The sequence below is a fragment of the Lissotriton vulgaris genome, chromosome 7 (genome assembly GCF_964263255.1).
Source record: "Lissotriton vulgaris chromosome 7, aLisVul1.2, whole genome shotgun sequence".
NCBI lineage: Eukaryota > Metazoa > Chordata > Amphibia > Caudata > Salamandridae > Lissotriton > Lissotriton vulgaris.
The window spans coordinates 1,734,793,280-1,734,865,368 of record NC_141695.1 but is presented as its reverse complement, the minus strand read 5'-3'; the positions used below and the strand labels follow the sequence as shown (position 1 = coordinate 1,734,865,368).

At 43.3% G+C, this 72,089-nt stretch overlaps 1 pseudogene across 1 annotated transcript; it reads right to left on the bottom strand.

The window, feature by feature from the left end:
• Positions 1 to 52,181: 52,181 nt before the first annotated feature.
• Positions 52,182 to 68,591, bottom strand: LOC147706508 (epidermal differentiation-specific protein pseudogene; annotated as a pseudogene). The gene is made up of 2 exons (XR_015297653.1): positions 68,527 to 68,591; positions 52,182 to 53,885 (listed from the first exon to the last, which is right to left on the bottom strand). The product of XR_015297653.1 is annotated as an epidermal differentiation-specific protein pseudogene (transcript).
• Between the last annotated feature and the right edge of the window lie 3,498 nt (positions 68,592 to 72,089).

The following is a 72,089-nucleotide window of genomic DNA, read 5'->3' as shown; positions in this document are numbered from 1 at the left end:
ACCCTTGATAATTTTTTTCCACTAACTTTTTCTAGGTGTTGGTCAAGGGGATAGGTGTTCTTTTTCCCCCTCATAATTTTTCACCTCAGGCCCAGAGGCCTGTTCTGACAGGAAAAGTTGGAACCACAAAATGGTGGCTACCAACTGCCCTAACTGTCAAACTCAGAACTTGCCCATAGCCTAGCATAGGGCGTTCCAGAACCTTCTGGTCCATTCTGGACCACTGAGGGTCAGCCTATATAAGGCGGAATGCTGGGCAGCCATTTTGTCTACCTGTGAGAGTCAGCTGGAGGACAGGCTGTAGCTAAGGGTGGGAAGAGGCTAGTCATAGGGTTGACCTCCTGGACTGGGAAGCTGCCTTATTGAATCACCACACTGCCCCCTTTAGGTTACTTGTCCTGACCCCGCTGTTGAGGGTTACTGGAGACCCTGGGCGCCTAGCTTGCCCCTCATCTAAATTATACAGGGGGAGTCTACAGGAGAAGGAGACTGCAGCGCTGCGGAGCGCAGTCCTCTGCCCAGCATAAAGATCCTAGTGAGACTGTTGCAGTAAGAAACCCAAACGGAGTGGGGCTAATCCTTGTGCCCCCCTCTTTGCTCAGCTAGAAAATAGGCTCTGCCTGACTGCTGGTGCCTCAACCCTACCGTGACCCTTTTCTTATCGGTTGCAACGAGGGCTGGAGAAGCGGAGGCAGCGAGTCCACGAGCTGTGCTGGTCCTGAACTGGCGTGTGAGCGCTGAGGGAGCAGAGGCAGGGAATCAACGAGCCGTTCTGCCTTTGATTGGTGCAAGGCGAGCGGCGCCGATTTGGACCTGCTGCTGCAAGCCCTGAGGTGAGGAGCGGACCTGGAGAGGCTCTCGGCGACTTCCGGGTGGGCGGAGAAGAAGGGCAGCGCAGTGCGAGCAGCGCGGTCTCTGTCAGTGAGACACTCGCTTCCCGCGCATGCCCAGTAGAGCCGCCGGGCTCTGTGAGGCGGAGCCACCAGAGGAGGTTGGAGCGGAAGCAGCGCCTGCCTGCGCAGCTTAGTCTCGGCCGTTTCCATCACGAGGGGTGTGTTCCGAGGCCAGACGCCGGCAGCGGAGACGTCCTTTGTAGAAGGGGACAGTTGAAATTATCGTTTTCCCCACGCCAGCACCGAGAAGCAGCTTGCTGGGCGTGGAGTGGTGAACTTGGCAATTCGCGCTATTGTGGAGCCTCAGAGCAGCAGCGACGCGTGGAGACTGGGAAAGCATCGTCTCCATGCTACAGTAAGGAGAACGTGGGGAGCGAGGGGAACTGAGCCACTAGAGATTGACTTCCTCTCTTCGAGGAGTAGAGGAGAGGGGCCCCTGGGGAGCTCTGAATAACAGGGGAAGAGTGGTATCAGAGCTAACGTGGGTGTAGCTTTTACTGTGGTCATTGCCCTCAGCTGTGTAGAAGAGGTGGGGCCTGCTGAGTAAATAAAGATAACAGTTCCTCTTAGAGACTGCTAATAACCAGGTGAAAATCTTGTGGATTTGAACCCTCACAGTGCCTGCTTAGTTGTTAGGAGGGTGAGAGGAACTGTGGGAGGAAGATTAAGGGCACCTTATAGAAGCTAAAGTTAATTAATACTGGAGTCCAATTATACATTCCAGGAGTATTCACAGATTGAATGTAGAATATTAATGCTGGTGTCTGATTCAATGTTTTATTGATAATAATTATCTAAACAGGTTAACATCTCTGGAAGTGGAACTACTGATTTGAAGACATCTAAATGTAATGTACTGAAGAAGCTACTTAATAATTTGCTTAGCAGTTTAAAAGGTATAATTGCTATTTCTAAGATAACCTGAAATGTCCTAAGCTGTATATTTTGAAATCGAAGAGCAGAGTATATTATTTTTATAAATCAGTACTTATTTTCATAACAAATTGGTGTAGTGTCCTTTTTAAGTGTTATTCGGTGGATTTACTGCTGGGTGGTCTGCAACCTTCACACTTGTGCCTCTAGAATTGCTTGTCTTACCCCTAGGCCAGGCTACCCTAGGTGACCTGACATCCCAGGTTCTAACAGTGGTACTCTCAGCCTCCCCTGGCAAAGTGGTAGTGAAAAGAATTCCTAGGCTATTCTAGGTTTCTGTCCCGCCCAGACAAAGGCAATCATGTTGGATCTGAGTCACTTAAAGAAGGCCGAGGTTAAGGGCATGGGCAGATTTACAAAGAGATATATTAGCTTGGGCAGGACAACCATTTTTGCAATTGCTAAATGACCCGCCATGGAGATAGGCAGTGTTGTCCAGATAGGTATTCTCTCCTCAATCCATGTTATCGCTCAGCCATAGTTTTCCTCCCATATTTCTTTCATGTCTCTATTGACCCAGACGCCTAGGTATTTAACTGGCCTGTTGGCCCACTGTAGTGGGTAGTCCAACATGAATGACTGTATAATGTCAGTAAGTGGAAGCAATGCAGACTTCCACCAGTTGATCAGAATCCCAGAGAGTTGACCACATTTTAACAGTTCTTGCATCATTGGGTTTCAATTGTCTATTTGGATTGCTAACGTACAGTGTAATGTCGTCTGCATATAGGGATGCTACCAGTCCCCTGGTCACCAATCTCAGGCCTCTGTGCGCATGAGGTTGACGCAGGCTTGCAGTAAGAGGTTCCATTGCTGTGGCAAACAACAGGGTTGACAACGGGCACCCCTGTTGTTTGCCATGGGAATTTATGAATGTTGTGGGCACTACATTGTTAAATCTTATCTGTGCTGTGGGGTCTGTGTACAGCAGTTGCATCTGCAGTACAAATTGTTTGCTGAGCCCAGAACGGGCCAGTAGTGCAAACACACACCACTACTCCAAGTTGTCAAATACCATGGGGCATCCAGCAGGGCAGCGATTGCAGGCACCTGCAGGTGCAAGAAGTAAAGTACTGCACAAAGTGTGCACAGGTTGTGGAAGGTTGATCCACCAAGGATAAAGCTGGTATGGTCGGGTCGGACTATTAGAGGTAAGAGCAGCTGTAGTTGGGAGGCCAGTATTTTTGCATCTATTTTATTATCCACATTTATCAGGGATATTGTGCGATATGACTTTCAGTTGTTTACAGGCTTGCCAAGCTTACGTATTGTAAATCATTAATGCCTCCAGCATGGATGGTGGGAGAGTACCCTTCTCTTGCTAGACTTGCACATTTTGGAGTATACGCCTTATAGTAGCCGTGCGCTATAAAAGACTGATTTAACCTAACATAACATAACATAACATAACATAACATAGAAGCAGGTTGTAAGACCGTCTCACATGGGGCCTTATCACCTGGCATACCTTGGATCACTTGTATAATATCATGTTATGTTATGTTATGTTATATATCATTTCTATAGCGCACGGCTACTCAGTAAGAGTGTCCCGGCGCTTTATTTAGGCAGCTCAGTGTAACAACATAACACCATAAAACAGAAACAGACAAGGAAAAGAAAGACAACCTAAAGGTTAAAAAGCCAGGTCTTAAGGCTCTTCCTAAACAGGAGCAAATTAGGAGTGCACCGCAAGGCCAGAGGCAAGGTGTTCCACAACTGAGGGGCCCTTAAACCAAAGGAGCGACCCCCGGTACGGGCCTTCCTCACTCGGGGGACCACTGCCAAAAACAAAGATTCCGACCGCAGAGATCGCACCGGGCGATAAAAGACGAGCCTGCGCTGTAAGTACCTTGCTCCCGAGCCAAAAAGTGCTTTGTGAGCCAGGATCAATGCTTTAAACATAATCCGCTTCCGGATGGGCAGCCAGTGAAGCGACTGCACCAACCCGGATACTCTCGCTCGCTTATGGAGGCCGAAAATGGTGCGGGCCGCAGAGTTCTGCACAACCTGCAGCCTCTGAACAAGATAGTCCGGAAGACCTAAATAAAGGACGTTGGCATAGTCCAGTCTGGAGCCAATTAAGGCTTGCACAGTAATCTTTCTATGCTCCTCTGTGAGCAAAGGTAGGAACTTCCGGAGCATCTTCAGAATGCCAAAGCACGTGCCCGTCAAACCAAGAATATGTTATCTCAGCGTCAGATTATTATCAATCTTAACTCCCAGATTTTTTGCCACCTGGGATGCCCGAGCAGGGGGACACATATCCATTGGCCACCAGGCCCGCCAATCAGGGTCCGAGGCACAGCTAAAAAACAGTACCTCCGACTTGTTGGAATTAGCTTTGAGGCTGTTCCGCTGAAACCAGTTGAAGACCATCCCCAAGCAGCCCCGAATGCTGTCTCCATCAAAAGCCTGATCTTTCCTACACGTGAAGAGCAATTGAGTGTCAGCAGCGTAGGACACGACCTGGGCCCCAAAAGACTCCACCAGTGCCGCCATAGGTGTCATAAAGATGTTAAAAAGAGTCGGGCTCAACACAGAACCCTGCGGAACTCCGACTCCCAAAGGCGGCATCTCAGCGGAGCTCGGGGAGGCCCAGACCGTTTGTCGGCGGCCCTCAAGAAAAGATGTAAACCAGTTGAACACCGTCCCCCTCAGACCGAAGTCATAGAGTATGGCGAGAAGCACCTCATGGGGAACGGTGTCAAAGGCCGCCGGCAGATCAAGCATGACAAGCATGGCCTTGCCTCCTGAATCCATTGTCTCCCTAATAACCTCTGACACCTCCAGGAGTGCCGTCTCCGTACTTAAATTAGGACGGAAACCGGATTGCTAAGGGTGCAGAAGGTCATTCGATTCTAGAAAACTCGACAGAACGCCATGCACATGCTTCTCCGTGATTTTAGCCAGCGCCGGGAGAAGGGAGATCGGCCTGTAGTTGGCCAGCACCTCTGCGTCTAACCCAGGCTTCTTGAGGAGGGGAATCACCATTGCCCTTTTCCAGGACCGCGGGACCCTCCCCTCACTCAAAGACAGGTTCAAGAGAGGGTTGACCAATGGTTTAACCACAGCCGCCATCCTGGCCAAAGATTTGGCCGGGCAAGGGTCTAATGGCGAGCCCGATTTAAGTTTGGTCATCCTAGTTAATTGGGACATCCATATAATCTCTATGTGCCCTATGTAGCCTTACCAGCTCTATTGTGTCCGAGTAGTCATTTAGTGTTTATGTTTCATGGGAGGACCAGGAAGTGTACAGTTTTGCCTAGAAATGTGTGATAACCTCTGGAAGGGAGGCCGGGTCATGTATCAGATTACAGTCCTCGTCTAGTCGTTCCACACTATAAGTGGAAGACTGTGATTTGTTTAGCATTGTAGCAACCTTTTTACCCAGTTGGTCCCCTTCCCCGTATCTGTGGGCCTTTGTGAACATACACAGGAAGCCTGTTTCTCTATCTGCTTTTTCGTTGAAGGCCATTATCTTTTCTCTTAGGTGGCAAGAAGGCTGGGTGTGTTAGTCTGATAGTATGCATTTTCTGTGTCTTGTATATCTTTCTCAATATTACTTAGTGCGCATCTTATGTCTTTTAGTACCCCGCCTGCTTGGCTATTCAGGCCCCTGCTGATCACCACCTTGAATGCCTCCCAGCGGGTTGCCAGGGATTGTACTGAGTGTTTATTAGTTATGAAGTAGGCGAGTATTTCTTTGTGGATTTCCTCTTTAAAGGCCATATCTACTTGGGCCTTTGGGGCAAGATTCCACATAAAGGTTCTCGGGGATGCCTGGATGAGCAACAATCTCAACAATACTGGTGCTTGATCTGACAATGTGTACGGTGTGTGTTTGATTTCTATAGTCCAGGAGGCAGCGTTTCTGGTCACCAGCCATAAGTCTAATTTAAACCACTCCTTGTGGCGCGAGGAGAGGCAGGTGTCCTCTAGTATGTCTTGGTGTGTTTGCCTCCAGATGTTAATGAGGCAGCTCTCCTCTATAATTGCCTGCTGCTGGGCCATGACTTTGGGATGCAAGCAGCAGGTGGCACCCAATCTGCCTTTCTTATCATCTAGAATCGCATTGAATTCACCCCTAGATCAGTGTACCACTGCCTTTTTTTGTGACCTCGGCCCATACCCTGCAATACAATTCAGGGTAATCTGTGTTGGGGCCATATAAAGCCACCAGTGTGATGCCCTTCCCTCCGATGTGACCACCCACTATGACATATCTCTTTATGGATCTGACAGGGATGGTATTGTGGTCCAACCCAGATCTCTACTGGAGTAGTTTGAGTATGTTGCTGTATATGTATGACCTCAGCATCTGTAATGCATCCAAGACAGTGATTCAGTTGTAAAATGGGTTTCCCGTAGGAAGCACACATCAATTTTCTGCCAGAGTTAGTAGGACTGTACCAGACATGATTTAGACTACGAATATTCCAGGTAAGGAACGTGATTGATGTCGTCTTAGTTTATGTGCGGTCCATTTTAGACAGTCCCAGTGTCCTACTTGATGCTTTTGTGTCACCCAATTCCTGACCAGTGATAATGTTGATTGAGCTGGATGTGTGCCTGGACCTGCATTTCCCTGTAAATAATACAACAAAACGTTTACCCAAAAAATAACTTCAAACACTACCCCCCACTCATCCACCCACACCAACACTCAATCAGGTTATTCCCCTGTACCCACCCGGCGCCCCAACAACATAACCGCATGCAAACACATGCGAAAGCGGGAGATCTCCCTTGGGGGACTTCGTGTCACTGGTGAACTGCCCCAACACTACGGGCAAAGTGGCCAATCATATAGAGTGCCCTTTGGGCTCTTTGCTGTGCCCACTGTCAGTATAGTAGCATTCTAGAGAGGGAGATTACAACTATGTTTGCATATGTGAACCATCAGGGTCGGGCCAAGATGTTGACAGCTTACATTTTTATCAAGAAGTTTCTAAACCTCCATGACTTCCCTTATGTCAATATTATATTCTTTGGTCACTTTTCATTCTGTATTATGATCTCAATATAAATTGTAACTCTTTTTTATTCACACCGATCAATTTGCATATCCCTGTTATTTTTTTCTTTATGCTATGCTAAACTTACTTATACAGTTAATTATCAAGTCAAGTCAAGTCAAGTCAAGTCAAGTCAAAAGCTTTATTTCGATAAAAATTCATTATCATAAAAGCAGAACAGCATAAAAAATTACAATTTAAGTTTTACTTTTTTAAAAAGAAGAATTCTGTATCTCTGGTCCAAGCAAAAAGTTTCTAGAATTAATTGCTCAGTATTGCATAGCCAGTTAGTTTTAAAATAATGAAAAGTTAAAACATTGCTAGAGTATTTTTTCTAAAAAGAATTAAACAGATTGTTTTAGCTTTTTGGCTCGGATAGCCCAAGCCCAAGATAAAAATTTGGCTAGGGCACACACATAGGGTACATAACTGTCCGAAACAAGAATCCTAATTGCCACATCATGGCTCCTAGTTCCCAGCTGACGGCATAGGTTTTTCAACCACACCCTTCTTGGATTAGCATATTCCTTACAGACAAACAGAAAATGCGCTAATGACTCTGGGTTGGCTAGGCACGATGGACATAAATCAGATTTACCTATACAGGATTTCCATCTTTTGGTAAAAGTGTTTAGTGGCAAAGTACCCGTTCTAAATCTAAAATACAAAGTCCGGGCAAAGGGTTTCCCAATTATGTCCAGATAGGGTTCGCGCCTGGGACAGTCTTTAAACATCAGGAAGTCCTCTGTTAGCTTACCAAGAGACGTGCTGGAATGTCTTTGGGATTAAATCCAATCCCGATAGAGCTTTTTGAGTATTTGCTTTGGGGGTGAGGTTCTACTTAGCCAAGACTCGAGTAGGCCCAACTTGATCAGTAAGATTTTCACGTCTTTTAACCATTTGATTCTGTCCCAGTGCGGTGATGCCATAATTTCTTTAAGGCCTTTTGCATATCCGCTGAGTTCTTCTACCCGCCAAATACGGGCCCATAGTAATAGTGGACGGAATTTCGCGATTTCGCCAATCTGGGTACAGCCAAGGTCCATAAATAAAGGAAGTAGTGGGGTGCTTTGTGGAAGGGACATTATTTGTCTGCAAAAGTTGTTCTCAGACCTTTGCAGCGCTTCGGTAGATGAAAAGCCCCATAAGTTAATTATATTATTTCTCAGTTTTAGTTTGCTTTATACTATGTATTTTTGTTGTTGTATTTTCCTTTGTATTACTACCTTAATTTCACTCAATAAACTCACTTTTTGAACTTAAAAAAAGAAGAGTCAACACCACAAATTATTATGTCAACATACATTGCTCATAGGCCGTGGCAGCTCCTCCGCTACCGCGAAGGAGTGTCACCCCACTTTAATTCAGCAGTGCACTAGAGAAAAACAAAATGATAATAACATAAAGTTATTATAATTTTATTTTTTTATGCAGAGCTCCTAATCAGGTGGGGGCGGGGTAGGCTCTGTGATGCCAAGCAGAGAGAGGAGTGGTTTGCATCCCTCTTGGGCCATCCAAACAGTTGTGCACACTTGGCTTGTTCTCCATGGTGCTGTATTGTACAGCCCCATGAAGAACATGTCCAGCATCCCCAGGCACTGCCTGGGTGTCTAAACAGGACTGGGAGAGTCTGGAAGCCTGAGTGCTTTCGGTGCTTCTTGCAGATCGTGAAGATGAGGACAGAGGAGAGACGTGAGGGGGCATGGTGGCGAAGGAAAACGTACGTTAATTTTTTAAATATTATTTCTATTGTAATCCATTCCACCCCCGCCTCACCACCCTTATTCCGAAGCAGCCGCCACTGCTCATAGGAACCTGGAAACACATCATTGTGCCCATATAGTTGCTTTATATAAAGATATCAGATTTCTAATTTAGGGGGTCATTAGGATGGCGGGCGTACTTTGCCCGTCCGCCATCCTTGTGGTAATAGGGACCGCACGCCATAAGGGCGGGGGTCCCGTGGTGGGTATTAGGATGTGCCCACCACAGTGGTGGGCACATCCTGTATTTTTAGCATTGTGGCGGGCGGTGCTCTCTGCACCGCCCGCCTCAATGCTAAAAATGCATTTCTGCCTTTGCATTTACAAAGCGGCAGGCACAGCGCGGTGCCTGCCGCTTTGTCAATGCAAATAAAGGGGGTACCACAGGTACCCCCCGTGTGCACCCCCCTACTCTCCTTCACTCTGGGGCCCGCAGGGGGCCCCCAGAGTGAAGTCCGCCTGCCTTTCCGTGGCGGCATTGCCAAAAGCCCATCATAATATGGCTGGCGGTGTCTGATAGACACCGCCACCATATTATTCCTTTTCCGCCCCGGCCGCATACTAATATGGGGGGGGGGGAACGAGAGTGGATGGCGGGCGGATTGCCCCCGCCAGGCTGGCAGTGGCCACCGCCAGCCTGACGGGGGCAATCCGCCCGCCATCATAATGGGCCCCTTAGTGTTTAAGCCTTTTCATTGAATGATGTGAAGCCTTATCATCTACGTATTTTCACATTGTACTAGTATTTATCTGATTCCCATACCTAACATTGTATTCATTATTTCCAGCATTTGATATTTATGATGGCTTAAATTCTGACTTAAATCAAGAAAATGGCAGTTATGTTTGATTTAATGTTGTTTTGCAGGCATTATTCTTTTGTTCTGAGATTTGAACTCATTTGGCCCCCGTATAAACCTACACAAGGGAATTTCAATGTGTACATAAAATTGTTTTTGTTGCAATCTCTTTGTTGTCTTCATTTTATTTGGATGCCTTTGTGTGGATGAAGAACACAGTTTCTTAGAATAACATTATTACAGTGCTCACAATTATTGCATGGGAAAGATTCCCATTCACCTTTCTTGTGCAACAGGCTGAGCTTCGCTTCTTGTTAACATGTCTTGTGCTTGGAGCATTGAAACACAATCAAAGGGCTTTCCTCGTTTAAAACACCAAAATCTTTTTCAACCTGTAAAATTGACATCTTTTGTTGATGATGATGTTAATCACCACATTAATTATGCAAAGTTTAGAAACAAACGTAAAACTGGACTTTGCATGTGGTGCTGACTTCTTTTGAAGTACTACTATGTTTATGTACAAAAGTCCTTGATATATGTTTGTGGGTAACCACTTTTATTAAATCTGGTGGCATATTGGGTTCTATTTTATTAAGCTTCTGTTTGTCGAAAGTGATTCTCTTGAGATGTGAACTGAAAGTATGGAGAATTAGGATGAAAACTCTGAAAGTGTAAGATGTTGCTATTATCAGTTAATTTATGAAAAACTTTAATATGAATAGTTCCACCTTTGAGCTTTATCATCAGAACATATACAAAAGCAATATGTGTGCTATTAATGTAAATAATTAGAACTGCTCGTATTGAGTTCAATAATATTATCAACTAGTGTTTCATAAATCTTTGTCATAGTGTAAGACTGTAATTTATATATCTTGAATAAATGATGAAACCATCTCTCATCTTGTATCCATGTGTTTCCCATGTCTTTTTGCTTTCTGACCTCCTGGTTTCGACTCTGGGTTTGCTGGTTTAGTGTCTCTGCGCACTTTCTCACTGCTGCTCAGTGTTAATGTGCAAGTGCTCCTGTTGTAAATTGTGTTATGGATTGGTGTTTCCATAATTGGCATATTTGATTTACTGGTAAGTCCCTAGTACAGTGCATTGAGAGTGCCATGGCCTGTAAATCAAATGCCTCTAGTGGGCCACCTATAGAATTAGCACAGTAAATGTAGCTCAGACGTGCCATTTCAGAGTCTGCCCGCAATTTGTAAACTCCTATGTCCACCTGGCAAGTGCACTCACTTACCAGGCCCTAATCTTCCTTTGTCTTTCAGGTAAGTCCCTCCTAAGGTAGGCCCAGGGTACCCCTGTGGGTAGGGTGTTTTGTATGCTAAAGGTGGGACATGTACTGGTGTGTGCGACATGTCCTGGTGGTAAATTACATTGTATTTAGTTTTTCACCACTGCAAGGCTATCTGTCCCATAGGAAAGAATGGGAGTTTTACTTATACTATCTTACAAGCATAACTTCCCATTGGGACAAGAAAGGGAAATTGAGTTAAGTATGCCTGGACTCAGAATGTAAAAGTACATCTTTTAGTAAAGATGATTTCTATGTTATGTGTTTGAAAATACCACTTTTAAAAAAAGTAGGTATTTTCTTGCTTAGCCATCCCTTATGCCTCTGCTGGGTTTGTGGATTGACTGTCTTGCTTTGGAGTGACAGGGGATGAGGTTATGCCTTCGCTTCAGACAGATACTGGAGAGTCAAGGTTTGTCCTGCCTTTCATGGATGAGTCAGGGCTGGGCTGAATAGACCTGGGCTGCAATTAGAGTAGTGGAAGGAGAGTTCCTTGCACCTGAATGGGCCTGGTCTGCTTCAGACAATGCTGTCTCCACCGACTACCGTAAAGCTGCGTCAGAGAGGACCAAACTGGTTTGGATTAAGCACAGACACTTTCTGCCTGAGTGAACAAAGGAATTTTGAGAATAAATATTGGGGCCCAGACCCCAGATCATTTGAAGCATATATTTGTTCAGTACTATATGTTGGATTCTTATCGTTTTTGGTCTTTATTAGAATATATAAGGTATTGGATATTTTTGTGACTTGTGTGGTGTATTTTTGTAGTGTTTTCACTGTCTTACTGTTGGTTATGTGCCAATGGTGTACACACTACCTCTGAGATAAGCCTGAAGGTTCACGGCAAGCTACCAAGGGGGTGAGTAGGGATTATTTTAGGAGTGTAACTCCCTTCTTTTGACTTCTTTGGACAAAGGTGCAAGCCCTTGCCAACTGGAGACCCCATTTCTAAAACGATGTAAATGCATTCTTCTTCCAATTTGGCCTTAAAGAGGTTAACATAACTTGGGGATCCAAATAATGAAAAGATGTTGCATTTATTTCAGAATGATGGCTTTATACCAAATGAAAGAATTGTGATACAGAGCACAATTTCTTGGTTCAATTAGAAACACTTTTGCTAGCTCTGATTTGCTTGGTTTATAATGATGCTCCTTCAACAGATTCATGCTCATACAGTTGGGATTGACATCTCTTGCACATAGCCAAAGCTTATCCATGTTAGGCATTTCCAAACCTGAGATTGAATTGGAAAAGTCTGTGGGATCCCATAGGTGTGGTTTCATGTTCTGCACATTGTGTTGAAAATATTCATCTAAATATCTACCCATTGGTTCATGGATGGAGCCACACCCAGATGCTGTAGGGCAGAAAATTCTCAGCTGCTTCTGCTCAATGTCGCTCGAGACAGGTGGAAAGGAGGGCAGATGCCCTGACTCAGTCATTTGGAATACCAACTCTCTGATCCTATTTGGGGTTGTCAGGGTGAGCTGAGCCCAGTCCCTCTTTACTTTCTTCAGAGCTCAGCGAAGCAGTGGCAGAGGTGGAATCCCATAAGGGAAGGTGCAGTACAGCAGAAGGTAAAATGCATTGTTCCCTAAAAAATTAGCTACTTTCAGTGGGGAAGGCACCTTTTGAAGATTGTTGGTTGTTTTGTTTAAATTTCTTGGTCCCAGGCTGACTCAGACACTTCCACCTCAGTTGAACTCATTGACAGCTAACCACTTGGGACAGTCACAGTTTCAAGTGTATTTCTGTCTTGTAGCTGGCTCCTCTCTCCAATCACCTAGCCCATTGTCTGCATCATATTTGGCAATCCTGCCTGAATTAGTACCTGTAATAGCATTGAAAATTAAGATCATTACAAAAAGTAACTTAATTTGGGAATCAACAATACATTTCTCAAAAGTAAGTAAAAGTAATTCAAGAATGTCATCATAGTGTCGGGTCAGAATAAGTCTGATTCCAAGTAGACAGCCAGAACCAAATATTGTTTGGCATGATGACTTAAATAGATTCTGCCTCCAAAGGAGTGTTCCAAAAGTTCTAACACATCTTCCCAAAATATCTATTTTATAGGGATTTAGGCATAGAGGCCACACACATATTCTGTGGTGTGAGATGACAAAATAGGGATGAACGAGCTAAGTTTCATTCTAGTAAGGCAAACATTATTCTATGACACATGATACATCCAATATATATGGGAACACCTACTAGTTGCTGATGTTTGTATGATGTGCAAATGCAATGAACCATTTAACTAATGAATGGTCCCAGGAAAAGACTCATGCAAAGGAACTTGAAAGATACAAAGACAGAAACATCCTAAACATGCCTTCTCAAGAGAAACACAAATTAATCTAGGTATGTCTAGCTAAATTAACAAGACCATGAAGGAACCTTCTTTTTTATTAATTTTCTGACAAATAAATGTGCACATTTCTTTCTGTAAACATGAATAGACATCAGTTCAAGCTGTTTAATGGCTAGTCACGCTAACTGAACGACATCTACATTAGGGATTATTTTCTTATTAGTAAAAAAAACTCCTTTCAAGCAAATAACTTCCAAAAGCTTAAAGATTAATGCCACACACATTATGTTAGATGTAAATCTAGTTAATACAGTTAGTAGTATTTTCAGTAAACCACCACAATTCTTACTTATCCATTCAGCCACTGTTTTCAAAACCTTTGCCAGTTTCACGGAAACATTCAACAACTGTCAACCACACATCTGTTTCTCCCAAAGAATGAACTTCACACAAATGGTTTATTATCAATCTACCTTTCATGTTCATGAAGTTATCTGGCACAAATATACAGCACTGCAGAACCTTAGTTACATAACATACACACCATCTTTTTTTCCAAAAGCATATCTAAAGCAAGCATATTCTGAAGCACCATTGCATGAATGGCAACCATTTCTTTCTTAATGTTAGTTAATCGCCACAAATTCTACTAATGTGGACTACTTTTTAATCTTAACTTCATTCAAAGCCAGACCAATACCAATACATCATATAAATCCAAAATAGACCGCCCATTTCACGGTTTGGTTCACTCTTTTATAATTGATTTAACTTATTTAATTCAACCTATTCATACGGTACATCATTAGGGAATTCCAAAATTGAAAAACAAGATCCTGCTCACATTCTTGCAATGTTAAAATAAGCTGTTTTGATTTAAATGTGATAAATATGTTTATGTGCAGAGTGTTGAGTATAAACTGTAAAATTATTACTAGACTCACTTATTTATTCCAATCATAGCTGAAGTATTCCATCTATAACGCATTGTTGACAAATCTTCCCAAAGCTCCTTTGAAATCATCGCAAATTCTCTCTACCTCGTATATCACTTCTCTGCTGCCTCTCTAATCTTCAAAAAACCCTTTGGAAATGTGCATGGGTTATGCGGATTACATTGAGCAAGCACACAGACACTGGCACTTCGCTTTCAGAAATATGTAGGATACAATAAGAGTGAATCTTTCATTAAGTAACAAAGCAATATGGAGCTAAAGCTGAAGGGAACAGTTAATGGCAAATGATGAAAAAAAGCTACATGACTTCTAACTTGCATTTAAAGAGAGCTTAAATTTGCAAAAGAAAAAAAATGGTCCACCGTATCTGCATATTTATAAAAATCAGCTTCACTTTAATTTTGGTCATCAAGCTGGCAAGTTCTTCTTATGTTTTATGGTGGTCAGCAATAGTGTTTAATTTAAAAAAAAAAGAATTAGTGCTGGGGGCCTTGTCAGGAGGTGACTGAAGCTTGCATCACCCTTTGGCCCTACCAGCGCTGCCAATGACAGTATTTACTCAACTTCTAACCATCACAGTCCTACCAATGTGACAATTCAAACTATAGCAGGCACTAAAAGCTACAAGAATGGCTTATACAGCAGTTATTAGTAATTGTAATGTATATTAAATTAATAAACAACGCATCTCTAAATTAAAGAAACAGCGCTACCATGTGTCAGACTGCCATAGTGCAGGTGTTTGCAATTAAGTGCTGGTGACGAGCGCTGGAAACCAACCCCGGCTCAAATTAAGCACTGTAAATCGCTATGGGGTAACCCAGTAACCCAGTTTGAGCGATCTGCGTTTGCATTAGTCGTTGTGCGATTTGCCGGCCTGTGCATCAGAGGGACCTACCCAGTGCACAACGACTAATGCAAACGCAGATCGCTCAAACTGAGGCGGCTGATGTATATATAAGGGGTGCCCCAGATACCTTCGGCAGCATTTTCTGATACCCGACCAGCAGAGATAAACAGACAGGGACTCGCCAATTTTATTCATCAGGATCGCTTAAATTAAGGCGGCTGATGTCTAGATAAAGAGTGCCCCAGATATCTTCGGCGGCATTCTGTTGCTGATAACAGACCAGCAGAGATAAGCGGACAAGGACTCGCTATCCTCATTCATCAGGAAGCCAGTTGGCTCAAACTGAGGGGTCATCAATCCACACACCCATATGGCGCTGACTCTAGCCCATAAAGCCCTGCATGCCAATGGTGCAAAATACCTCCAGAAGAGGCTGGACTTTTACCGGCCTGCACGATCTTTAAGATCGGAGTCACTGGCTCTGGCTGTGGTGCCACGTATAAAGAGGGCCCGAGTTGGCGGTCGGTCCTTCAGATTCCTGGCCCCCCAGCTATGGAACTCCTTACCGCTGTCCCTGCGGGCCACATCTAATCTGCTTGCCTTTAGGAAGGGTCTAAAGACTTGGTTGTTCTCTGGTTAGTGTGCTTTCCCCTTTTTAGCCTCTGTCTTTTTTACTATTATGTTTTTCCAGTCTTTTCTGGGTCTGGAGCACAAAGCGCTGGGACACTCCTTTGGAGTAGCCGTTGCGCTATACAAGACTCATATAACATAACATAACATTAAAGAATGGCCCAGAGATGCAATCTCACTACCCTACCCTCTTAAGTCCTGAAGAAGACCCGCCCCAGACACCAGAACTAAGGCGTCCAAGGGTCGAAACGTCGACGATATTATCACCAGCGGACCAGTCCAGAACATTCAGTTATTTAGGCCAAATGAAAGTGACATACTGACTGTATTACAATTAAATATGGAAACTGGCCTGTAAAGTGTTGAGTAAAAAACGCCACCAATCATCCCCCTCCCCTCCCTTCACTCACTTGATGTATATAATTCACCTTTTCACGAATGCACCACTGGTCACATTGCACGCACCTTATTTATATGTGCCGTCTGTTATGAAATGATGTTGAATTGTTTTGATTAATTTTATATATATCAAAAGCAAGATATTCATGAATGAAAATAATTCAGTGATTAAAAATACGGTATTACACTGTTTTCCTTGTTACGGGATTTGCTTTCTTCTTTTTGACAGATGCTGTCAACTGATGATTGTACTAAATAATTTAAACAACTTTGAAAAGATGGATATATATTTTGAAGTAATCAGCTTGCATGCCCGACAGAACCATTGTTGATACTAAATTAAGCACTGGTCTGCAATGTCCTGGGGTTGGGAAGAATTCTGAGGAAGCAGCTATAACAGCGGCATTTGGATGTTGTACACAAAGAAAAGAACAGCTGCTCAAAACCAACACAAATACTTGTATTGCAAGCCCACACCTCACAGTGTTGCTGCTTTATTACATGCACTCCGAGAACTGGGTCTGATGCCATGGATTGACACCTGCCAACTAATCTACAATCAAGGCTTGTATGTCAAGCTTGGTAACAAATATATATTTATCTCCATTTTGAAACACATATTTAAAACATCAAATACAAGTAGCAGTCAGTGTAAACTAATTTCACAGCAGTTTAAATGATTTTTTAAACAAACCAAGGGAGTTTTGCAAGTATATAAGAATGTAGATGGTCTGAATCCTCAAGTCTGTATATATGTATATGGTATTTGTATAGCGCAACCCAGTCAACACATTCCGTAGTCAGTAAACATGGATAAACTGCTGGTAATTTCCTCTGAAAAGGATACAACTATCTTTCTGTAAAACTGCTTAATGCCTCTTGGAGCCTGCATTTTTTTCGGTTTGATATTGTAGTGTATCTGCTGGGCTTTGTTTTCAACAGATGTGTTTCTGAAGTCCTGGAACTATTTTTACAGTAGGGATGTTGACATCAATGTTACATCACCGACGTCACAGGAGTAGTGAAAAACCCAAGCGTTACACATAGCACGTGTAGCACATGAGCCAGGCCATGTAGTGGGATGGGGTAGGGGATGGTGGTGTATTTTAAAGTGCCCTGTTCTGACTATAGGACTATAGCGGGTTGTGGTACCCCCACCTTGCCAGTTGCTGAGAGCACATTTTCGTTTCAATTAGCTTCTTGAAATGTCCAATACATTTGCAGCAGGTGTTTTACTTTTACGCATGTATAGAGTGCTCGAAACATATATGTAGTGCACAAACGATAACTTCTGGAAATCAGAGCGTTGCAAATTTCTCTCACTTTTCAGTCAGCGCAAGGATAAGTAAACTGTCTTTGAATTACAGAAACTGCAACGAGATTTAAGGACTCTTATGTGTTACTCTCCTCCTGAGCTACTGTTAGGGTTATTTAAGCGATGCTGCAGCATCTCAAACATCCTTGACCTCCCTGTGCCTTTTTATGTGCTGTGTCTGCTGGTCTTACTGTCCAAAGTGCAAGAAACTCAGGTCTGTAGACAACCTGTTCCTGGCTTTGGGATCTTCAATCCCCTTTCCTCTTTGGTCCTGCACTGTGCTGTGATGTGCAGGGCACTTTCATCAGAGCAGAGTTGTTGCTCACCCACTCACCGCATTTTCTTGGGACATGCTGGGGTTTGATTGTTTTATGTTCTTCTGTGCTCATATCTTTAAACAATCGCTCCAAGGGCTCTCCTGTATTTGGAAAAGGCTGTTAGCACTGGGTAGTTGGAATTAATTAGAAATCAGATGGTCCAAGTCTGAGATGGATCATTTGTCAAAACTGACATCTTCAAGGATGTGGTCCCTCAGTAAGTAATACAGAGTATCTTCATTCTTAATTCCTTTCAATTGGTAAACACTCAGAACAAACAAACATGACTGAGTGTGTAGCACATAAAAAGCAAACACTGCTTACATTTGTGGCATAGCGAAGAGGCTGATCTACCTGAATGGCATCACTTACATTTAAATGGATCTGAAAAGCATTCTCCTCTTTTTTTAACTGATTATAGTACTCATTTTTATAGATCTTTGCCCCTTCCAGAAACAAAATATCCCCTCTCCTAGTTCTTTCTGTTTCCTTATTTGAAAGCATTTGCAAAATGTGCTAATTTTGAGAGAGCACCCCGCACAAGTGGCTGAAAGCCATGCCTGGGTGGATTTGGACTAGGAGCAAGCAGGCCCTGTGTCCACCCATCTTCTGCCATGCATGGCGTGTGGTTAGTCAAAAAGACTGTCCGTGGCCAAGCCCTGTTTCACACACGCTACAGATGATTGATCGCCTGCCAACACCGATGGCCTTCCGCCATGCATGGTGTGGAGTTGGCTGTACTGCTGCTTGCCTCTAAGGAGCACACACTCCACCCTTTTTATTGTATTGCTTTTCCAACTTATTATATCATCACTAGAGTAAAGGTGCTGCATTGGCTCCCATCGGAGTCCCGTCGGATCTCAGTCACACAAAATCATTTTTTTTTAAATTTGCCTGAGGGGAGTCCCTCTGGGACTCATCCACAAGTTTCATGGGTGAACATACCCCCAGCATTACCCCTTGTGCATTTTTTCATTTATTTAATTTTTTAAGGGTCGCCACAACATTTTTCTTCATTTTCCAGCCAAACAATCAGTGCACTTGCTCCTGCGGCTCTGGGAAGCACTTCACACAAGGTGGCTGAAGGTAATGAGAAATAAACCCTCAGCCAATCATGTTCCTCAACTATTTGAAGTTGTGGGCCTGCGAAACTCCCACTGGACTCATACGAACCTAACCATTCTGATGTCTAGAAATTTTCAACCTCAATTTTAAAATATCTATTGAACAAATTTACCAAATGAAAGAAAATATGCTTTCTGGGAAAAGATCCAGCTTTCTGCCAAATATGGTGCAATTCCGCTCAGCTATTTTTGCTGTAGTACTGTCAACCATTCCCTGTGGAAATCACATGGGGATATTCAATTTTGGGATATCCTTCTTTCTCATCCCCGCTTGATTAATTACCCCACAACTTTCAAGGAAGGAGCTGAGGAGGATGACCTTTTTTGAAAAGTGTCTTGAAGATTCACGAAACAGAGCCACAGTTATTAGCAAACAAAAAATCTATTTCCTATTTATTTATTTATTGTAACATATTTATAGAGCGCGCAGCTACTCAGATGAGTGTCCCGGCGCCAGCGGAGGCAAAGATAGTAGAAAAGGGGTGATCGAAGGGGGTAGGGCCCGAGTTACTGCTGAAATAGCCTTGTCTTCAGTAATTTCCTAAAGTGCAGAATATTTGGCGCTTGTCTGACTGTTAAAGGAAGTTCATTCCAAAGGTGCGCAACCTGAACTTGGAAGGAGCGTCCGCCCAAACGGGCACGATTGAATTTAGGCACACTCAGCCGATGTTGGTGAGATGACCTAAGGGCTCTACCAGGCATGTAGTAGCTCACTCTTTTCCTAATATATGTGGCGCAAAAGCCATGGAGTGCCTTAAAGGCAATGGACAAGGCCTTAAACCTGATCCTGTGGCGAATGGGTAGCCAATGCAGCTTCCTAAGGTGTGGTGATATAAGGACTCTCGGTCCCAGCATAAGTATGGCCCTGGCGGCCGTATTCTGCACGACCTGGAGCTTCCTAAGAAGGCATTCTGGGAGGCCCAGGTAAAGGGCATTCGCGTAGTCCAGCCTAGAGGTGATAAGGGCCTGGACCACGGTCCTTCTATGGGAAAGGGACAGGAGTGGAAGAAATCTCTGGAGCATTTTCAGGATTCCATAACAGGTGCTGACCACGGATTGAACTTGTGTCTTCATATTCAATGAGTTGTCCAGTTTGACCCTAAGTTTTTGTCTACTCCCACGGAGGTCTGCGGGGGGGACATATCAGACGGCCACCGTTGTCTCCAATCATCCTGGTCTAAATCTCCGAAAAGAATTACTTCTGATTTAGCCGAGTTGCACTGAAGCTGATTCTGGCTAAACCAGGAGAAAACCTGATTTAAACAGTTCCTTATTTTATCACCATCCATGGCCTCTCCTTTTTTACAGGTGAACAGAAGCTGGGTGTCCTCAGCGTAAGATATAATCATGGCTCCAGCCGCTTCAGCTATTAGGGCGAGAGGGGCCATGTAAAGATTAAATAATAATGGGCTCAGGATAGAGCCCTGAGGGACACCCACCTCCAAAGGAGGCACGCGGGAGGAGAAAGGTGGATTCCAAACTTCCTGCCTACAGTCTTCTAAAAACGAAAAGAACCACTTCAACACTGTGCCCCTGACCCCACAGTCTCTCAATCTCTGTAGGAGTCTCAAATGGGGCACGGTGTCGAAAGCGGCAGAAAGATCAATCAGTATCAGAGCCGCTCTCCCACCAGAGCCAAGATTCATTTTGATAGATTCCGATATTTCAAGGAGAGCTGCTTCGGTGCTGAAACCAGCACGGAATCCAGTTTGGCTCACTTGGAGACAGTTGTTCGTCTCCATAAATTTGGTAGTAACAGAGTTCACAAAGTTTTCAATGACCTTAGCAATGGAAGGCAGGAGTGAGATGGGTCTATAGTTAGACACTATTAAAGGGTCTACTGTAGGCTTTTTTAGCAGTGGCAGTATTTTGGCATGTTTCCAGGTGACTGGGACCTGGCCACTGCTCAGGGATAGATTCAGTACAGTATTGACCTCAGTATTGATCACCACAGCCACTGATGCCAGTGTTTTAGCTGAGCAGGGGTCCAATGGAGAGCCAGATTTTAAGCTCTTCATGATTTTCAGAGATTGAGCTAATGTGATAGCAGGGAATTGAAGGAAGGTGGCAGTAGGTGGTTATTTAACGTGTGGAGGTAATATGTAAATGATTGTCTTAGATGAAGAGTTGAGAGAGGCCTGAATGTCGACTATCTTCCTATGGAAGAAGTTTGCTAATTGGTGGGTCCAGGCTTCCGAAGCTTCACAGTTGGAGGATACTGCTGGAGGTGCGGTAAAGTGTTTTACAATTTTAAAAATGTCCTTACTTTTATTGGCTGATATCTCAATCTTGGTTTCGAAGAACCGTTTCTTTTCTTCCAGGATTTTCTGGTGGTAAACTTTTAGTTCTTTTTTGTAAAGAGATTTACTGGACTCACTGAAGTTTTTTCTCCAAGTCCTTTCTAACTGCTTACAGACACTTTTACACTTGCGCAAGGTTTCATTAAACCATGGTGCAGAGCAATGTATGGTCTGTTGGGACCTAAGAGCCTCAGGTGCTACGGTATCCACACCCTGTTTTATCCAGTTCTCCAGGTTGGGGGCATCCAGTGCTAATTTATTACTGCAGACAAAAGGGTGCGCCTGCAGTGCGGAGCTAGGGGCCTCCAGAGTGAGCTTATGGAGAGCTCTAGTTTTGAGAAGGGGGGGTTTAGTGATGGTATATGCAGGTTTCCTGATTTTCACCATCATAATTCTTAGCAGGTAATGATCGGTCCAGACAAGAGGAGTGGGCACTTCAGTTTGACACAGGATGTTAGAGAAAATTTGGTCTAATGTATGTCCCTTCTCATGAGTAGGTCTATCAATGAAGGGAAGCAAATTCAGGGAGTTGTAGGTCTCACCTAGTGTGATGTTATCAGCACTCTCTAATTTGTCCCTATGGACGTTAAAGTCTCCTAGAACCAGAAATTGGTTGTATTTTAAAGCCAGTGATAACTAGGTCCTACCTGTAAGTACACACTGTTGAGTGAAGTGATGTAATATGTGAGGCATTTAGCTGTCATGGTGAGTGCGTGAGTTATAATTCCTTAAGAATTTTTGTTGTTTTGGTAATTAACAATAGTATGATTTAACTGACATTTACACCGGTTGTATGTTTGAACAACGAGTTCCTCAACCACGACTTCCCGAACAACGAGGTCTTAACCACGACCCCGTCTAATCCACGATTTCTTTTTCCACGCATTCCTTTACCGCGATTTTCCTGGTAAAGGAATGCATGTTAAAAAATTATTTTCAACTAGTACCTCCTACCCCCACTTTAAATTCTAAGTCCTCCCACTCTAAAAATAAAAATTATCACCCACACACATGCCATGCTTGCACGTACTGTAATCGTGAGGCTACATTGCCTTTGTGTGCTAGTGTATCGCACTGTCACTAGGTCGACCTACCACAGCATCACCTCCCCTACTTCCTGGTGTGTAAGTACTTATCCGGAGCTTCAACAGTTTGGAGCGTTGTTTATGTTATGATGGTAACGTTCGATCAATCAGAATGCAAGCCTGCCATTTAGTGTTCATTTTCTTCTTCACATATCTTGATGACAGAATGAGCTCCTATATGAATACCTTTGAGCCCAATGTTCATTGCACGCCTGTTGTCACTTTTACAGTTCACGTGTATCGGAGATTGAATACATTAGATGTTTTTCTTTTGAAGATAGCACGTATTGCTTGTTGAGGGAACGACTCACCTAGATGTAAACGAAACGGAGTTAAGTAAGCACAGCACCTGATGAGAGTTGCTGCTTGAGAAGGCTCCCTCCTGCCTTGGGTTTAGCTGCTGTCACTTTCCTCTGTAAACTGTGCTTGAGTAATAGGTGATAATTGGTGCGCTGACCCATGGACCTGAATGCTCATGTTTTATTAGGTGCATGTCAGCCTGGAAGCAGGGTTTAGGCCAGAAGGGCAGAATGACATTTTTGAAGAATGCAGGAGGCACATTTCAGACATGCGTTCGCTTCTACAGCAGAGTCAGGAAGGACAAGCTAGTCCTACAAAGGAGCACACTCGACCTAAAAAAAACTATACTGAATCAGCCTTAACCACGCAAATGCGTGGTTAAGGCTGAGTCGTTGTTCAGGCAAGTAGTCCTTTGGCTTGCGTGACTCCGGAACTCGTTGTTCTGGAGTCGTTATTCAGGATGTTTCCCATTTACACCTAATGATAATGTCCCTTCAATCTTGATATTTTTATTGCGTTCTACGTTTTCAAAAACATGTAAAGTAACATATTATTTTCGACTAGAGTAACATGTCCTTCACCTTGCGATTTTGGGTTCATGGCCTAGAGCTTCTAATTGGAGTTCACAGCAGGCTTTTGTTGCTGTAGCACAGAGTCAATATCTTGCATTGACAAATATTGCTGGCATACACTATAGAGATAAGATTTGGGTTCCTGGAGTTTCACGTTGGGGTCATCGTAAGCAGTAAAATGTTGGTGCTATTGGCCTCTTCACGGTTACTAAGAACCTAAAACTTTAGTGTTTCTCTTTTTCATTAAAAAGACAGCTCTCTGATGTCAGAGAAGGGTCCAGGACATGAGGCGGCTCCTCTTGGGGTTCACAAACTAGACTCTACCAGAGGCCATCAGGGAGGTCCAGGTGCAGGTCCATGCAGGTTAATTCCAGCACGCCAGCGAGGCAGTTACCTAGAGGCCTTTGGAGCTTGTTGTGCCCCTGTATCGCAGAGCCGAAGGTCACGTTAGCCCGGAGTGAAGGGAGCAGGTCCAGTCTTCCTTCTCAAAGAGCAGGGCACATTTAAAGCAACAGGGCAGTCCTGTAGGGGACAAGGCAGGACTTTAGCAGCAGATCAGTCCTCTGGAAGCAGAAAGGCAGCACTCTGGAAAAGAAGGCATTACTTCCTGTGTAGTGCCCACACGTCCAGGAGTGTATTGACGAGTAGCCAGAAAGTCCAATATTTATACCTGGTGGCAGCTTTGAGGTTGGATATTCCCCATATATTCCCTGGAAAGTTCTTTCCTTTCCCTGTCAAGGCTCCAAGAAGTGTGGGGTTGCAAAAGACTGGTGGCAAGGTCCTTTGAAAGTGCTGGAGGAATGAACTTTGAAGTAAAAGGGGGCAGGGTACATCACCATGCCCATCCATCCTGGCAGGATGGCTCATCTTGTCCAAACCTTGGTGCTATTGTTCACTGTCTGGGCCCAATACACAGACTTAGACACTTTTGGCGAGGAAAATTCCAAGGTTTTAAAAGTGGCATTTTCAAAATTGTAACCTAAAATCTGACTTTATTGTTGATGATAATGGCTAATTACAATTCATTGGAGTGTAAACACCATGGATCTCATTCTCAAAGGTAAACTTACACTATTGTGTAAATTTATGATTGTTTGGTATCACAAAGACTGGTGGCAAGGTCCTTTGAAAGTGCTGGAGGAATGAACTTTGAAGTACAAGGCGGCAGGGTACATCACCATGCCCATCATCTTGTCCAAACCTTGGTGCTATTGTTCACTGTCTGGGCCCAATACACAGACTTAGACACTTTTGGCGAGGAAAATTTCAAGGTTTTAAAAGTGGCATTTTCAAAATTGTAACCTAAAATCTGACTTTATTGTTGATGATAATAGCTAATTACAATCCATTGGAGTGTAAACACCATGGGTCTCATTCACAAAGGTAAACTTACACCATTGTGTAAATTTATGATTGTTTGGTATTCACAAAGGGATTTGCGAATAGTATCTTTACGAGTACAGAGTCACCACACATAAAAGATACAACCCTCCTATCTTTTTATGTGCGAGGACTCCACGCTTGTAAAGATACGACTCATAAATCCCTTTGTGAATACCTAACATTCCTAAACTTACACAAAAGCGTAAGTTTACCATTGTAAATCAGGCACGAAGGTGCTGAATACTTTGTCTGGCGGAAAGCCTTTGCCCGACACTGACTCGTGGTCAGCAGTTCCGCCTGCATTACAATGCAACTGAACACTGTTCGGTCGGAGTCCCATGGTTCCCTCTGGGAGCTCGTGTTCTGTCCGACAACCAGCTGTAACACAGGCGTCTAAGGGGAAATGGGGTGTGTGTAAAACCATGTGCACCCTCATGACTTCTACTATGATATCCTTTATAATATCACTGTAACATTTTCAGTACAATTATTGATGAGAACACTGTGCATGTCGAGGGCACTGTGGCAAAACTCCCACTGCAAATTGCCAGGGGTTGGCTTTACAAAATATTACTTATGTTATAAAAAATACTAGAAATTCACTTAACCCCTTCGATGCTGATGACAGAACGGTTCCGTCATCAGCATCGGCTGAGCTGTGCTGATGACGGAACCGTTCCGTCATGACTCCGCCCGCGCAAGGCGGAGTCAGCATGGGCGGGGATTTTGCGCCGCACGGATGCGGTTAAAAAAACAAAGGTTACATTTCCATTGTAGCTAAGTGACAATGTCAGTTTTAAAAGTACAAAACTACCGATATCCACCAGTTAGGCTTATCTATGGTAACTATAACTCTAACCCGTGCCTTAAGTTAACGTAACTCTGTCGCTTGCCTTGCACTGTTAATTACCCACATATTACATCGCTCATGACATCTATGACACCATTGATAATATCACCATAAGAGTTGCAATTAAGTTATTGATCAGAAAACTGTGCATGGCGGGGCTGCAAGAAGGCTGTTTTCTCATGTGCTACAGTAGCTAATATTAGAGCACATTTTCTAAATGTTTACACTATCACCCACATGCATCAAACAGAATTGCATTCGCAAACAATGCGAATCGCAAAATTCGGCCGTTTGTGAATGCAATTTCCTTTTTTGAGATGCATCATGTGAAAATGCATTTTTCGCAATTTAAGAAATCGCAATTGGATTTGCGATTCCTTAAAAAATCTCTAATTTAAGGAATCGCTAAATTTTACCAAAAAAGTGTATGCATCAAAATTCGCAAATAGCGATTTTCTAAGAAATCACATTTAAGAATTCTTAAATTTAGAAGTACTGAGAGCAGGTGTTACATTTTTTTTTTTTTTTGGAAAACATGTGAAACCAATTTGGAGGGTACTTAAGGGGTTCCACAGTTGAGCAACACCCCTTTGAGGATGGCAGCAGTCATTGTCCTGGCACGTAGGTGGAGGTTGAGAGCAGCAGGAAGGAGGAGAGGATGCTTAGTGAAAGAATATTCAGATTGCGCATCACTTTGTTTGGCCAGACACAGGCTGAAATATATGATCAGTATAGGCTTAATGCTGACTCCATTTTAGATCTCATTGCTGAATTAGACCCTATTTTGCATAGAGAAACTCGTAGGACCCTAGCCATACCCACCCATGTGCAGGTGTTATGTTCTCTACACCTTCTAGCCTCGGGGTCCTTCCAGGGAGTCATAGCTGTTGCTGGGGGGGTCTCACAGAGTGCACTATCTAGATTTTTTAATGATTTCCTAAATGCAATGCTGCAAAGGATACGTCATCACATTTATTTCCCAAGAACACAGCAGGAATTGATGGAAACAAAGTTAGACTTCTATAACATGGCTAATTTTCCCCATGTCCTAGGCTGTGTAGATGGCACACATGTTCCCATTTGTCCCCCATCTGTGAATGAGTACATTTTTCGCAACAGAAAGAGTTATCATTCTTTAAACATCCAAGTCATTTGTAATTCAAAATCACTCATCACAGACTTAGTTGCAAGTTACCCTGGAAGTGCCCATGACTCCTACATTTTCAAACATAGTGCCATCCATGCTCGACTGCTGTCAGGAGAATTTGAAGATGGATATTTTCTTGGTAAATACTGTTCTTTTTCCAAAACATTTGATTTTGTACCATGCAGTGGCGTGATATGTTAACTGCATGTCTACCATTTTCCCACCCTATAGGTGATAGTGCATATGCTGTGAGATCATATATACTCACACCATACCTTACTTCAGCAACCCGCAAAGAACAGCACTACAACCATGCCCATATATCCACCCGCAATGTTATAGAGAGGACCTTTGGTGTCATGAAGTCTAGGTTTCGCATACTGCACAAAACTGGTGGAGCACTGCAATATCGTCCTGAGGTGTGCTGTAAAATAGTCGCAACATGTGCCATGCTGCACAACATAGCCACAAGGAGAGGCTTGGAACTGGATTTTGAGGATATGCTACCAACCATTGACAACCAGCCACAACAACCACATGCAGGACTTCATGGACCAGATGCAGCAGAAGGAAGGAGAAGGAGGGCAGAAATCACTGAACATTATTTTTAAAAAAGGTAAGAAGCATGTCAATTTTGATTAAATCTGAGTCAAATTTATTTTGGAACATAAAATGAAGTAATGAGAACCAAAGGTCACATTAATGCATGACACGTTTAAATGATAGAAACATGTTGCTTTGACTCTCAGCAGTCTCTGGACAGTATTTTCATTTTGTCAATCCTTCAGAAGGCAGTCCATTCATTTCCAAAAACTCTATTTTCTTCCTCTCACACCTAAAGCTTTGTTTTTTACATTGCTCAGAACTGAAGATGTGTTAGATTTTTGTTCCAGATGTCTTGAGCTGTGGCGTTCAACAACTGGAGTAGGTTTTGAAGTACAACTGGGTTTACCACTCTCATCATTATTGCCCCCTTGTACTGACTGAAGCACACTTATGTCTGCTTGCATGACATCCTCTGTATTTTTGTGGGACATCATCCCTTCAGAAAGCTTAGTACAACATTTACTTAATTCCTTCTGCATGCAGACTGTATGTTTCATTATTTTAGCATTGCTATTGCACAAGCAATTTATTGCTCTGGTGTAAGTGTGCATGCTAGACATTAATCTCAAGTGCCTATTGCAATTGGCAATGTTCTGTGCCTGTATTGCTTCACACATGGTTTCCATGGCTGTTGCCATGCGGTCCAGTTTATTACTTGATGGCATATGTGCACTTTCAATCACATTTGTCAATTTTCTTAGACTGTTACTCATGGTACTGATGTCTTGACTGATAAGATTGAGTTTGCCCTTCATTACCCTTATATCTTTCCCTTGCAGCCTTTGGACTTTGAGGAGCTTCTTTTCTACTACACTGGCCTGGCACTCATCTTGTGAGGATGATCTCTGGTTTGCTGAACGTGCCCTTCGTCTATGAAATTGTTGCAGTCTACTACGACGACTTATCTGTGTCTTTTGAATTGCAACATTTCAACAGTTTGCTGCTTATGTGCATGTGCATTGGGCTCTTCTTCAGTGTCTGAGTCTTGCAGTTGCTGCACTCTTTTCCTTTTTTTTTTTTTTGAAACACTGGGTGATGAAGTCATTTCATTTTGTGCTGATGTGTTCTCAAATTCAGTATTGATAGTGTTGTCCAGATCAATTGTTTCACCCTCATTTTTCTATAAACAAAAAATGTATGTAATCTTTACTTTCCAATTTTTTTTGTAAATTTGGGTCTATTTTGAAAAGTATACATTTGTGTTTTAAAATAAACATCCATTTTGCTTGCAAACGTTTACTGACAAATGTGATGTTTAACTTTGCTTTGGAAAATCATATTCCTCAGAATGCAACTATTCATATGGATAAAAAACTACATCTCCGATAATGCATTGCTTCATTGCTATATAATGACTATGTGTCCACCCTCTTTGTATGCTCTTAAGGTTACATGCTGGGGATTTCTTAAAACCTTCAATGAAGATTAAAAAGGCAGCTACACTCTGACACATTTTAAAAGTGAAATGATGAAAATTACACACTTACCTTGCGATGTGCCAGCATGCTCACAGGTGTCTATGTCAATCACTCCAATGACTGCTTCAGTGACCAGGGTCCCCTCAACCATGTCCTCCAGTGGGGTATTTGGTTTATCCTTTGGGGGACCACCACCAGTTTTTTTTTTTACTTTTAATCCTGCTAGCAATTTTTTCCTTGGCGCGGCTGCGTAAATCATACCAGCTTTTTTGGAGATTGGTGATGTCTCGGTGGGCAACCCCCACAGCATTAACTTTTGATTGTATAGCAAGCCACAGTCTTCTCTTCACTCCTTCAGGGACCTTAAGGGAATCTTTGCCAAAAAGCTGATCATGCCTCAAAGTGACCTCTTCTATTAAAATCTCCAGCTCCTGGTCACTAAACTTTATTTTCCTTTTTCTGGCATGCAGGTCTTCCACAGCACTTTCAGTAGCCATTTCTCCTTCAAGAGCACACCAAAAGCACTCCTCCTCATGCTGCAAGCAGAGCTCCAACTGCCAAAAGCCACTCCTGCAGTTTGAACTAGGCTTCAGGTGTGTGTAATCAGTCTCCTGGCTTCCTGGGTGTGTCCTCATTGATATGCATCAAATTGCGAATTCGCAAATTGCGATTTCGCAAATTGCGAATTCGCACTTAAAAAAATTGCATTTTCCTTGCGATTCTGTAAAAATTGCGATTTTTACTGAATCGCAATTAAATCGCAAAAAAAATGATGCATAGCATTTTGCGATTCTTTATTTGCGATTCGGTATTTTCGCAAATAAAGAATCGCAAAATCTTACAATGATGCATGTGGGTGAATGTTCCTTATTATTGGGGAAATAAAAGTGGATATTCTTAGTAAAACATGTTCCTCCAACACCAGAAGGGGTCTGTTGCTTGATTTACTTGTGTCCAACTGCAGCTCTAACACAGTGTCCTAATAACCACATTGCTGCGGCGGCTATTCTGCCGCAGCGCTAAAAGGGCGGGGCGGCCGTATGGCGGCTGCATGCTGGTGACAGAACCGCTCCGTCACCAGCCGCGGTTGGGCTGTGCTCGTGACAGAGCGGTTCCGTCATGGCCCCGCCTGCCTAATAGAACGCGCCGCACAGGCGCGAAATCAGCGCCGCGCAGGCGCGGCGGCCGGGCCATGACGGAACCGCTCCGTCATCAGCACAGCCCAACCGCAGCTGATGACGGAGCGGTTCCGTCATCAGCATCGAACAGGATAAACAACTCGAGTGCTAGGATTCTGTATCTATGACAAAACTGTGGTACACTGAAAAGAAGTAGAGCTCCACACAGACGGTGAGTAGGAGGATACTTTATTCCCACCAGACACAGGAACTCCCCGGCAGCAACTGCCAGAAAAAGAACATTCCACACAGTATGTTCCACGCAGGGAACGCTCAAACACCAAGATTTCCAGACCAGGAGAACCAGATCCCAACACATCTCCCCTCCTACAATAGAAAGACGAAACAGAAAGAATGAGGGAAAAGAATGGAGAACAGGAAGGAAGGAAGGAAAAATGAGGAACAAGATGGATAAGGAAGAGAACAAGAAAAGAAGCATAACCACAGCATAGCAAGAGAACAAAACCAAAAAGAACCACTGCCACAAGCATGACAGAATGATAAAACCACAACTTCTACATCTTATAATCATGAAATTTGGCAGGTTGGCGCTTAGTCCTGGAAGGCCTGGATGGCACACGGACAGAAGAAGAACGCTCAGAAAGAACCACATCATCCCTCCCACCAACTTCAGAAGACACATCAACGGAAGGGGATTGTGCACCCAATCTTCTGTTGACCTCGCCCACCATAGACCTAGGAACAATGGAAATGCAAGACTTGTTCTACACTCTACCATCCAACAGTACCAACACACGTTCCTTCACCTCAGACACTTTTTTAGGGGACGAAAACCGAGATTCACCTTTGCGGAGAAAACCAGGTTTCTTGAACCTCACCCAATCACCCACTTTAACATCCAGGGGATAACTGGCACCAGGTCTAGAATCATACTTTGCTTGTACAGCAGCTCTGACATCCGTTACACCAGATAATTTGCTTGGATCAACCATTTTTCTAGACATCCACTCTTTATTCAGTTTGGAACCAGCCACTCTTCCCCAAAGCAAAGTGAATGGAGAAACACCAGTACTAATATGAGGCGTAGTCCTCACAGACCACAACATATCACAAAGAGCTTTCCGCCAATGCAAACCATTCACCAAAGCAAGTTGCACCTGTTCCTTGACAACACGGTTGAAGCGCTCAACCAAACCATTGCTACGTGGGTGATAAAGTGACGTACAAACATGCCTGATACCCGCATCCTTAAAAAACCCTTGCATCTCAAAAGAGGTCAACTGAGTGCCGTTGTCAGAGACCAGCTCTTCTGGAAAACCCTCCCTAAGAAAAACATCAAGAAAGAAACTAATGATAGATGAAGAGTTGGCATTATCAACAAACCTAACCTCAGGCCACTTAGACATGTAATCAATAAGAACAAGGGCAAACTTGGGAGAACAACCAATGAGGCCAAAAGGACCAGCAATGTCAAAAGCCAGTTTCGACCAAGGCAAATTCTTTACTAGAATAGGTTCAACAGGAGAAGGTCTTGTCACCTGAGACTTGTCACTTGTGACACATGTATAACAATCGCGCACAAAATGTTCAACATCTTTATCCAATGCTGGCCACCAAAAATCTTGTCTAACCCTACGCTTCATAGCACGAATGCCAGGATGGCCCTCATGAGCCAGATCAAGAATTCTGTTCGGAATGGAAAGAGGAACCATGAGTAAACCACCCTTACGTAATATGCCATCTACAACAGACAATTCATTTTTAATCCTTTTAAAAGGAACTAATTCAGGAGAACAATCCTTGTCACACGGCCACACACCAGATAAACAGTCAATTGCCTTCAAAATCACGTTATCTCCAGTTACACCATCCAACCACTCTTGCTCAGAAAGAGCACAACCAACAGTGTCACGTAAAGAACACACAGCACACACCATCTCCAAATCATCGCACTCCAAAACATCATTCTCAGAACAAAGGGGCAATCTAGACAAACAATCAGAAACATGATTTTTAACACCGGGCACATACTCAAGACGATAGTGGAACTCTTGCAATCTGAACTGCCATTTGGCAACACGCGGTGTAGCTCTACCACCACCTTTAGTAGTAAATAAGTCAATTACCGGTTTGTGATCGGTTCTGAGTATGAGTTCATTTCCCCATAAAAAGTTCCTGAAGTGCTGCACACCCCACCACAAACCCAAAGCCTCCTTTTCAATAGTTGAATAAGTGCCTTCAGCATCCCTCAGTGTCCTAGAAGTGAAAGCAATAGTTTCTTCACGACCATCATTTCTTCTTTGAAGAAGAACCGCACCTAGACCCACATTGCTAGCATCGGTTGAAATAATGCATAAGTCATTGATATTGAACAATTTAGGCGGACTAGCTTGTACAATTTCATTCTTAATCGACACAAAATTTTTCTGACAATCATCATCCCATACAAATTTGATATTTTTTTTCAACAAATTGCGCATAGAAGCAGTTTTAGTGGAAAAGTTGTTGACAAATTTGGAATAATATTCCACTAACCCCAAAAATGACCGAAGCTGATCCTTATTGATAGGCATGGGTGCGTTTTGAATTGCATCCATAATCTTAAGCTTGGGTTCGATACCTATGTGAGAAATGTGGTGACCTAAATAATCAACACCATCCTGCATGAACTTACATTTGTCAGCCCTCAATGTTAAACCACTAGACTTAATTATGCTCAAAACATGTTTGACCCTCTCATCATGTTCAAGTTCAGTCTTCCAATATATGAGAATGTCATCCTGAAAGAATATAACCCCAGGAATATCCTTAAATAAGTTTTTCATTAAACGTTGGATAACAGCCGAAGCTGATGCAAGGCCGAAGGGCATACGGATGTAGCGATAAGCGCCTTCAGGAGTAACAAAGGAGGTCAAATGCCTAGATTCTTTACTAAGCTCAATCTGATGGTACGCAGAAGAAATATCGAGGGAAGTAAAGAATCTAGCACTGTCTAAGGTGGTCAATAATTCATTAATATTAGGGAGGGGTTGACGGTCAACCCAGATGTTGGCGTTAAGGTCACGTAAATCAACACACATTCTCAGACAATTGTCTGATTTCCGAGCTAAAACAATTGGTGCCAGCCACTCCGAACCCTCAATAGGTTCGATTACACAAGCCACACATAAACGTTCCAATTCTATTTTGAGTTCAAGGCGAAGCCGCAAAGGTACCTTCCGAACCTTATGCGCAACAGCTTTAGCATCGTTCTTGAGAACAATCTGATGTTGGAAACCAATAAGTTTTCCGAGCTTCCCATCGAAAACTTCAGGAAACATACGTTCCCATTTGACACCAGGGAGTCGAGTTATGATGTGGGAAGGAGAAATAGGAGCCGAATTATAAAATTTGCTACGAAAAATCACCATGTCAGGATGATTGGGATCCAAAACAATGTTTAAATTACCTTGATCATCCCACCCTAAAAGGTTGGCCCCCTCCTTGACCACAAATATGATACTGGAAGCAAGATCAGAATGAAATTTGAGATTAGCAACAAACTTCCCTAAAACTTCAACCCGCTTCCCACCACATGCAAAGATTTTTATACAAGATTCCCCAAGTTGCACATTACTTAATGTGTCAAAATCTGCAGCATTAATTAAAGTAAAAGGAGAACCAGAATCAGCTAAAAAGGTCAGACTAGTGTTGTTAACAGAAATATTGCAGAAGGGTGATTTCCTTTTGTGAACACCACCCAAACCAGATCCCAACATACACCTATAGCCATCTTAATGGAATCAAAGCTGTAAAACATGAAGCATTACTTTTAGAAATAAACAAAATAAGGGTGTTTGTTTTTGTTTGTAGAAATGATGGTTTGAGTGCTTTAAGGTTAAAATTAGAACATGTTTTCTATGAGTTCTCAAATATCTTTCCCATTCATGTCAGTAAAACATTCTGACATGCAGACTGAAACATGCACTTTCAACACTAGGAGCAATAGGTCAGTTAACTCTGTGAAAAATGTTATGGATTTATATTTTTGTGCATCATTGTTGGACTTAGTGTTGCTAAGCCACCTAGGGTATCCTGGCCTAGGGTAAGACAGTCAGATTCCAGAAACACAAGTGTAAAGTTTGCATACCACCCAGCAGTAACTCAATGCAATTCCACTCAAAAACGACACTACACCAAGTTTTGTGGAAAAATACGAACTGTTTTATAAAAGTTCTCTTAGCTTCTTTGTTTTCCAATATCCACTCAAATGTAATTAAGTTCTCAATATCTCATTTCTTCTCTACATAGTACAGGTAGACATTTACATCTTTCAACAGATCATTTGCATCAGTAAAGCTCTCCAATAAGCACTTTTAAAACCTCCTCTTGAAATTATGCTTTTGCCAGATAATTAAATCCTTCCCACATACATTGCATTCCAGGGAAAACAGATTGGCATAACTATCCCCCAGATGACTTCAGGTTATTGATTTTCTAGACAACCCCATCAGACAGGGAACCCCCTCTCCAGTACTAGATGAGGAAGGTTTCATACCACAGTGGCTGAGAGAGAATGGGCAATTCAACCTACATTGACTTCTGTCACGACCAATCCCCTCAACAGAAGGAGAATCTAAGTTTTACACAGGTGAAACCTTGCCCAGAAGATTCCCCACTAGCGACTAAGTTAACTCAGCTGGCTTATTAAGGAACTTCTTCCCAGCAGGCCCCCTATTCCCTCATGAACGCTGGAACCAGCCAGTGCTGTACTGTTTCAGGGCTATTAGCTTAGGAAGGATGTAGTGCTGCCCAGTCCTCCTTTACCGGCAGACGTTGGGTTTGTCCTGCTTCTCACTCCCCTCACCTTCCCAGCTTACTTGGCTGCGTAGTACTTATGTCCTGGTCAACGACCGCCCCCTTCCTCTTCGGGTGTGTCCTTCGATAAGGAAAGGGTTTCCCTGCTCTCTCTCCTGTCAGGAGAGCAGGCGCCCTTCTGAGTGTGTCACACGGCGCTCCAGCAGACCGGCAGGCACTCCACGGAGCCGCTCCTGGTCCAGCGTTGGGCGGGTTCCGTGCACTCCTCCTCGCCGACTCCTCCCTCAGGGCTCCGCCTACAGTCGTCCGCTTCCGGCACTTCCACACTCTCTTACGCGTCCCTGGGGTCGTCCGGCAGCTGATCTCCTCCAACGCTTCCACGCCCTCACCCGCGTCACTGGGAACCTCCGGCAGCCGACCTCCTCCGACGCCTCAATGCTTCTCCCTGCGTCACGGGGGTCCTCCCCGAGAGTCGCTCCGACCGCTGAACAGAACAGCTGTGTGGTAAGCGTCTCTCTGTGCGATAACAGCAGAATGATGGTCGCGACCTCTCACAGCGCCTCCATTGGGTGGGGGATGACCTCACAGTTTAGTCATGAAGCTTCCCTCCACTTAACAGCGAGGTCCAGTCGATACCTCGAGGCGGTGACACGCCAGACTTAGCTTCACCCCACTCCTGGTTGGATACTCCGGGGCAGGCAGAGTTACACGCTGGGGGCAGGGGGGTTTTCCATAGAGGCAGGGCTTAGTAGACAGGCAAGGGGACATGTCTGCCTGGAAGGATAGTCTGCCTATAGGTCAATGTCTCCCCTCTCAGTGCGTGCTCCTCCTCACTAGTCGCCTCACTCCTGACCAGACCCACTCCACCCTTCTCTGACCAGCTCTAAAATGGCCGCCCTGGTTCTGGCCATATATAGGCTGACCCTCAGAGGCCCAGAAGGGACCAGAAGGTTCTAGAGGCTCCTATTATCCCCTATGGGTCAAACTACAGGTGTGGCAGTTATGGCAGTTATTGGCGTCCATTTTGTGGGTTCCACAATTCTAGTCAGAAAAGGCTCCTGGGCCTTTGGTGAAAAACTATGAGAGCAAAAAGAGCATCTAACCCCCGGTCCAACACCAAAAAAAAAGTCACCAGTGGACATAACAATTAAAAGGTATGAGGGGCAAAAAGGGGACAAAATAAATAATAAATTGGAGGGACTACCCAGAGGCAGACAGGTCTAACACGCGTCCCCCCCTGCTGAAAGTGGGGAGAGCTACCCAACCCCTTGGGAGTCCTCATCACTAAGGTGGAAATACCTGGTGAGACCGTCTGCATTGGCGTGGTCCACTCCAGGCCGATGTTCCACCCGGAAGTCCATTCCCTGTAGGGAGATGGACCATCTCAGCAACTTGGGATTTTCCCCCTTCATCTGCATCAGCCAACGAAGGGGGCGTGGTCAGTCTGAACCAGGAAGTGCGAGCCAAACAGGTATGGCCGCAACTTCTTCAGAGCCCACACCACCGCAAAAGCTTCCCTCTCAATTGCACTCCACTTCTGTTCCCGGGGAAGCAGTCTCCTGGATAGGAAAACTACAGGCTGATCCAGACCCTCTTCATTGAGTTACGATAACACTGCCCCAATGCCACGTTCTGATGCATCCGTCTGGACAATGAACTCCTTGGAGAAGTCTGGGGCCCTCAGGACCGGTGCTGCACACATTGCCCGCTTCAATTTCTCAAAGGCTTGCTGACAAGCCTCTGTCCAAACTACCCGTCGAGGTTGTTTCTTTGAGGTAAGCTCTGTGAGGGGCGCTACAATAGTGCCATACCCCTTCACAAAGCGACGGTAGTAGCCTGTGAGGCCCAGGAAAGCTCGGACCTCAGTCTGGGTCTTGGGGGGCTCCCAGGCCATGATTGCCACAATCTTTGCCTGGAGGGGCTGCACTGTTCCCCTACCCACCAAGTGGCCTAGGTACACAACCGACCCCTGCCCAATCTGACATTTGCTGGCCTTGATTGTCAAGCCAGCTTGTTTCAGGGCCTGGAGAACTGCTTGCAAATGTTGCAAATGGTCCTCCCAACTGCTGCTGAAGACAGCAATGTCATCCAGGTAAGCAGCGGAGAAACCCTCCATTCCGGAGAGGACCTGAGTCACCAGCCGCTGAAAAGTGGCAGGGGCATTCTTGAGCCCAAAGGGCATCACACAGAATTGGAAGTGTCCCTCAGGCGTGGAGAAGGCTGACCTTTCCTTTGCTCCATCTGTTAGGGAGATCTGCCAGTACCCTGAAGTGAGGTCAAAGGTACTCAAGTATTGGGCAGCTCCCAGCCGGTCGATTAATTCATCGGCCCTAGGGATCGGATGAGCATCAGTTTTGGTAACTGAGTTCAGTCCCCGGTAATCCACACAGAACCTCAGTTCTGGAGTGGTGCCTGTTGGAGCTGCTTTTGGCACTAGAACCACCGGACTGGACCAGGGGCTACTGGAAGGTTCTATAACTCCTAGCTCTAGCATCTTGGTAACCTCACCATGAATGCTAGCCTTCACCTTGTCGTACAGCCGGTAGGTCTTTGACTTCACTGGTGGGCTGTCCCCTGTGTCCACATCATGGGTACACAGGTGAGTCCTTCCCGGGACAAGGGAGAACAAAGTAGAGTGCTGCTCCAGTATCTGGCGGCAGTCCTCACGCTGTTCAGGAGTCAGGGATGGGGAGAGAATCACTCCCTCCACCGACCCATCCTTTTCCTGAGACGAAAACAAGTCTGGGAGAGGTTCGCTTTCCGCTTCCTCTCCTCCATCAGTCACCATCATTAAGATGACCTCGGGCCTCTCATGGTGGGGTTTGAGGCGGTTAGCATGTAGCACCCGTAGGGGCTGTCGAGGGGTCTTAAGGTCCTCCAGGTATGTGGCCTTACCCTTCTTTTCTACCACCTCAAAGGGGCCTGTCCAGCGATCCTGGAGGGCACGTAGCTCTCCAGGCTCCATCACCCACACTTTCTGGCCAGGCTCCAACTCCACCAGGTGAGCGTTGTGGTCATACCACTCCTTAAGTACTGCCTGGCTGGCCTCCAAGTTGTCAGAAGCTTGCTTCCACAACTTCGCCATTTGGCTCCTAAAGGCCAGCATATAGCTCACCACATCCTGTGGAGGCTTCCTGGGAGACTTTTCCCATCCATCCTTCACCAGGCTGAGAGGACCGCGTGCAGGGTGCCCATACAGAAGCTCAAAGGGGCTGAAGCCCACTCCCTTCTGTAGCACTTCCCTGTAGGAAAATAGCAAACAGGGTAGGAGGACGTCCCACTTCCTCCGCAGGCTTTCAGGCAGACTTCTGATCATGCCCTTCAAGGTCTTGTTGAACCTTTCTACCAGTCTATTTGACTGGGGGTGATAAGGAGTGGTGAACCGGTAGGTCACTCCACACTCCTTCCACATTGCCCGCATGTATGCTGACATAAAGTTGGTCCCCCTGTCGGACACAACTTCTTTGGGGAAACTCACTCGGGTAAAGATCCCCATCAGGGCCCTAGCCACCACAGGTGCAGTGACAGTCCTCAGAGGAATTGCCTCTGTGTACCGTGTGGCATGATCCACCAAAACCAGGATAAACCTGTGACCAGCCGTTGTTGGTGGATCCAATGGCCCCACAATGTCGATGCCCACCCTTTCAAAGGGGGTGCTAACAACAGGAAGTGGTTCCAGGGGAGCTTTCAGCTTCACCCCTGTTTTCCCACTGGCTTGGCAGGATACACATGTCCGACAGTAGGTGTAAGACGCCACTTTCATCTGAGGCCAGTAAAAGTGGGGGACAAGCCGAGCAAAGGTCTTGTCCTGACCTAAGTGTCCTGCCAAGGGTATTTCGTGAGCCAATTCCAGCAGAAAGGCTCGGTACCGTTGCAGGACTACCAAGGCCCTTGATGAACCAGGTAAGGGTACCTTGGGTTCACTGTAGAGGAGTCCGTCCTCCCAGTAAATGTGGTAGTGTCCCGCAACATTCCCTGCTGCCTGGGGTTCGGCCTGTCGCCTCAGTCCCTCAAGGGTAGGGCACTCCTCCTGGCCCTTACAGAACTCCTCCCTGGTAGGCCCTCCCTCCACATGCCACTCAGCAGGGATGGGTAGGTCCTCCAGGGAGACTACTTCCCCCTCCACGGACTCCTGGTCCACCACCGCAGGTGGCCGATCTGTCACATGGGGTGTGGAAGCCAAATCAGGCTTCTCCTGTCTTCGAGTCTGTCCCTTTTTGGCAGCGAGTTGGGCCATTGTTCCAGGCTCCAACCCGGGCGAACTCCCTCTCCGGGCAGTCGCAGACCTTGTGCTTACACAGGCCCAGTCAGGTGTACCCAGCATCTCTGAATGCGTTCGGTAGTCCACCTCTCTCCAAGCATTGTGCTCCATGTCATTCCCCAACAGACAATCAACTGGCACGGCAGGGCTTACGGCAACTCGAAGTGAACCTGCAACCCCTTCCCAATCAAAGGAAACCTCGGCCACAGGGTAGTGGCCTATTCTGCCGTCAGCCGTCGTGGCGGGGTGGAGTACATTGGGAATCATCTGCTCTGGAGACACCAGTTGACTTCTCACCATAGACATACTGGCTCCTGTAACTCTCAGAGCCTCCCCTCTCTGGCCATTGATGGTGATCCATTGCCCATACTTGGTAGTATTTGGGGGCACCTGGATCTTAGGAACCATCTCCCTTTCTCCCAGGGACACTAAGGTGACACCCGCCCACTCACCCCCCTTATCTAAGGGCAACTCCTCCCCGAGCGCTACACTAGCTACTCCCGGGGCTTTTCCTCCGGTGGGAGGGGGTGGTCTCTTTTGGCATTTGACATCTCCCTTATAATGTCCAACACCACCACATTCGAAGCAGTGGACAACCCTTGGCTGCTGGCTCTGGCCAGGATGAGGGTTTCTGGGCGGGTTAGCCTTAGGGGTGAAACCTGTTCCCTTTCCCTGGAAACTGTTTTGGGGACCTTTAGAGAACTCCCGCTTTTTATCTCCCCCCTCCTTCTTCTGGGGGGCGCCCTGTCCGGCCCTTTGGGAATCCCCTCCAGTCCCCTTTGAGGACACCCGGGTACTTGCCCAGATGTCCGCCTCCTCTGCAAGCTTCCGGGGGTTGGTCAGCTTGCTGTCCACCAGGTGTTGGCGCAGCTCGGGAAAACATTTCTCGAGTAGATGCTCTTTAAGAAAAAGGGTCATACAACCCCTCATAGTCCTTCACCTCGCTGCCCTGTACCCAGCCCTCCAATGCCTTCCTTGCATAGTCCAGGAAATCCACCCAGTTCTGGGTGCTTAACTTGTGGCTCCCCCTGAACTTTTGGCGATACTTTCCGGGGTTAGCCCAAACTTCCTGATTAATGCTAACTTCATGGTGGGGTAGTTGGTCTGCTCCTTTGGTTCTAAGGCTAACAACGTGTCCCGACCAGTAGGAGGCATATATTTGTACAACCCACCCCCCAGTGTTTCTCCTGGATCCCATGGCCCTTAAGGAGACCTCATAGGCAGCCAGCCATTTGGCTATATCGTCCCCCTGACTATAGCTGGCAACTATGTCTTAAGGCAGGTAGGGTCTGGACTCCCTGGTTGGTTCTTTGGTTTCGCTGCCACCATTTGGAGTAGGGGAGGGTCCTAATTGCAAGGCCTGGAGTTCTAGCTCTTTTAGTTTAAATTCATGAGCCATCCTCCGCTCTTCCCTCTCCTGTTCTAACCTGGCTAACTCCCACTTCAGTTGCCTTTTTTCCCTCCGGTCTGTGAGTTCCGCTTCGGTCAAGCTTCCTCCGGAGACACTACTGCCCCTCCTAGAGTAGGTCATTGGTCCTGGGAGTAGGTTTCCCACCTCAGGATGGAACAATCCCTCAACCTCTATGACCGTGTCCCGGTCTGTCCCCTCTTCCTCCTCCTTCCCTTCTCTATGTGCTTCCACCCAAGCCCACAAACTGGTCTGGAGTTCCCCCTTCTTGGCACCATGCTTAACCCCTTCCATGCTGGGCCGTTTCCGCCGCTGTGCGGTAAACAAAAGAACAGGGCGGGCCGTGACGAACCCCAGCCGTCATCAGCACACGAGCGCCGCAGAGCGTGACGGCTGGGGTTCGTCACCAGCATGGAAGGGGTTAAAGAACACTCCCATTTGTTGACAAAAGTCCTTAAGCTGGGCCACAGAATAAGTGTCCAGTTCTTGCAACGCAAATTCCATTTTGCTAAAGGCAATTTAGGGACAAGCACACAAAAAGAATAGATTTACAAGGGGCAATCTGAAGCTACCTCCACCCACCACCAGGAATGAATTTGGAAAAAACAAAAGTAGTAATTAGGAAGTCCGCCAGGAGAAAACTCCAGGTGTAGGTCAGTGGATTACACTTAGTTACTGCAGAGTAGTCGCAACCACAGTTCTCACCCCACCGCTAGACACCAATATGTTGGACTTAGTGTTGCTAAGCCACCTAGGGTAGCCTGGCCTAGGGTAAGACAGTCAGATTCCAGAAACACAAGTGTAAAGTTTGCACACCACCCAGCAGTAACTCAATGCAATTCCACTCAAAAACGACACTACACCAATTTTTGTGGAAAAATACGAACTGTTTTATAAAAGTTCTCTTAGCTTCTTTGTTTTCCAATATCCAATCAAATGTAATTAAGTTCTCAATATCTCATTTCTTCTCTACATAGTACAGGTAGACATTTACATCTTTCAACAGATCATTTGCATCAGTAAAGCTCTCCAATAAGCACTTTTAAAATCTCCTTTTGAAATTATGCTTTTGCCAGATTATTAAATCCTTCCCACATACATTGCATTCCAGGGAAAACAGATTGGCATAACTATTCCCCAGATGACTTCAGGTTATTGATTTTCTAGACAACCCCATCAGACAGGGAACCCCCTCTCCAGTACTAGATGAGGAAGGTTTCATACCACAGTGGCTGAGAGAGAATGGGCAATTTAACCTACATTGGCTTCTGTCACGACCAATCCCCTCAACAGAAGGAGAATCTAAGTTTTACACAGGTGAAACCTTGCCCAGAAGATTCCCCACTAGCGACTAAGTTAACTCAGCTGGCTTATTAAGGAACTTCTTCCCAGCAGGCCCCCTATTCCCTCATGAACGCTGGAACCAGCCAGTGCTGTACTGTTTCAGGGCTATTAGCTTAGGAAGGATGTAGTGCTGCCCAGTCCTCCTTTACCGGCAGACGTTGGGTTTGTCCTGCTTCTCCCTCCCCTCACCCTCCCAGCTTACTTGGCTGCGTAGTACTTATGTCCTGGTCAACGACCGCCCCCTTCCTCTTCGGGTGTGTCCTTCGATAAGGAAAGGGTTTCCCTGCTCTCTCTCCTGTCAGGAGAGCAGGCGCCCTTCTGAGTGTGTCACACCGTGCTCCAGCAGACCGGCAGGCGCTCCACGGAGCCGCTCCTGCTCCAGCATTGGGCGGGTTCCATGCACTCCTCCTCGCCGACTCCTCCCTCAGGGCTCCGCCTACAGTCGTCCGCTTCCGGCGCTTCCACGCTCTCTTACGCGTCCCTGGGGTCGTCCGGCAGCTGATCTCCTCCGACGCTTCCACGCCCTCACCTGCGTCACTGGGAACCTCCGGAAGCCGACCTCCTCTGACGCCTCAATGCTCCTCCCTGCGTCACGGGGGTCCTCCCCGAGAGTCGCTCCGACCCCTGAACAGAACAGCTGTGCGGTAAGCGTCTCTCTGTGCGATAACAGCAGAACGATGGTCGCGACCTCTCACAGCGCCTCCATTGGGTGGGGGATGACCTCACAGTTTAGTCATGAAGCTTCCCTCCACTTAACAGCGAGGTCCAGTCGATACCTCGAGGCGGTGACACGCCAGACTTAGCTTCACCCCACTCCTGGTTGGATACTCCGGGGCAGGCAGAGTTACACGCTGGGGGCAGGGGGGTTTTCCATAGAGGCAGGGCTTAGTAGACAGGCAAGGGGACACGTCAGCCTGGAAGGATAGTCCGCCTATAGGTCAATCTCTCCCCTCTCAGTGCGTGCTCCTCCTCACTAGTCACCTCACTCCTGACCAGACCCACTCCACCCTTCTCTGACTAGCTCTAAAATGGCCGCCCTGGTTCTGGCCTTATATAGGCTCACCCTCAGAGGCCTAGAAGGGACCAGAAGGTTCTAGAGGCTCCTATTCTCCCCTATGGGTCAAGCTACAGGTGTGGCAGTTATGGCAGTTATTGGCGTCCATTTTGTGGGTTCCACAATTCTAGTCAGAAAAGGCTCCTGGGCCTTTGGTGAAAAAGTATGAGGGCAAAAAGAGCATCTAACCCCCGGTCCAACACCAAAAAAAAAGTAGCCAGTGGACATAAAAATTAAAAGGTATGAGGGGCAAAAAGGGGACAAAATAAATAATTGGAGGGACTACCCAGAGGCAGACAGGTCTAACAATCATTAACAATGTGCAATGTGCATTTACACACACAATTTCACATACACACATGGATTTCATATAATTGATTTTTAAATGGATTTCCTATGATTTGTTAAAGTGTATATTATGATGTATTTTAGTTAGGCCCCATTTCTGTGCAAAACGTAATTTTAATTAAGATGCAAGCCACATTTGTCACTATGTAAGTACTTTCCCCTCATGCACATCTATTCCCTGCAAGTTCTGCAAAAGACAGTTAAGCTAGCCTGCATTAGAATATTTTTCACTTCTGTTATTTTTCTATTCAAGGTGAACTTTTCTAACTCAGATGTAACTATAAACATATTATGATGTCTTCTGCTACTTCAATGAAATTTATTAATTCAAGCAGCGTGACATTGTAAAAGTAACTTTTTTGTTCAGATACTCCGGATGGAATTAGCATAGAGGATGCTCAATAATTATTCAAGAAAACGGGACAATGCTTAGGTGTTAAGGTAATGGCATTATTTTAGTGCTCAGCTGATTTGGGGGAGAAACTATGCGTTTGCTCACCCCACAATGATTCTTTCAAATTTCTTATTTCGCATGCAAGTATTGTACAAACAAAAAACCTTGAATTTTGGGTTGAGCCAGAATATTTTCTTGTTCTACTATGGATGATGGCCTTTTTTTGTAGCTGTACATTGGGAATATTTTCAGATTTTTACTTAATCTATATAAATCTGGCTTTGAGAGCTTTTATAGCATTGAATATGTATTGCTTGTTTTCAAATGTTGTGATTAAAACGCTTTAACTTTTAATTTGTCTGCAACTAAGTTATTGAGTGAGAACAATGGTAGATTATCCGCAGTTAGGCAGACGTGCTCTGCCTGTTTTATTATATGCAGATGATGCAGTACTTTAATCTAGGACCGCAAGGGGGTTACAAGCATTGCTCAATTCCTTTTGCTCTTTCATGGCAAATTTGGACTTGACCATAAATGATTCTAAATCATATGTGATGCAGGTGGGACTTTGCCCGAAAAAGGTTTTTCAATTCATGGTTGGATCTGCTCAAGTACATCAAACTGACATTTTGTCATACTTGGGAGTCCTAATGGATGATCAAAATGAACTGGGGCCCATTAAAACAGAGTAAAAGGGGAGACATGGTGTGTCAAATACGTCTGTTTTAAATTTTGCTCCAAATTAGGCAGAAAACTGATTGCTGCACTTTTAAAGATGTACCAGGCCAAGAGAGTCGCTACAGCAGCTTACGGTAGTGAAATATGGGGTTATGTTTCCACAAATGAGTTACAAGTAGTTGAGAACTCCTTCCTGAAGAGTTTACTGGGTGTGCCTCGAGAAATGTCAAAGATGGTGGCTCATGAAGAACTGGGGTTGCCCTATCTTTGTGATTTACTGGCCTTTACGCCCTTTAACATTTTGGCTAAAGATTTGGCTGAATGAGGGTACAACTTTGAGTCGTTTAATCCTGAAGGAATGTATGTCCCTTGATCATGGCCATTACATTCCCTGGCTCATATACATCAAAAGTAATTTTGAAAGTTTGGAAAGAGTAAAACGTTTTACAAAATGAGAATAGGTGATTAAGAGCGATGTGGGCTGGGTCAGGGAGTCCTTTTGCGACCTAAGGAAAATGGAGAGGGAAGCGCTGGAACTGAGGAAACCTAGTGTACGTAAATTCATAATTCTAAGAACAACCCACATGATTGAATCATATCTTCTGGGAGCCTTTAGCACCTATGAACATTTTCTATTAACTAGGTTCCGATTGGACTTATTTCACCTCCTGTTGGGCCTACCAAGGGTGAGTAGCAGAGGCCAGATTTTTGAATCCTGTGGCTGCGACGGTGAGTCTCCACATATTCTGTAATTATTATACAGCTCCCCGGATAACTTTTATTATTCCTGTCCTAATGAAGTTAAAATTTAAGCAGGTGCGCCCAGCTTTTATTCATTTACAATTATTGCATAAGAATTATATTTTTTTTGTTCTTAATTTCTTAAAATCTGCAGTGAAGCTCAGAGCTTGCCTTGATTAAATGTTTGTAGCTGTAAGGGCATATTTTTATTATTTGAGCCATTCTGCCAATATATATAGTCTAGAGGAGGCTTCTAGAATCATCCTTTTGACTGTCTTTTTATCTTTCATGATTTATGATATATGCATTATAACAGATTGTATGCATTGTATAAGAATTTCTAGGGTCGTATTGTCTTCAATGTGACGTCTGTTAAAATATTTTATCCTTTTTATCATTTACGGCATTTTATAATACGTTTATGGTTTGATATGTGAAAACCAAATAAAGTGTGTTTGATTGATTGATTGAGTGAGCACAAATTATTTTTAAATTGAAAATATTTAATCCAATTAGATTGTATTGATTCTGATGCTTAAGCAGCGGTCTTAATGCATGGACACATTGCTTTGTGGATTTGAGTTTTAACACCCTTTCTGGACCAGATGAATGTGGGAGATCGAATTAAGGTACATTTTTGTTTGTTTTGGCTTAGGGGTATAGTGGTTTGCTCTCCCTGCTCTCTCAACTCCCCAATGTTATACTACAGCTTTGCCAGAGTTCAAATGAACATCCATATCGCTAACAATCTGAAGCGTGTCACACAAGAACCCATGTAGAACAAGGCTGGAAAACCTAAAGCATTTCCATTAGGAATGACCAGTCTGAAGGGGTTATTTCTCACATGCATAGTAAAACACCAGCAGTAGTCTTTCAAATAACTCCCTAGTAATGAACTACAGTTTCCCACAGTGTTATATTGAATAAATAGGGCAGTAACATTCTGTATTTATGAAAAAAGTGTGGCATGACGTGAGCCATCTTGTTTGGTTGGCTGATTGGGTGGCTGTATCTGGTGGGTGCTGGCCATGGGATGGAAGAAAGTTTACTGCGCAGAGCCCGCTGCCCAGTTACAGTAAGATCATTCTAAATATAAAGAACATACTTTCCTGCAAGGCTTGGATCAAGACATGTAGGACCCGAATCTCCGTTGAAGCTGGTGATACCTGCACAAGCCTTCCAATTGCACCTATTATTCTGATTTTGTTTGAAATGGAGGCACATTGTGCAATTCATCACCTGCATTACAGTTTATTCCTAAACATGATAACCATAAAACCCATGTTACCTTTGATGATTGTGCCCTTGTCCAATCAAAAAACGCTGCCCCTGAAATCTAGCCTCAGCTGTCAATGGAGTGGTTTATGAAGAAGGACGTGGCAGGATCTTCATGGGTAACACAGTGACTTGTTACCATGACGAAACAAAGTGCCCTCACTTGTCCAGTCTTTTTCCAAGTTGAGTTCCCCAAAAAGTATTTTTCCAAGTTGAGTTTCCATTTCACCCAAATGTTATCTCTGATCAAACAGGAGCACAATAGATTTGTGGTTGCACACTAGATTTGTGGTACTCAGGTTTTTGTGCAGCTAGCTAAAGATCCTACTACCCTGGATAAAATGCCTCTACTATCAGATAATTTGATACATGCCCTCCTCACAATTCTATGCTATCCTTATCTGAATTTGTGGAATACATTTATCCGTCCACAAGAAATGTTGCTGCACTAAAGTACTCGATGAAGTGGACAATTTGACTGCACTTGAGCTAATATCTGATTGGTTGATGAATCAATACACTGTTATCTCACAGACTGACTCTGTGTTATATTTAAGCTACACAGATCCTGATTATGAGTATAGCTTTTAAATATCACCTCTGATACACAACAATACCTCAGTGTACTTTATTTATTGGGTGCAATACATAACACCCATAATGAGTTTATGGGGAACAACTTGCTGATGTTGGTGTTTAATGCGCCAAAATCTGCATGGTACAGTATTTACTGTATGTTTTACCCTGGACAATTTCAGCACGTTTGGCCCGCTGAAATTTAATAATTCTTGAGGTATTTAATGTATCTGATAAATATTGGATGTGTTAAATATCTTCAAACTCATAATTCCGGCCAATGTATAAGCAGGGTTTAATTCATGGGTCAGAACATTATGAGCAACTCATAATCAGGCCTTAAGGGTGGAATTTGTGCTATAATTGGGAAAAGTGTTGTACCTCTAATCACTGCTATATCTTTAGGGATCCACAAATGGAAGGAAACTATACAGGACTTGCACAACTACTGCATCAATAGTGTGGGTAAGTTCCTTTTCCTTTGGCACCTTTAGATGTATTCCTTGTTACTTTTTTGCTGGGTATTATATTAAATATGTTCCCTTATTTTTAGACTTTTCCAGCAAACTGGGCTTTTTACAGTGATAAATGCCTCCTCCTGCGTCACCCTTTTTTCAACCTGTGTGTCGTGTTTTTCCCTTGTGCTGTTGGCACTTGTTATGATAATTAAAACACATCTAGCAGGCTCTTGTTTGACATTTTTTGCAAGTGAATCTATAAGACGCTTTAGGCCACATGCCCATATGTTAGGTTGATACCTACTTTTAATGTTGACTACCTGGCTACACTCTATGTAAGTTTATCTTTCTGTACTGATTCCTAGGTTTTTTCTCTTGAGTCATTGGCCCTCCTTTTTCTCCATTTATTGATTTCTTTAGGTGTTCCATGTACCTCTGACTCCTTCCATATTTTAGTCTTGATGATGATTCCTCATTTCTTGTGGTATTGAAGCGCTGTTGACTATAGGTGTCAATGTAAAAAATAATGATGATTATCGACAACACTGCTGTTTGTGTGTGTCATGCTTACCCTTCTTTCTTAACACACATTTGTTTCACTTTGTCACCCCACTGTGTGACCATTGAGGACTGAGCACCTATACCTTATTATATTTTGTTGTCAGTTTTTAATGCAATGAATCCCATGAGAGATATCTTGATAAAAAATGATTTTGGTCTGTAATATTTCTGGCAGAGAGTTATATATTTTTTGTTCTATTGTACTGCATGATGGCAATTTAGTCCTCTAATTCATTGTATTTGTTTTTATATATTTTTCTGTGAGTAGTTTTGTTATGTTTTCTCAATATATTTTGGTAGCTCAATGTTCCAGTAAGCAATATTTTCATCTACAACTGTACAAAGCTTTCATTCATACAAATGAACAATGCTTCTATTCATAGTAGCAGTTTCTAGAGTGAAGGCGCATCATCTCAATCACATGGGCCAACGTGATTAAACAATTCACTGGAAGCAGTTCAGATTATGGAGGGTGCACTGTACATCCCTAACCGTTTTTGTGACTGTTGACCCAAACTATTATAATCACCTGGATACCTTGGCTTTGTATTAACGCATAACAATTCAGTCACTGAGATAAGCCTGCTGTTACTAGACTAGACACTGTGGTTTCCGTCACCCACTGGTAGTTACAAGAAGGTGCAGAGGATCTGGCACCTGGTGTGAGCTGGGCAGCTGCACCTTGTGGCAGATACATTTATACCCAGGAGCTGCACCCATGCAGTCAGTGTCCAGACTGGTTCAGAGAGAGGGCAGATCCAACAAAAGTCCCCTTCTGATGCTATAACTGGGCAGTTGAGGCAATGTCTTGGAAGATGAGGATTGAGGTGAGATGGAGCATTTGAGGCTGTACTTGGGAATATGATGACGGCACTTTAGAAGAAGATGACTGTTCCGCTAGCCAACGATTTATTTGCTTGCCCGTAGTCTATTATCTTTGCAGCTTTTACATATCATGGAAGGACCATAGTTAATTTATGGCTGGTAGAATGAGTAACCTTTTATCTGTTTAAGTATAATTATTGTTACCATGTTATTATTGGACGTTTTTTTGATGTTGAGTGATGCCACTTCCTGTATTATCAATCAGGCCCACATGTTGGATTGAGCAACTTCCTGTGATGCCATCAGAGTCAGAGGTCATGTGTGGTACTTTCCTCTGCTATCATGAGGAGAGCGGTCAAAGTAACTGAAGTCAGTTTTGCTACGCTGGCACTTCGGTAAACATCCAGTATATCAGTGCTGTGATGGTGTCAATAACATTTTCCAATTCAAAATAGTGATCACACAAATGCACTCTTGAACTGTTGAAAATTGTGATTTATTCGCTCTCAAGCAGAAACAGATATAATCATACAGGAAATGAAAACATTGATAATTGATTAGATTCCCATATTGGAGAAAATCCCACAACACAAAGTATTCCTTATTTCACACAAATGTACAAAAATGTACTTTGTCTATTTCATTTCATGGGGTGTTATTTGTTTAGATTTAAAAGGAGTACACAAATATTCTACTTAAACCAGCTAAAATGTAATATAATGAGACAAAATTGGCAAACAATCTAAAGTAGAGTAATCCAGTACAGCTGCACTTAAATGTTTCTCCATTCAGGGATGTAGCTACCAATGGAGCAGCAGGTGCAATTGCACCTGGGGATAGGATCCAGCAGGACATTCTGCACCAGAAATATCACAGTTTTTCCACAAAGGGGGGCATTTTTAAGGCTTGCATTTGGGCCCTACAGTGATATAATGAGACAAAATTGGCAAACAATCTAAAGTAGAGTAATCCAGTACAGCTGCACTTAAATGTTTCTCCATTCAGGGATGTAGATACCAATGGAGCTTCAGGTGCAATTGCACCTGGGGATAGGATCCAGCAGGACATTCTGCACCAGAAATATCACAGTTTTTCCACAAAGGGGGGCATTTTTAAGGCTTGCATTTGGGCCCTACAGTGACCTTGTTATGCCACTGTCTCATTGATTGGACGAATATTGACATATAGTAATGTACTACAGTTTCACCTGCCAGGAACTCATAAAGTGATTCCAGGAAGGCATTAGCCTATTGTCGTGCTCTGCAGCTACACATTCCAATCAAGGGTAGGAAGTGGGCATTCCAGGCATGGGTAGTGTTGTTTGTGGGCATTCACAAGTTCTTCTTCTTCCTCTTTCTTGCCTGGAAAGAGTTGTAGATCAGCCATGTGAGAAGAGGAATTATCATCTGGAAATGTTCTGGGATTGTAGGTCTCCAAGCATGTGCAGCTCTGACAATTGGGTTCTAGGGTATGAATTAGTTTGATTTGCACAAGTTTTCAGCAAGAGATCTTTCAAGCAGAGATGCTTAGAGGATATATATATATATATATATATCCTGTACTCCGTTTGTCTCCAAGCTCGCGCAGCTCGCACAGCCAGCAAGCAGACTCCGGACACGGACCTCGAGGTGCTTCACAGATCTTTATTTGGTAGAAAGAGTCACAGACGTTTCGGCTCAGCGGAGCCTTGATCACACATATATATATATATCTATACTACTATTATAAAGAGAGAACTTGCACCTTTGAGCCAGGTAAACTCGAAAACTACACCACCAATCTGAGCACCCAAGACATCTTAGAAAACCTTAGGGCAAGCAGAAGGACATAGGCTACATAAAAAAAAAAAATATATGTTGTTTGAAAATTTTGAAAAAAAAAAAAGTAGTCCCTTGCAAGTAGCGCCGGCCGTGACATCGGGAGCGCGGGGAGGAGCGGCGTTGAGGCAACAGGAAGAGCGTCATGGCGGACAAGCGGTGAGGAGCAGCGCGGGGAGGAGTGGCTGGTGAGGTAAGTCAAGCGCCGCGGGTGCGAACCGAGGGACGGGCGGGAGCCGTCCAGGGGTGACAAGGCAAGGGGGGGGCTGCAGTGTGCTTCAAGTCCGCTGCCCCCAGCCCCCTTCTGCCCCAGGCAACGCTGGGGCGGGCTGCTATCTTTAATAAAATGCTGACTCCCTGAAGCGTGGCCTGGCTGATAGTATTTATTTGATAGGTGTACCCTTTATTTTCACTGCGTCACCACCGGTTGTTATTACGATTTGTGCATCCCTTAGCCTGGCTTTGCTACTTATGTTTATTAAAAGATGTGCTTCTTGTATTCCGGCTTTGATGGCTGTAATTATTAAAAGATGCGCATCCTTTGATCTGAAGGTGTCATCATGATTAAGAGATGTGAACTTTCTATCGCGGCCATATGAAAATAGGGTTATTAAAAGGTGTGAACCTTTTATGCTGACCACGTTTTATCATCAAAAAATGGTGAAATGGTGTGCTGCTTTCAGTTTGACACTGCTCTTTGCCATCAGTCGGGGCTTGCTGCCTTTGAGTATTCAATTAAGTGCACTTTTAAATACAGCCTTAGCGCCTACTATAAATTCACCTGCTTAAGGCCGGAAGTCGGGTGTCCACTACCTGTTGACGCGCAGGGTTGAGCGGTGCACCGCCAGTGCAGCTAGATCTGCAGCTGACACTACGCACTACTTTTGAGGTCTGGCACCACCAAGGCCTTTCTATCTGAAAGCAATGCATACGAGAGGCTGGTACTCCACAAATACGTGCTGCAGTGCATTTAATGGGTGTCATTGTATGGAGTAATTTAGGGTTCACGGGTGGGTGGTGCATAGGGGTAGTAGATCGAGGGATTTAGGCTTCAGGGGCGGGTGGTGCATAGGGGTAGTAAGGAGGGATTTAGGGTTCAGTTGTGGGTGGTGCACATGGGTAGTAAGGGGTTTTAGGGTAAGAATGGGTGGTGTGTGCAGGTAATAACGTGCTTTTAGGGTTCAGAGTTAGGTAGTGCTGAGGCATAGTTGAAGTTTGCTTTCTTTAGGGAAGGTTAATGTTTGGGTCGTAAAGGGATTTTAGGATTTGGAAAAGTGCAGTGTTGATGAGTAGATTTAATTTATTTCTCTATCTCTACTTAAATGTGTATGCAATATTATGCGTTGCAAAGTAATGTGCAGTCATAGTTTGTATCGTGATGGCAAATTTCATTGCGGTGAATGAGAATGAGTAGTCGCTGTGGTGAGTGCGTGGTAAGTGTAGAGCGTGGTGATGGTGTTTGTTTTAGTTACCTATATTCCACAGAGAGTTCTGGGTGGGAACATTTCAGCCTATGCGTCATCTGGGACATTAGCAAAGGAACAAATGATAAACGGAATACTGCACAATGCAAACATTCACCCCCAGTCATAAAGATCTGGCTTAAATCCATCGTTCTTTTGCTCACCATTCCACCCCAGTTTGGACCCAGCCATATGCACATCAGTCTTGATCCTGATCCTCATGGGAACAGTCCATTCCGATCTGCCAAACCAGCGTGCGTGATGACCGCGACGCGACGTGCGTGATGACCGCGACGCGACGTGCGTGATGACGACGAAGGAGGAGCGGCGGTGCAGTGACGAGTGGCTGTGCAGTGAGGAGCGGCGGCACAGGTAAGGAAAAGGAAAGTTCAGTGCCAGACTGTTTGATGCAGGGGGAGGCAAGAAGGAGGCAGCAGTAAAGGAAAATGTCGGAGCGCGAGTGAGTCGGGGCGGGAGGGGGGCGCGGGAGGGGGGCGCGGGAGGGGGGCGCGAGTGAGTCAGGGCGGGAGTGAGTCGGGGCGGGAGGGGGGCGGGAGTGAGTCGGGCGGGAGGGAGTCGGTGCGGGAGGGGGTCGGGCGGGAGCGAGTGTACTGCCCCCAGCCCCTTTCTGCCCCAGGCAATGCTGGGGCGGGCTGCTAGTATATATATATATATATATATATATATATATATATATATATATATATATATATATATATATATATATATATATATATATATATATATATATATATATATCTATATGTATAGCATGGAATTATGCTATGTGCTGTACAAAACAGCCATTGTTGCTGCAATGACACAAAATGGCCAGACTATTGTCCTAGCAGAGTTTCTGCTGAGAGCAGACAGACATTGATGCAGCAGTAAACATCAGTAGCAAGGTATGGCACACCTGCAGGCACAAGCGAATCACTGCTGCAAAGCACCTCAAGTGTGCAGTCAGCTTGAAGTGCATCATAAATGCACACTGGCCAATCACAGCACAGCCTTAAGGTATAAAACAACCAGCCATACATCGGTGCCCCAGTGACTGCCATTGAGAGGTTAGAGTATAGCCTTGTCTTTCTGACTCGAGGATACAGTCTTACTGCTATGTAGCAATGACAACCAATGAGCCAGTTCATATATGCCATTGGTTGACATTCTTGTAAGGGGTCTGCATTCATTGTTAACCTACTAGAAAAACACATTTTATGGCATCGAGCATTAGTTGGGTCCCAGGATGACTACCAGCTAGCTAATGATCTTTTGTGAAATATGGTGTGTGAAAATGAAAGCCCTAAAAGAATCCTTTAAAGATTTCTCAGTTTAAAAAAAAAGCACAAATAGCAAATCAATGTTGAGGTATAGCCCCTAACAAGAAGAAGGTGTGGCAGGTACTACTATTTACTAATGGTTTCAGATTGCACATCTATGTAGATATCTGTGCCAGACTCACAGTGGTATGTGCCATATTCAGTCACCGTCTTACTCCCCTGGAAAATTTTCAGCTCCACTGGAACTGAGATGGAAACCTCCTTGCTCATGAAACTGACTGTTATTTTTGAGCGTGGCGGTACCTTCATCGGCACACTTAACTCTGCCTTCTTCCTTGTGGTGAATGTCTCAACCTCATCTTTCTTCACTGAGAAGATGTTGGACACCTCTGCTGAAAGATTGGCCACTCCTCCCAAGCTAAATTCAGCACCCACCCTGATTGAAGACTCATTGCTGAATTCAAAGCTATGGGAGACATATTTCTCATACTCTTTGCAAGAAGCAGCAGTGAACTCCTGCTCACTGTCTGTGTTGTTGACATAAAAATACTGATCTGCCTGAATATTCTTTTCACTCTCTATCTTTTTCTTGCCCCACAGAAGTGTGGCAGTCACAGAGGCTTTCCCACGGCGCAAAGGATACACATGGGATACTTGATCATTGAAACCAATATCACAGTAGTTTGCCAGATATTCACCAGTCCTGGCTAGAATATACCTCCCCCCTCTATTTGGATGCTCGTACAGAAGCCATGCCCCACTCTGGACTCTGTGGGAAGATATCTTATCATTCATGTTTCCAAACATTAGATTGGTCTCTTGAGTCAGAACTGTTTGACTACCAGCGGCATTGGGATGCTCATAGACTGTGATCTTTGGATTGGTCAGGTCATCAGTGATCAGCCTCAGAGAAGATGCCTTGTCATTCATGTCAAGTGAAGGATGTTCTCCCTCCTCTAGAAGAATGAACCCTCCTTGGTAGTTTGGATGCTCGTACATTAGCCATGGCTGCCCCACCACCTTCACAGATGAGATGCAGTCTCCGAAGTTCTCTTGGCCCAGACTCAGAACATCTGCCGTAAATGTCCTACTGAGCCCCTTGAACTGGCCATTTTCATAGACAGTGATGGTGTTCATGGCGATCAGCTATGAAGTTTCCAATGTGTTTTCTGTAGCTGACCCTGTGATACAAAACAACAGCTGGTCAGTGGAGAAACATCATAAAGTGATTGTGTGAAAACTCACAGCACTGGTTCCTCTTTCTTAAAAAGAAAGAAGGTATATTTTGATGCCAATGTCATTGTTCAGTTTATTGTAAGATTACTTAGTTAGTTACATAAAACACATATCACAGTGTGAGAGAACACAGCAATAAACACTCCTAAAATAACTTTCTTATATGAGAACATATTTTACAGCACTATATGATTAAAACAAAATTTTAATACAGTGCATTAGAAAATTCTGATCACAACAGCTTCCCCTTTTTCCTTAAAATCATTAAAGGATGATAGTGCATGCTAATGATGAATATGTAGCGGGTCATGATGGTGCGGAAGGTAGTAATTACAAAATGTCACAGTACTCGGACGTTAATGTGTCAAGTGTACTGAACAGGTAGTGTTCAGCTGAAGTATAGAGATAAAGTGCGAAATACCGAGCCTAGAGGTGAAGTGCAGATTGCCTAATGAAGACTCATATGCAGAAACTGCACAAGGTCTGTGTTTTATAAGGCACAGATGGCTCAGTATCTTACTGGACATAATGACACAACCCCTAAAGCTAAAGTCCAAAGTACACTACCTGAAGGAATTCGCTTTTTTTTATGTTCAGAAAACATAATAAAAGGTTATATATGGACATGATACAGTGTCAACAAATTTCGAGGCTTTTTTAAATAAGGTGCTGATGTGCCTAGGAGAGTACGACTCAAGGTCATACTGGGCATGATCACACAGCCCATAAATGCAAAGTGTGGTGTCTTTTAAAGTTGATTTTGTAAAGTGTGGATGGCTGTATGAACGGTCTTATACAGAGGCTACACGTGCCTAGGAGAGTACGGCTCAAGATCCTACTGGGCATGGTGACACAACCCATAGAGGCAAAGTCCAGTGCATTAAAATGTATGTTTGATAAAATGGCAATTACGTGGTGACAGGTCCATACAGAATCTACCAAAGGTCTACAATTTGTGGGCCGAGGCAGCAGAATTGATGAAGATTTGTTGCAACAATGGGCCTTATAGTTAAGATGTTATGTGCCTAGGATAGTGTGACTTCCAAAGTGCAGCCAGCCTCATAAGTATTCTTGTGGGGGCGACATCTCAAGATCAGGCCGGTCATGATGGCTGATAGGGGACCACAACAGATAAGGTACTAGTTGTATGTACAAATTGAGGTCTATGTTATTCAGATACAAATTTCCGTAGTTGTAAAGAACCAGCGACAGGGTTAGTCAATGCTTGTTACTTCAATACAAAGCCCGTTTAATATTAACAACAGTGGGAGATGAACCACAAGTTGTTAAGGCTGCAGACTACTCATGCTCTTTAACAAGTTTCGGTCTTGCATTACGAATTTCCCAAACTTGGCCTTGTCTGCCACTGACTCCATGGTGTACAAAAGAGGGACGACCTCTTTGGCCGACAGAATCCCACGCTGTACGTAGGCCTCAGTCAGCTGGGATGTTGCAAAGCCGGACTGCAGAGAATTATGTGTGCCAAGGATTCTCTTCTGGAGTTACATTGTCTACAACTGTTGATATTATCAATGGATTTCCAAGTTAGGCTCAATTCTCTGATTGGAAGTAGGACTAATGTAGCCAAAAGTATAAGTTTTAAAATGTGCTTTTATATTGCTTGATGGAGATAGAACTTGGTTGAGCTGTGCAGTTGTGGCGCCATGAAAAGCCCGGGCACGGAGGTCTTCTATGTCCACTTCTAATAAACAATGGTACATTTGTTTTTTTATTGTGGTTTTAAAGCAAGTATGAATAATCAAATTGTTGTCCAAGTCCTACCCTGCAAGTTGTAGATATTATTTAGCTACCACCAGATTATTGGACCTGGGCTAGTTTGTAGATATAAGAATTATTTTTATTATGGCCTTCATCGTGTTGTTGGGGCCAACTGTTGCCTGAAAATAGTATTTAGCAAGAATTGCCTAGCTTTCCTGGTTTTGTTGCACCAGCCAAAACTCCAAACTGATCAAGGTACTCCTTGTGTGAGATGGGAAGTGGAATAACTTCTTGTAGACTTTGCACTGGATCTTTTCTACAGCAGTGCCAATCATGCCGGGAAAAAAAAAAAGTTTTTATTGCACAATTATTTAAAATCATTGCAATATGCAAGAATACAAAAGGACAGTAGTAAAAACACTCAAGGCTATTAAAAACTAAAATAGTGAATGGGTGGGAAGGGAAAGTAAAAGGACAAGGAAAGTCAAAAATCAATTACTTGCAGGGAATTCAATTCAGGCTTGCACAGAGGGAAAAGTCATGGAATTAATTTCGGTAATGAATTTTACAAAGCGGGTCGCCATTTGAGGCAAATCCCCCCTCATGCATTCCTCAAGTGCATCATGCCGGGAAATGTTTGCTGAGCATAGTTGAGGGCAGGGAGAAGTTTGGCACGAAACATCCTCCGAATGGCAGTAGTTGTGGGGATGTCAAGTATTGAGATTAACATGCACAAGGCATATGTTGCCATTATTGCTTTGCTTTTCATTTTGTTTAGCAGCAAAGTCAGTCGCCACTTTCACATAGTCATGCTTCCAGATGGAAATAATAGTGAACACAGTCCAACCTCAATGGCCCCAACTGGTAAGCCTCTTCTTAGGATATCTCCAGAAAATGTCTACTTTTATTTAGCTCCCATTAGCCACAAGCTCATTCCTGAGATTGTATATGTTCAGCGCATTAAGGGCTTTTTGCAGACCAGATTTTGCATGCTTGAACAATACTAGATCGTCAGCATATTGTATGAGTGGAAGTCTCCAGTCTCCAATTTTAGGTATGACTAGGTTGGCTTCTGCTAAGGCTGGGCCTACATTTGGTGTGTAAAGATTGAATAGCAGTGGCGCCAGCAGAAAGCTCTATTTCAGACCACGGTCAGTGTCAATCTTGACGGTGGCCATCTCTCTCAAGAACTTAACTCGTACCCAGGTCCTGGGGTAAAAGGACATGAATGCTAGTAGAATTTTGGATGCATCTTCCAATCCACTAACTCATGCCATAAGATGTTCCGGGCAACTCTGTTGAATGCTGCTGAGTTATTGATGAAACAAACAAACAGCAGCAGTGAATTGTGGGTCGTGGCTTCATAGGCAAGTTATGAGAGGACAACTATACTGTCTGCCATTGACCCTCCTTCACGAAAGCCTGTTTGGTAGAAGGGTAGTAGACCTTTTGCATAGGCCCATTGCATTAACTCCCGCAGCATTAGAACATGTATTTTCAGACTAAGAGATTAATTTCCTAATGATGTAAAGCCCTCACACATAAAGTTGTTTCAGGTAAACCAGTTGGCTCGGGGTTTGTTAAAAGTGTAGGTTACAAAGAGCCCTTAAGAAATAGTATAAGAAAGTGACAGGATTGGACAAGATCACTGGGAAATTTCCAATAGCTAATTCTTGAAATTTAACAGCAGTTAAACCCAAATCATCAAATGTATATGTGCAACAGCAGAAAGTATTCCTTTATTAACATTTATTATATCCAAAAATAGCTTCCACTTTTGGGTTTTTGGGAGAAGACCCACAGTGCACTATCAAATATTATGTCCAAACTTTCAAGTGAGTGTTTGCTCACGTATAACTGAATGTTCTCACAGTGTTTTTATCCACACACTTAGGGGCATATTATCAAGAGGGTTTATCTCCGCTTTTTTGGCTTTAAAAGCCAAGAAAGCGGAGATAATTTTATCTCCCTATTACCTAGCTATCGCTAACACCAGTTAGGGACACCTAGTAGGAGATAGCGACCATCTTGGGCCCCGCTTTGCATGTCAGTGATATTTATCACTAATGACATGCAAAGTGGGCGTGCAAGATGTTAGCGACTGGAAACAGTCGCTAACATTGCTTTCTCCTATAACCGCAATTTGCGACTCACAAATTGGGATGTACAAAAGTGTCTCAGACACTGTTTGTGATTCCTAATGGAGTTTCAAATTGCATGCCTCATTAATATGACTGAGGCATGCGCAATTTATGACCCCATTAGGAATGACTAGCACTTACAGGGATGGTGGCCTGCTGGGCTCAGAAGACCACCATGTATGTGACTGCTTTTAAATAAAGCAATAGTTGTTTATATGCAGCCCATTTTCCTTAAAAGAAAACAGGATGCATTAAAAAAAAAAAGAAAAGTGAAACTTTTCAGTTTCATGTTTTAAGAGCAGTAGGTGGTCTCTAGGACCACTACCTGCCCTTAAAAAATATTTTTTCGACCCATTCACAAAGGGGAAGGGGTAGCCTGGGGATCCCTTCCCGTTTGCAAATGGATTGCCACCTACTTGAAGTAGGTGGTATATTGCGAGTGTTTTGAGACCGCAATTGCGGTCACAAAACATCCATCCATACAAATGCGATTTGTTATTAGGAAGGGATGCCCTTGGCACGACCCTTCCTAATAACAAGTCTCAAACCTCATTTTGTGAATCAATAAAATTTACTGATTCACAAAATGAGGTTTGTACATGGCCATACCCTAAATTGTGGTCGTATATTTGGCCCATAGTCTGCTAAACTTACTTTAAACATATGATAATTGTCAAAGATGGTAGCCCAGGTTTTTTTGTACCATCCACAGATTTAATGCTCTAGTAATTTGCGCATAACACCAATGTCGGTCTTATACTGTGATCGAGAACTATGTCACATTGCCAATATCTGTGTAATTTAGGTTTGAGGGTTCTCAGCAAGGGTGAGTACTAATTCTCAACCTGTTAGATTAATTCTGCCCTGTAGCCAGGCTCCAAAGCTACACTTTGGAGCCTTCCACCCCATCTTCCCAAACTCACACTTGCATAATCTCCACCTTTCACTAGCGAGATGGAAGCAAACAGATACATTCTTTGGCACTCGACCAGGGTCTCTGATCCTGAAGAACACTCACATGACGATAACCCATAATCCACTCTTTAGATATTGATACTTTCCTATTGTACTTTCTTACGTACTACCTTGTCTGGGTGCCTGATTGTGTCTATAACCCTCAATTATCTGTTGCAGGGGGCTTCTCTGCTCCTAGGTGAACCTGGTAGACCTTTATTAACTGGTGGGTCTAGAAACCTGTGCCTCTTAGGGTGTTGTGCTTTTGCATCTTCCTGGTTGGACACTTATAAACCTCATAAAAGACACTACATTCTGTTGGATACGCCTATGATGCACCTCTATAGACCCAACAGACAATCATTAATTGTTTAAGAGGTTTTATGACATAATATCGACAGACATAATATAGACATACATAAATATCGACACAAAAATATTGACATCAAAAATATCGAAGTTGTATCTACATAAAGGTAAGTACAAAAATATATAGAGAAAAAATATCGTAGTACAAAAATATCGAAGTAAAAAATATCGTTTTTTTAAATATATTAATAATAATGTACAAATAATTTAAAAATACATATAATTAAAAGAATTATAGATATAAACATTAAAACATATTTACAAAATAATAACTAATACACATACATTTAAAATAAATTAAAAACTCTACATATTAATGAATATATATACTTACTCCACATATTGCATCAGTAGGGAAAGCGCTGGATAGCCTAGGGTTAAAAATTACTATTCCCACTGCAGAGGGTGCAACAGTAGGGAAAGCGCTGGATGGCGCAGGGGTAAAAATTACTATTCCCACTCCAGAGGGTGCAACAATAGGGAAAGCACTGGATAGCGTAGGGGTAAAAAATTACTATTCCCACACCAGAGGGTGCAACAGTAGGGAAAGCATTGGATAGCGTAGGGGTAAAAATCACTATTCCCACTCCAGAGGGTGCAACAGTAAGGAAAGCGCTGGATAGCGTAGGGGTAAAAATTACTATTCCCACTCCAGAGGGTGCAACAGTAGGGAAAGCGTTGGATAGCGTAGGGGTCAAAATTACTATTCCCACTCCAGAGGGTGCAACAGTAGGGAAAGCGCTGGATAGCGTTGGGGTAAAAATTACTATTCCCACTCCAGAGGGTGCAACAGTAGGGAAAGCATTGGATAGCGTAGAGGTAAAAATTACTATTCCCACTCCAGAGGGTGCAACAGTAGGGAAAGCGTTGGATAGCATGGGGGTAAAAATTACTATTCCCACTCCAGAGGGTGCAACAGTAGGGGAAGCACAGGATAGTGTAAACATACTTATTAATTAAACATTTTTTTAAAAAGTAATATTTTATTTACAAAAATATATTACTAAATACCAAATATTTATAAATAATATTTACTTAAATAACTAAATATTACTTCCCACGCTACTCCCCCTTTAACACACAACACACTACACATACAAACACAATTAATCAAAATATCAATTAATCAATTAATAACAATTAATATTATTAAATTGATGTAATTATAAATTTAGTAAATAACAAGTATTAATTACCAATTAATAATTAATGACCAAATAATAATTAATTAACAAGAAATGTACAATAGGAATAAACAATATGTATTAATAAAGTGTTTATAATAATTATTATAAAATAAATTGAAAAATACTAATCACCAATTAATTAATTAACAATTAATTAATAATAAATACCAATAAATAAATACAATCTCTTTAACTGATTTAATTTAATTATTTCACACCCTATTCCCTTATAAACACACAACCCACTACACATAAATAAATCACATCAAAAATGTAATTATCATTTAATCACTTAATAATAATTAATTACCAATTAATTATTGATTAACAATAACAAAAAAATAACAATATTAATACATTAAATCTAATTGATTCAATTAACTAATTAATAATAATTAATTACCAAATAAATATTAATTAACAATTAATTAATAATCAATAATATATATATTAAAGAAAAAATTATATTTAAATTCTTCCCACCCTATTCCCCTATAAACCCACAACCCGCTCTGATACTAAAACGCAAAATGTAAACAAAATTACAAATTTCTAAACATACATTAAAAAACATGTTTAACAAACATATACAATACATATAAAAATACATAACACTAAACTAAATTTCGATATTAGTAACATCGATATATTTGATATCGATATTACTAACTTCGATATTACTTACCTTAAAGTCGATATTCTGTCCATCGATATTACTGCACATCGATATTCGGTGCCATCGAAATTAAAACATTGATATTGTTGTATATCGATATTTTAAACTCAATATTAAGGGAAGTTGCACCTTTCAATTTTTCACAACTAAACCACTCCTGGTTGAATTCCATAGACAAATGATAACTGGTGGTTTTGGGAACCTGTATCTTCCAAGTGGTAGGGCTGTTTCCCTTCACCTCATAGCCACAGTATCTACAATGTCACTCTAAAATCAGAAAGAGACTATGGGCCCAATTTAAAAAGGTAAACTTAGACCTGAAGTTTAAGTTTTGCCCTGAAGTCTAAGATTTGACTTGAAGTATAAGGGTCCATTCACAAAGGCAAACTTAAACCTAAGTTTAAGTTGAGGTTTGTGAATATGGCCCTTTTAATTCAGGCCTACATTTAGACTTCAGTTCTAAGTTTGCCTTTATGAACTGGGCCCTCTATGTTGCCAGTGTTCCGCATACAATCTCACATCTCAGAGAGGTCTTTTCACATCAACCCTATTTCTTCACCCAACATTCCCTTGTCTTCTGTCCCTCTTTTTCTTCTCCTGTCATTATTTTTTTTTAATCTCTCTCAACTTAACTCTTTCACTACCTTCCTAACCTAACTAGTCACCAATCTGTTCCCTCTTTTGCCTTGGTTATCATCTCCCTTTCATTCTATCCTATATTCTCATCCATCCCCCCCCACCAGTGATTGTTTTCTTAGGGAGAGGAAATATGAGTGTGAAGACACAGATTCAACAAAAACATTATAAGTACTTGCACTAACACCCAGCTTGTTGGTGTGTGACGCTGATGTAACACATGCATTTTGTGTATGAGTGAACTATAGTAGTGCAGATCAGTGGTATCCTTTTAAATACCCCTGACTTGTCCTTTCACACAATGGAAGGTGACAACTGTGCTCCCAGACAGTCGAAGTATATAGCTTATATTCCCTCAGCTGGAGTGGGAAGACCCGGACAGTGAAGTGAGGGGTGTGGAGACAGTGGTCCTTTATATACTACATGAGACTTTTTGGTTAGCAAGATGCTGCTGCTGATTTGCCTTCTGAGTACTCCCAAATGGTGGATTGCAGGTGTGAAGGTAAGGAAGTCTCCATGTTAAGCCTACCCAGATGTCTTTCCCTGGTGAATGCTTTAGCTTGGCAGATGACATTGAGGTCCAGAAACAGTACACCTCTGTGTGCATCTGTTGTAGGTGCCCCAGGATAGAGACAACGCTGCTGTTAGATATCATTCTACAAAAAGGCTTGTCTGGAGTACAGCCTGGAGAGAGCACTTGTTTATCAAAGTGGGATCTGAACCACCCACTTTGTTGCATGGTAAACATGGGTGCAGATCCAGAAAATCAAGTATAGAATGTGTGTCCAAGATATCTAGGACTAAAATATCGATATTTTAGTTCTCAATATTTATATATTCAAGGGATATAGATTTGGAATTGTGAATAGTAAATCTAAACTTTGCTATATGCCCTTATCTACTCAACATTTTGGGCTTTGATATTTTGGTCATGATATTGCAGCCACTTGATATTATATACTCATTATTTACATTTTCATTATTTTCTTATTATATTGAGGCTATTTGATATTCTATGCTATATCTTCCGGACTACAACTGTAGGCTTGAAGATATATCTGCATTCTTTGATTTCTCCTACCAACATATAAACACAAGGATGGATAAAATTATTATGCTTGTTGTGTTCATCGATCTCCCAAAAATTAGAAGATTTGTGAATGCATATGTCTTTTTTCCCTCTGTCTACTTTCCTCCACATCTCATCCGCAGTATTTTGATTTTCTTTTTACATATATACTGCAAACCTGACCCAAAGGTATTGGAGAACTTTAAATGAGCAACAGTTACATTACACATTCATTTGTTTTGCTTTTCTGATTTTGAGTGCATGTGACCCTCCAATGACATGATCACAAAATAAAGAAGATTGTAGCTCTTTACTCTAGGGTAACTATCTTCCACTCCCAGGTTTCTGACTTTCCCACACTTCTTTGCCAAAATATCTATACCATTGAGACTGCTGTAAGTTGCCATATGTGTTTGAAAATTCACTATTTTTCCAAAAATGTAGATTCAACATTGTACCAGGATAGAAGCTCCATAAGTAATTTTGACTGGGTCTCAGAAGATTTCTGAATATGGGCCTATTGCTGGACCCCCTAGTTCAAGTGTTAGCTTTCCACCCCCAAAGTTTGAATCCTGTTATGCCCTGTGTTGCCTGTGAATTTGTTTCCCGGTTTGCTGTATGTGTCTGTTTTTTTTCTGTGTAGTGCTTGTGTATGTGGATCTTTACCTGTGTGCATGTGTAAGTGAAAGTATGTGTGCTTACACAGAGTCTGTGTATAATGCAGCCACAAAATTGAAGGTTTCCTTATAATGCAACTTTTCATAGACTCCATTTTACTCTCCATGCCAATCACAGACATATAACATGCTTCAAGGCATTGTCTCAATTCATCAGAATTAGTAAATCTGCAGCAGTAAATGTACTCATAAGAACAGGTACAGATGTACTGCTTTTTGGAATCCAGAAACATTGATAATAGAAAACTGAATTAATAGGAGATTTCCAGGTACACTATTCACCAATGCTTTTCCATTCACATGGTAAAATTGAGCACCAAGGAAAGTGAACCCGGCTGTGCAATTCTACTTTTCATGAGTGAGATCCACCAGGAGAGAAGGGTTTTGTCTTTGCCCACATTTTGGGAGATAGGAGTACATGATTTGATTGATGAAGCTGTGTGCTTTCTCTGAAAGAGTGAATATAGCTAGTGTTCTTTATAATTCATGTTTTCCCTTCAGTAGACTTTTGCGACTCCAGAAGTAGCCCTTTTGTTTCATGATGCTTCCTCTACGGGACATTTCAGGTGGTCCCCAGATACCAGTGGAAACCATTTTATGTCTAGCTTGACAGCGCATCTGATTGTCAGACATTAAGTGGTCAACCTAAAAAAAGAGCTTGAGAAGCTCTGCCAAAAGAGGGGCTTTGGCTCCACTCACATCTTGGTAGCTGGGAGTACGTGTTGATTTGACAGAAGTTGTGTACTTCTAGAAAAACATGCTGTTTATCCTCCTGCCTGCCAGGAACACATCTGTGACATTGTGATGCCATTAAAGTGTCTTAGATAACTAGATAATTTACACTGTTTGCTTTCTCTAGTGGCAGTACAGGTGTGAGAAGCACAGTCATAGATTTCAGTTTTGAGAGCCCAGATATACACTCATCGACATGGATTTTCAAGTCTGACTTGACAGTGCATCTGTCGCCTGACTTTATGGGATTAACACAAAAAAGGGCTTTAGGTGTCATACATTGAGAGGAGCTTAGACTCCACTGACATGTTAGTTTCCCTGAGTGCAGGACAGGGTTGCTCCCATTAATAAGCTTGCTTATATTGCAATTATTGGCTTGTGTCAAATATATTGCACAATACCGCAGGACGGAGTTGATTATGGTGCAAGCCAGTGATCATGGCCATTGGCCTGATCTGTTGCTTACGAAACGGTGTGTATTGTTACTATTCTACTTTAAAGCCTACATGTAGGTATTTTGTTGCATGGAATTTCATAGATTACTGTTGTAGGCAATGATTTGGTGTTGGTCATACAGTGTGACAAACCGTGGTTGTAGAAAGTTCCTCAGTGCGAATCCTTGGTAGGCAGTTTAAGGAGAGATAATCTTTTGCTTAGTCAACTCTACTTTTGTATAGCTTTCTAATTTTGTGACTGTGTGTTTGATGGGTGACTTGTGGAAAGGTTTACGCTGAAAACTGTAGGCCTGAGTTGGCTACAGTGGAAGGCTGTATACCTGTTTGGTGCACTGGAACCGCTATGTCCAATGCCATAGCTCTTGTTTGCTTATTAGGAAACTTTGTAACATAGGCAGTTGGTCTAGTTTTTGTGAAAAGCATGTGTTCAAATCAATAAGCATTTTAAAGTTGGTTGTTAGCCCATAGTGGCACAGGCTATAAATCAGAATTTTGGTGCATTTATCTCGCAGATCACAATAGTAGGCGATGGTTTTGGTTTTAGCCACCAACTCTGACAAACCCTGGGGAGTTTCACTGTGATGTTTCTTGTTAGACCCTGTTGTTTTCCATGCTGTATTAGTCTACATATTTATGGTTGTATATATGTATGCATGATGGTTGCTAGTTTATGTGCACTTGAGAAAGGCCGATGTTGAGTATGGTGTAGAGGCAATGTTAAAGGGTAAAGCCTTCATCAGTTAATGGGGAATTTCATGCCAGATTACATAGGTTTGATCTGTTTATGATGACCCTTTATGACACAACCAATACGCCTGACCCTTTTATTTTGAAAACCATGACTGAAGACAATAAGTTTTTGAGGATGGAATATTATCACTCTGTGCTAAAGGCTGCTGGCAGGTATTTTGATACACATAATTTCACAGATTACCCTAGTGTGGATAGAATATATACACTAAAATGATCCTTGCTAGTCCTTGCTTTCTTAGGAGAGAGAATATTTTGCTTTACCAACTCTATTTTTGTATACATTTCGATTTTTAAGATTGCATGCCAGAGGGTAGCCTTTTTGGAAAGCTTATACTCAGTACAAAGGGCTTGAGCTGGTTATATTTACCATACCTTTTCCTGTCACACTGAGAAGACATCTGTGTGTAGTGAAAAGGCTGCGTGCGCTTCTGAGATTTCGACAACACCTCGACTAGTTCCTCCTCAAACAGCCTGTTGCCTGAATAAGACAACCTTAAGAGACAATTCTTCTGGATGGCACCCACTTCCAACTTCTGAGATATCTGAAATATCGATGGTGCCCCACAGCTACTGCCCCTGCTGATGCAATGCCGGGGTTCTTAAGATGTCAAACATCAGGTCTGATAGATACTTGGCTTGAATCTTCATCCGCTCCATCAGTTGAGAGTAATCCTCAATTTCCTGAATGTTGGAGGATAGACCCTGGAAGTCTTTAGCAAGTGAGTGGGAGGTATAGACTGTATGAATATCGAAATGCATTACAAGACCTGAAAGAGATCTTTTAAGGGCAAGCTCCACAATCTTGTCAACTGGGACTGAAAACATCACATCCTATGAAAGCAGGGAAGGTTCTCAGGGAGACTTGCCTAGAGAGGATCCACTGTTCAAATCTTCTTGCCCAAAGGATATAGGCTCTCCATAAAGTTTGGTATCAAGACCGTTTCAGGATCATTCCATTCTCTCCTGAAATGATTCATTACTGCTGGAATAATCAGAGCATTTGGGAGGAGGGGTTTATGAAACTGACAGAACCAATCGCTATTAGTTCTAGGTTGGTACTCTTCAACAGGCAATTTAAATTTTAAAGAAAGATAAGGAATGATTGGTTTGAAATGCTCCTTCTGCATATACTTTCCCTTAGTTATGGCAAAACCAGTCTCTTTGTCATCATACTAAGGAGACACCCAAGAAGAAAGAGTATGGAGAGAAACTGAGAAAAATCATCACAAGGAAAAAAAGGAGGAGATGCAGGCGCAGGAGAGGACTTGTCCGATGGTGGTTACAGCTGTCAGTGACCTGACATGATCTGCAGCTTCTTCTCGCAGAACAAAGGGTACCTACATTTTCTATGTACAACTCCGTTAAGATACACTGCCGGCTGATGTACTCAAGTAGGGGAAAAAAAGAAGCTGAAATCCAATTCTCTTTATATAGTACTGAGGTCCTATACCATAGGCGAGCATTAACATGCCCACAAGGGCCATGTAGCCCTTTCAAGAAACTCCAATATTTTTTATTTAAAGGGAGCTCCAAGGAAGTCAACATAAGATCAAATTAAGCTTATGCAACAAAACATAAAATGTAAACTGTGACCCAGACATCCACCCACCTATAAATCAAAAGCCGCTCCCAGCTTGTATATCTTGAGTCCGAGAATGGGAGTAGGCAAGAACAGCTGCCTAAGGTTAAAGACAGCGGGCAGATTTACGTTTCCTGCCGCATCCATGCAAAACAGCAGGGATGCGCCAGGAAACCTGCGACACGCATCTTAATCTTTGCGCCACCACCGATGTGCAGCATTTTAAGTCCGGCGCATCATGCCACAAGGAAATGCAGATGTGTGTTGCATCTGCTGCCGTAACGTTGGTGCAGTGCTGGAGTTGAGTTGTGGGCGCGAAGCAATTCCAGCACTGTGCCAACCCTACCTATGTCTATCATGGTGCGTCAAGCCTTACTCCTGCTTCAAGCAGGCGCAAGGTTTTGACGCAGCCGGGTCGGAAAAGTGACTGAGTGACACTGCCTCACTTTTCCAATGTGTTCCTGCGGCAGAACGCCCCCCCCCTGCGCCAGAGTGCCCACAGGAAACCTGATGCAGGTTTCATGTGGCACAGGGCTTTACAACGTGACGCATCTCCCTAGATACGTCGAAAAGTGACTGAGTGTCACTGCGTCACTTTCCTGAGGTGTTCCTGCTCCAGAACGCCCACATGAAACCTGATGCAGGTTTCATGTGGTGCAGGGCTTTACAACGTGACGCATCTCCCTAGATGCGTCACGTTGTAAATACCCCACAGCATTGCGCTGGCTTTACACCGCCACTGTGTCACAGAAGTGGCGCAATGGTGGCGCAAAAGCGACATACAGGACTTGTAAATCTGCCCTAGCCGGTCTACGCTCCAGCTCAAACCCTTGCTGCCCACGGCTAATAGAATAAGGGGGGGCTACCACCTGTGGCTAATACAAGAGCAGACTGGCGCATTGAGTGAGGCTATTGGACAAAGGCAGGGGCACCACACATGTATTCACATATAGAGCAAGTGGGCCAGAGCACCACTTATTATGGGCAGAGAAGTTGACCCCTGCAGCATACTAATCCTTTTGGGTTCTGAAGTATCATGCTACTCACCAAAAAGTGCTTTAATGTTTAATGTTTAAGCACTACATATACACTTATATCTGGTAGAAATTAAATGGCACGCAGAATCTTTCACTGCCACACGACCACTGTCAGAGTGAAGAGCCGGGACACCAATAGCCAGCTCCAGCTGATGAAATAAAGTTCAATACCTTTAAAGAGTTCTACCTCACTCTGGCTACAGGAAAAGGGGCTCCAGCATCCCCAGTGGAAGTGAATGGAGTGACACAAAAAAGAAACTGGATGTGCAGCAGAATGAGAGGGGCTTGAACTCCCTTGGAGATATGGGAAGTGTAAAAACCCTCAGGAATGGGTGAACAAGGGGCAATAAAGCTGGCCTATTACTCGAGTAAATAAGGATTTGGATGAGGAAGAGGAGGTGATAGGTGTTCCTTGTTAAATGTATGAAAAGTGGTATTTTAATACTTATTGTTATTTCTGTCTTCTAGCAAAAACAATTCATGCACTGGTCTTGCAAAGGAAACATGAAAATCAATACATTTGTCAATTTGTTTATTTAATGGACTAGCAATCAAAAACAGGCATTTGGTCCTGAAAAGGAGCATGTGTAAAATAAAGTTACCTTCAGTGTAGCTCTCCTTCTCTGTCTGAAGTAAAAATCTGCGTTTCCAACTTGTCTGTCTGTCCTATAACACAACATAATGCAAAAGGTCAGCACGCCTTTAGTCTGTGTGAATCCTGCTGAAACATGGGAGTGCTGCACTGATTTGTGCATCTTCACCACCCACCCACCTCTAAGCAGGGTGTACTAACAGAGGTGCAGAAGCTGCTGTGGCACCAGGCCCAAACTCACCCCAATTAATGGCTGCAATACAACACACAGGGAATGGGGCACCGAGATTGTTCATTGCATTGCGACCCGTAAGATCAATCAATCAATGCCACTGCCACTAACGAGAAGATGGTTGAACTCCCACTGCTAACCATCAGCTCTTCACTTAATCCATTTCACACTGTGGGCCCGATTCACAGAACTAACTTAAGACAAAATCCTAAACTTACTACCTTTGGTATTCACAGAAGTAAGGATTTTGTCTTAAATTTGTCTTAAGACAAACTTAAGACAGACTTAAGACAAAATCCTAACTTAAGTCTGTCTTAAGACAAACTTAAGACAAAATCCTAACTTCTGTGAATATCAAAAGTAGTAAGTTTAGGATTTTGTCTTAAATTAGTTCTGTGAATCGGGCCCTGTGGCATCATTTTGATGGGCTATAACAACCTTTTTGCCCAGAAAGTTACAAAGTTGATCCAGAGCTTCCATTGTGTCCAAACATGACCAAGGGACTCACTTTCACAGGTGCACAATTGGATACCATGAGCTTAATTCACTGACACTATCTCACTCACTGAGTCACTCACTAACTCACCCGCAGAAGGGTTTGCTTACACCTTCACGAAGGCATTCTGCATCACACAGTCACTCGCTCAGTGCACACTCAACTATACGTTTACATACACACTCAGTGCCATATTCCGTTACTTATACACACCTCACTCTTCATAAAGAGAAGCCACAAATCAAACAATCACCCAATTCCCACATATGCACTCTCAGCGTTGCATTACACACTAACACTTCAAAAATGCTCACACTTCTCGCATTCTCACTTTTCCACACTCAGTCACAGTCTTTACAATCACCAGCAGCCAATCACAAACACACATACTATACACACATCAATTGCCACTAGTTTGACCCTTCAATGTCACAAAACTGCACATCTGCTCACCTGGTGAGATCCTTCACTGTCACAAAAGTAGGCATGCACCGACTTCCATGTTCACTTGTGTGCACAGACACACAAAATAAATTAAAGCTCCCACCATCCCCTTCACATGTTCACCAGTAGGTATTGTTCTGTCCTTGTCTCTATCTGCACCAGGGTTGAGATGTGGAGATCCCTGGCCCCTCTCTCACTTGTTCTTTTGTGCTAACTTTTTATCCATCATCATTATCATTATTAACATCATATATTGGTTTTGCATTGCATGTTAGTGTAGCTGTTGTGTCAAGTGTGAGGATGCCACATAGTGCTTAGCAATGAAAGTGTGTTGTGTTGTTCTGTATATAACTTTGTATCATGAAGTGGTTGTTAATTTGAGAAAGTGTATCACAACATGCACTAATGCCAATGTGCACAACAAAGTAAATGTCGTAGTGTCTGTGGCTTAATGTCTACCTGGCTTTAATGCACTAACACATGCAAACACTGGCATGACAAATGCTGTGCAGCTGCTAGCACTTTTAAATCCAGATCTTGTGGCTTTGCCAATGCTTGTTAACATTTTCTCCTTGGATAGATCCCTTTCACTATGCCCCTCACATGGGTTTGGTTGCATTCCATTGTCTTTCCAACCCTGGATACAAATGTACTCCAGCTCGAGCAATACTCTGACCACTTCCAGGATAATATTAGCAGTCAACACGGCTAATCTACATAATGTTTTAATAATTTGTGCTCTTTTAACCTACTGTAAAACTTTTTATTATATAACGATTTTATCATAAACCGTGAGAAATGTTATCTTTTGCATGAAATGGTTTTAATTAATCAAGCATAATAAAATAAACTTCAAACTTCCAGGATGAGAATGGGTGTAATTTGTGAATGTCCACAAACTCACCAGTTTGTGGTGTTCACATGAATTTAAGACAAGCAATGAATGTGTTTGGCCATTTCCATCACTGCTCAGTGATTACTAAAGTAGAATATACACAATTGTGCAGACACTCACTCATGAGTAAATGCATTGCCACATGCTACGTATCATTTTGTGCCTACCTGACAGGAGTAAAATCGAGGATTTAATCATTCTCCCAATATCTGTACTTGTGTGTATGTGTGGGTGTGTATACATGTGTGCGCTCACTTTTGTATCTGTGTAATTCAGTTTAGATGTGACATGTCTGTGTGAATTTACAGATCTGTATTTGCATGTGTATCTGCATGAGTGTTATGTGTGTCAGCAGTCATGCGAGTTAGGCTTATGAGTGTGAAATGCCTTTATGTGATGTGTCTGATGTGTTTATGCCCCAGTATAGGCAGAGTGACAGGGCATCACCAACACCATGACAATAGGAGCAGCACACCTACTCCCTATCTGAGACTATGTTAGTTTACAAAAAGGAGTGCTAGCATCCATGCACAGTACTCACCCGCAGATGTCCCCTCTTCAGTCTCTCCTTGCACTTGCCTACCAGACACCCTCTATATAAGGCCTGGCTTCTGCCCCTCCCAGGCCTCCGGGGCACTATTTTCCATATGTAATCAGCCCCCAGTTGAGTTTTAAGCAACTCCCTAATCGAATCAGTTTCTAAGCATGCATTGAAATGTCTAATTATGCAAATATAAGCACATCTCTTCAGGCACACAGAATACATTCTCAAAGTCTCAAGTATGAATAAACCAACCCTGTCCAATGTGCTGAGATGATGTGACACAGAAGTGGCTCTGTTTATACAGATGTGGATCAGCAGGAACTGGTGACTTCTAAGAGCCCTCTCACGACTAGCTGCACAGACTGAGATCCCGACCTCGGTCAGCGATTGCTGCAAGTATTATATCAAATAAGTGATCGGTTCACCCCACCACAGGATGACAGTACTATGCAAGTTTATACATTTATACTTGTACTTAAATTTAAAGTTAATAAAAGATGAAATCTTTAAGTTAGAAGACCACATGGTTTGAATGATGGGCAACTTCCCAGCACCATTCATTGGACACTTTGCCTGCATAGAGTCACTGTACGTCCCTGGTGCCACTTTGTGCACACAGAGTCATAAGAGGTACCTCTATGGGGTGACATGAGTCTCTAAGTGCATTTAGGTGTTTCATCCCATAACACCTTCTTCTAAATCCTTCACCTATTCTGGTTTAAATATATCTGTCTTCCCCTTACAGAGTCACGGGACTCATTTAGTTATTGAATTGAAATGAAATAGTATCTTGATCCCTGGGGCATCAATGGCAAATGAGAACCTCCAACATGAATACTGGACTCTGACCTCCTGCTGAACCAGACCACAAAAAAAAGATTTACAACCACCTGCCTTTATTTGCTTCAGTCGTTGAGTTCACCAAAAGCCTCCATCCAGGCAGTAGGAGCTACAGAAATAAC